Source organism: Hoplias malabaricus, chromosome 3 (genome assembly GCF_029633855.1).
Source record: "Hoplias malabaricus isolate fHopMal1 chromosome 3, fHopMal1.hap1, whole genome shotgun sequence".
In the NCBI taxonomy this organism is placed as follows: domain Eukaryota; kingdom Metazoa; phylum Chordata; class Actinopteri; order Characiformes; family Erythrinidae; genus Hoplias; species Hoplias malabaricus.
This window is the reverse complement of record NC_089802.1, coordinates 10,325,928-10,398,016: the sequence shown is the minus strand read 5'-3', so window position 1 is coordinate 10,398,016 and position 72,089 is coordinate 10,325,928. Positions and strand designations below refer to the sequence as shown.

Sequence of the window (72,089 nt, the reverse complement as noted above, 5' to 3'; positions counted from 1 at the left end):
AATGCCAGGCCTCAATGAAGCATCACAATGATTTTAAAGCTGTAATTTTAAAGTAAATATACTGTATTATGAAGTGTTCCTTTAATATATTTAACCTGCATGTATTTACTTTTTACACAAAATACCGCAATGAATGTATTATTCTTAACCTTCACCAAACCTTAACATATGTTGTTTTCAAAAGAGCTCAAGCTTTTTTAATGAAAGTCAAGCCTGTGTCTCACTCCCTCTGATTTGAACACTGTTGTTCTACAGGCTGATTTTGTTCAGAGATAATCATTCTGCATAAATTAAACAGGATTACGCATAATAAAGATTTACATGCCAACATATGTAAATACATACATAAACATCAATAGCAATATTCTATTCTTTGCTTTTGTAACTGGTGTTCATTACCTTGAGCTGGATCTCTGTCTGTTTCTAAAGTTTTCCAGAGAAGAACAATATAGAACCGAGCAAGTGTTTGTTTTTTGACGTTATAACCTTTTTTTGGCAGTTGATCACATCTGGCTTTAGCTTTTGTGCTTCGCTCTGCAGGGATCTTAATCATGTTAAATGGGATTAATGCAGTACCCTGCTTACTGCAGAAGAACTGATGATTGGAGGCAGCCATGATATAGGAAATGCCTCCAAGCCATGCATCAAGATAACAAGAGAACAGCTCCCCTCCATTAGCTTTGGTTTGCCTCTGATTTCATTAAATGGAAACCTGCACTTTGACATTTCTGGGTATTATATAAATTTGCTTTCTTTCTTTTGTTCATTCAGTCTTTCTTTCTTTTTCCTCCAACGCTGTTGTAAGCCTGTGACCTCCTTGGCAAAGTCAGACATAGTAGTAATACAGCAAAATAACAATGGACCAAGTGTCAAACGGACTAATTTGACTTTATTTGGTGCCTGGAAAATAATAGTTTGCATTTGTTGAGGATGATTCATATTTATTTATTTATTTATTTATTTATTTTATGAACAGTGAAGTCATTAAAGCTGTCTCCTAGTTTCTGCACTCATTGTTGATTTTATCAGTCAGCGCACACTAAGACACTACCACCATGTCAGGGTTAGTACCTGCTCTGTGGGGGTGTGGTAGGAGGTCCTCACTATAGAAGAACATATATGTAATGTTAGAAGTCCAGGAGAGTACAGTTCTGATTGATTTTTACAATCCATTTTACTGTGCAATAGAGGGTGTATTTCTTGCTTTAAAGACTTGCTGAAATAGATCAATACTTTGCAGATTGTTTAGCCTTTGCCCTCACAGAGACATGCTGTCTACAGTTAATGCATTAATGGCATATTTAGAGGTCTAACATCAGCAAAATAAACTAAATTTTAGAACATAAATTTCTTATGGCATTTAACAGACTTTTTTTTAAGGAGTCATTAAGATTTAATTTCTTGCTCTCTAGGTTATTCTGTGCTTGCACTAAACACTCTGTAATATATTACTTATAACTCATAAACACATGACTTTTTTTATAAACCATCGTTTGATACCACTGTGCCACACCAATATAAATGTGTCAAACTGTTATGTACTGTATAGGATTATATTTATTATGTTTTTCACTGACTTAATGCATAATATTTTCTGTGTGGGCATGTGTGCGCACTATAAAGGCTCATTTTTGTTTTTATGTAGGCTGAATATTTTTTTTTGGTTTGGGATTTATTGTCTAAGAGATCTGCTACTTGTGGCGCAGTCTCAAAAATGTGTGTAAATATAGAAATTCCTCTAATATCATTGGACAAACTTTGTTTCCCCAGAATTCTTACCACCTGTCAGGAGTCCACCTTGACACAACATAGGTCAGCTGACAGCTGTAACACTGAAAAAATGATTAAGTTTTGGAGACACTGAGATAAATAAATAAACAGTTGTCCAAGACTTGGTACAGCACAAGACCAAACACCAAACAAGAGAAAGTCCAGGGGTGTTTCAGTGTGTCCTTCCACTCTGCAGAGATTACCCAATGATGTATTACTGTCAAAGGGCCCTTACTGAGAAAAACAATTAAACAAAAACTAAACTTTGTATCAGGGCAGTGCCATGTCACATTGTGCACAATAATATTGCAAACATTTTTTAAATGATAAAATAAAAACATTGATATCATGATAATCATGATATTACGACTTGTTTACATAATGACGTCATGCAGTTACAACTAATATGGCGAACATTCATTACGTGAGTCGTTTAGGAACAGTGAAGTTCGGTGGAAATTTATTTGCGTTCAAAGGATTTTCTCCAAAACAGCAGTGACTTCAGTTGTGTGGAGGTAGTTTGGATATCAAATATCAGATCTACAACACAGCACTGTGATTAGAAGATATGAAAGAAGCCTGTAATATCAAAACAGAGAAACACAACTAATCTGTTCCATTACCTCATGCAGAAACACCCGGTTGACTACGTGGAAAGTCAAAAACAGCATGACGAGAGTTTAACAGACACCGTGAGCTCTGACCCCAGCAGACAGACCACATTGACTCAGTGTAGCAACAACATGAAACTGAATGTATATCTATTTAGTAGTTGAGTTTTTTGTGTAATTTCCAATTAAATATGTTCTCTGTTGTTTTCCCTGACACTCAAAATTTCAAATGGCTGATTTGACTGGGACTTAAATTAATTGGACTCTTACTATAGAGGGCCTGCAACTGGGGCAGTGTAAATAGGAATTTCTTCACTGACAACTGTGCTGCTGTAGATGGTTTGTGAAGCCGAGTGATCCACAAATTGGATGGTAGGTACCTTTTTCTACCATTTCAGTCCAGTCCAGTGTTGACTTTGCTGTGTCCATTTAACTTAGAGTCTAGATGATTTCAGCTGAAGGTTTGGGCGAGTTCCATTACACTCCACTGATGGCTCCTTTACAGCTGTGTCAGATCCCCCCATCAACTCTTGGTCAGTTTGCCCACACACAGACTTGAAGCAATATCTACTCAGTGATATGAGGTAATACTACACTAATACAGCAAAATTACTTTGGAGAAGTGAATAAAAACAATGTGACATTTTGATGTGGTACGAAGGGGAGGGAAAAAAAAAAACCTAGCTTTGTTTCTGTAATCTCTGGTTTATATAGATTATTATTGTTATTTTTTGTGTTCTTCATTCTACTTCTCTAAACATGTAGTAGTGCTGTATTGACAGCTTCTACTCTACCAGGAAGTCTTTTGACTCTATAATTTGTTTCAACTAATCTCATTGATATCGAGGTGTTGAATATTTCTCTGTCACTCTACAGAACCTTTCCACTACTCCCCACTGTGCACTGCCCTTTATAATCCTGTAGCTGGGGCTTGCCATTGAGCATGGTAAATATGCTCACGTGCAACTGCTTCAGACCATCACATTTCATTGTGAGATCACAGAAGCTGTGTTTGCACTGTTGCACATCTGTCCTCAGTGGATTTATATAAAAGTTAATTCATGCTAAATTATATGTGAAACATATAAACATAGTAATAACAACAACAACAATAATAATAATAATAATAATAATATCACATTTCAGCTGTTATCGTATTATTCAGGTGAGCACATGAGTATCATCCTATGGTATATCAGATAGAAGTCCTTTTAGACTTATACACTTTTAAATTGTGTTTTATTATTATTATATGTACACTAAAGTACAGAAAAAGTAGAGAATTTTTTAAATAATGTCCAAAAACAAGCACACAAAGTGTAATTCCAGTTTAAACAGGAATGAGAAGTCAAAAAAGGCCATCAAATGTAAGTTGAATGAGTAAAATTTCACCAGTCATGTAAGCCTTGAGATTGGTGCTCTGTTGAATTGTATCAAAAAATTGCTTCATAGCCTTGTATCTGTTCTTGTGCTGATAATGACTCGTTGCATTGAGTCTTACGTGAAAACCCAATTCCACATTATGAGGGGGTTCAGTGCAGAATCTGATGCCACAATGGTTACAATGCCTTACCAGCTCACAACCTATGATTACCATTTAGTTAGATTGTAGTTTTCTATCAGAAGTCAGTTTTCTACATGCAGCTTATACTGGCCCTTAAGCTCTGGTGTCATGTCATTTTTCCCCCTTTCTTTCCTAGTTCTGAGTCCTATGGGATTCTGAGGGTCCCTTGGTGTTTTTTTTTTTTTTTTTTTTTTCCCCCCTTTCTTTCTTTTTTTTCCCACCAGTGGTCAGTAGCAGTGGCCTGTCTCTGCAGGGTATAGGCTTTTCACTCACTTCTCCTGCCCTTCAACAAGGTCTGTAAGAGACAAGTATTACAAGTATTACAATTTGGCACCATTTGCAGTAGCTGCTTAAAATTGTTGGGTTTTTTATGCCGTGATAAAATCAGCTAATTCAGGATAAGGAGAAAGGAGGTAGGAGCAGTGGGTAGCTGGCTCTAAAGTCGTCGTTCTTGGCTCAAACAGTGCCTCGTTGGCCTTGAACAAGGCACTTGACTCCCAAGTTCCTCAAGAGGTGAAACACAATATGACTCCCCGTCGCCTTTGAAGTACTGCTCAATCAGGGTCACCTTTAAAAGACAGAAAACATAATGGTCCACACGACTATTCCTTGATTAATCAAGGTTAGGAGGGGTAAAACACTTTTTAAAAATTATTTTCAACAGCTAGGTTGTTTTGCTGATCAGCTAAGAGGTTTTTTTATGTTGCGTATGCTAGAGCTACAATGCTACAAAGCTAGACCTGAAAGCTAATAGCTCCTATTAATCATAAACAATCACCACAAAACAAATTGCATCAGAAATCAACACACAGTTATTAGCAGCCAGACTGGCACAATAAATATTTTTGTTTTGTTCTGATGATGGAGAATAACATATTAGGATGATTAAACTGAATCAGAATGTACATGTCCTGCTCGTCTTGTGTTCTATAATTCACTTTAAGATTTGCTCAAACCAGTGTGCCCAAACCATTCAGAAATAAGTTGTTCATTTACATTTGTTAAAGCCTGGCAAGTAAAAAGATTTTGGTACTGCAACTTTAAAATTGTTCAGAAAGCATTCCAGCCTGAAACACCCCTGAGCAGGGCTCAGAAGGCAGATATATGTAAACATATATCTATTTTATAATATCTATTTTTGTCACATAATACTAGATGCTATCTATACATTCCAATTTTATGATCAACAAACTGAAAATGTTATTATATTAGTTGACGTTGAAAGTAGTGCTGGGTGGTATGACCAAAATTCTGTATCACGGTATTCTTCAATATTATATCGGTTTCATGGTATTTGACTTTTTTTTTCCATGCATGACGCGTTAACCACATTGATTGCAAGAATTCTGCAGCAGAGTGGTACCCTACTTCACTGTAATTAGAATTGTACATTGTACAAAAAAAAAAAAACATTTCCACATTAGTATTACAGTCATAATCAGTTTTCAGAAGGTGGCACTAAATTAGTGAAGGAATTCATATGGCATGACAATTGCAGTGAAAATGTAGAACCATTTTTTTAACACATTTTTCAGACAACTTCAAAACTACAGGCTAATTTTCACAACTTCAGCTACAATCAGCTACACCCTGTTAATGTTATCAATCTCTCACCGGTTTTTATTATTATTATTGTTATTATTATTATTATTATTATTATTATTATTATTATTATTATTAGGAAGCTTTACCTTCATTAATTTACAACATATTTAAACAAAAAAGATGTATTTAGATATAAAGTGTCCAGGGCACTGAAGACATTCCAAATATCTAAATTACATAACAATATTTGAACAAATAAATAATAACAATAATCATAACTAGCAACAATTTGCAACTCCCAGCAATAATACTATTGATACTTTAGCTCAAAAGCATTTGCAGTATATGTTTGTTAGGTGCACATCCGACCTTTTAAACCCAAAGTACCTCCAGACAACAGACACGACTCCTTTTTTCGGCAAAAGTTCTACTGGGTCATCATCTTCTACTTCAATGTCTGATACAGCTTCTGGTTCAGAACTTCCCCTGTCCATTTTCACCGTGCTCAACAACTCCACTAATACTTGCGCTCCATTCCAAGCATGTTTAGCATTGCAGCAATGAAAAACATCGCCTGTGAAACAATTTACCACTGCGCTGCATTCCGGACATTGTTAGGCTTTTCAAAGTGCTGTGTCCCTTATATGAAAAATTCATATTATAACAAAAATAAAAAACGGTTTTCAATGTGAACCGCTACACTGCCCAGCACTAGTTGAAAGTTACAGATTTAACCTTCTGTAAATGTATCATTATGAGGTTTTTGTCCAGTTGTAGGTTTTGTAAGTCTTAGAGTGTTTATATAATACACAAATATTAATTTAAATGTTATCCATCATTTGTGCTCTTTATGAAATTCATACAGACTAAATAATCTACATTTAGAGTCCTTGAATATGAGTAGAGTGATTAATGCAGAAGTGGCTAACAGAGTTTTTTGCAGTTTGCAGCAGCTCATATGACACCTTTAAAGTGTATTGATTCTGGCTCTTTTTGTAATGAAGCTTTTACTGCAGATAACAGCTGTGAAGAAGAAATGAGTGTTTGTGATTTATTGTACTGATACATTGACCAACTAATTACCTCTAAAATATGAGAATGTGTTCCAGCCAAAGAAACACAATTACAATTAATAGTGTGCAGTGATAGTTACTCATTTTTTTATTATTTTTTTTAGAACAGAATGAGGGCAGGGAAATGCATCTTTCTTACTCTCCTAATTCATCGCTCAACCTTTGGTTAATGCTAAATTAAACAGGCATTTTAAACCAACTTAAGTGTGAGGGTTTGGGCAGTCTGCTGGCTCTTTAGAATAATAAAGAGTATATTATTTTTCTTTTTCCCAGCCAGGAAGAAAAATATAGATGGGTTGTTTTTTGGCAAAACACTCCATTGATCATTGAGGAATTCAGATGTGGATGGTGTGTTTAACCTTTGGCAAATGCATATTCACTTTGCTCTTCTTGTGCAATGCAAGAAAATGATATCTGCTTTAATTTGTATTCCATTGGTAGAAAAGTTCATAATTTAAGAAATAGTCTGCCAGTGGAATAAGATCACTCCTCTGGGTTTGCTTAAAATGAATATGATAACAGTCAAGGCTGTCTAGACTGCATCATCACTGTTGGAACATTTATTCATTTATTGTGTGTAACCACTTATCAAATTCAGGGTCGAGGTAGGTCCAGTGCCTACCTGGAATCACTGGACGACAGGCGGGAACACACACTGAAGTCCAGTCCTTCACAGGGCGACACACATTCACTCACACCTATGGACACTTTTGAGTCGCCAGTCCACCTACCGATGTGTGTTTTTGGACCGTGGGAGGAAACCCATGTGGACATGGGGGGAACACATCAAAATCCTCATAGACAGTCACCCGGAGCAGGACTTGAACTCACAACCCCAGAACCCTGGAGCTCTGTGACAGCAACACCTCCTGCTGCGCCACTGTGCCGCCCTGACTGTTGAAACTAAACCTTGAATTTCACATTTTTATACTGTAGCTTAGATCAAAATTGAGAATGTAAGTAGCTGTTCGGTGTATATGTACAGTTTTAGTTTGCCAAAACAATACAGTACTTTTAAAACCATCTAATTATAAGGATATTAGACATATCGACATGATTTAAGATGATTCCTCTTTCCATCATTCCCTATAATTAACACGCAGGTAACTAGGAAAGTGAGTGGGAAGGTAATAATCCAGGTTAAGCATGGTGCTGATCTCAATTCACCTTGACACTTTAGGCCTAGGAGTTTAATCTATCCAATGGCAAGTGAGACAGTGACAGAGGACTGTGCCGCATCGTTGTTTTGCACCTGAAAGTAGCATTTCTCCTCCTGTGGGAGCGTGCCTTTGGGAGCCACCTGTCTGACACCTGATTCCCTGCAGAGCTTCCTGCTGTAGCAGTGGCGCATTGAAAATGTCAGGATAGCCCCTTCATTCCTCAGTCACTATCTAGTCTTCCCTTAAGCTGACGGTTACCTAATTATGCAGGTGCCATGATGCATGACTAGTGCTATGCCTCTTCCATCCACCCCTGCTGTAATCCCATCCCCCTCCCAAAACTTTAATTGGTCTTCATTATAGAAGTATTTCCATGAAAACTGCCAAGACTTAGCCACCTGCTGGTCCCCTCGTTTTTTTTTTTTTGTTTGTTTTTTTTGGTGGATGCTTTGAAAAGAGACAAATTACAAAGGCAGAAATTCCTAATGATTTTGTAATGTATTCGTGCTTTCATTCTTCTCAGCCGTGCCTCCTCTTCCTCCTCCATCATTAAAGTTGTGTACCGTTCTCAGGATGCAGTGGAGTTCCTGCTTGTTTAGTGGGATTTAATTATACACACAAGGCTGTGGGTCAGCCTCCTCCACAGCTCCTGCTTCATTGTTATGTGCGTAGATTACTGAGGAAAGCCTCTTGCTTTTTGAGGCCAAAGGCTTGGTCAGCTCATCTCCCAGCGTTTAAGTGGAATTTGATTAGGAGTCTAATTATGCCTGATGGAGCAGCCCTTCTTTGCAAAAGCTTCACCTTACTCTAAGCAACCCTCCGTGTACTGTTCACTTATAAACTGCAAAATCAAAAGAAATAGCATGAAAGTAACTTCCGTATGATATATTCACTGTTGCGGCGAATGCTGCAAATCTGATTGGTGCCATTCTTCATATACAGGCCTAGAAGCCTTGTGTGACACCATTAAGCCCACCCAGTCTTTCCTCTGAGCTTATTTGATTCACTAGATGAAAAGGACTGACATACACTTGAAATATGTTTCCCCCTTCTCCCAAAAATGGGGCTGTTAATTCCAGCTCACTGGTGCAATACGCCCAGGCACTACTGTTACCTGCAAAGCATCACTGGAGTATACTCCTATCAGATTTTTATAACATGGAAAAGCAAGAATTTGCAAAAGATTCAGTCGGTTCTTATATTTTCTATGATTTCAGATATGTGCCACTGTCCAGTTACTGTCCAGCCCTGTCTGAGGTCAGTCACACTGCTCTGATAGAGTCTGAGAAAATCTAGTTAGAGCAGAAGACTTTCATTAATAGCACAGTGTGCTGTGAGCAGGTGTTGGTGGAAAATCTCTCCCAGTCCAATTTAAGGAGCCTTAGGCCAGTCTTTCACTCATTCCCACATCCATCACGGCTGCATATCAGGGGAGATCAACTCTCAACACACACCTCACAGCATTGATTTGAAACTTTCTATAGGAGATGAATTTGCTCTGCTTTTTTATGGGTTCTATCAGATCTATGCTGTGAAAGTCAGAAGGGGCTTTTTATTTCAGTATATATTTGATGATCATGCTTCTTTTTATTTGTAACATTTTCAACAATCCAGATCAAGATCCAGATCAAGATCCAGGTCAGTGACTTTTTTTTTTTAAGCCATGCATGGAAAGGTCTGTTTATTTTCAAATGGTTTTTAGAGTTGGTTTTATATAAACCAATCAGACATGCATTTATAACATATCAGACTTTGCTTCTATACTCAGTGTCCATTTTATCAGCTCCACGGACCATAAAAGTGTACTTTGTATTCCTACACTTTCAGATTGTTGTCCACCTCTTCATACTCAATCACTTTTTAATTATTTTTTTATTTATTAAAACACACACACACACAAACACTTTCACCCTTTTCTTCATTGGTAAGATCCCCCCCAGAGTTGGTCAGGCCTGGCCCATACTACAGGATAATGTGGCTCGACTGTCTCAGAAGATCTGCTGATTATTTTTATTTACCCACCTGCTTTCATGGTAGCGGTACACAAGGTTTTGAACACCAGAGCTGTCTATGGGTGTGAGTTACCAGAAAGTGCATGGTGTTTCATTCAGGGCAGATTGTGTAGTGTGGGGACTTTGAGGACTAACAATGATCAAGCATTGAAAACGCTTTGTAAAATGTCATTATATGTTGGGTGTTTTCAACATGGGTTAGGATTTTTCTTTTTGTTTGTTTTGTTTTTGTTTTTAAATCTTGTAGTGTGGGTTGTGTATTAGTCATCTTTTAGTTCATCAGTTGTCACAGGATGCTGTCAGCCCTATTTTTTGAGTGGTGGACCTTTCACAGGCCAGCAGTGACATCTAAGATGTTTAAAAAATCAAGGAGCACTGCTGTGTCTGATCCACTTTTACCAGCACAATGACACAAACAAGTCTCCTTCATTTCAGGTTGGATTAAACCTGCTCTGTGGTGGTACTGTTGGGGTCCTGACTGTTGAAGAACTGGGTGAAAGGGGGTTAACAGTGAATGCAAAGAAAGCTGTGCTATGGTACGTCAAATGGATCTGAGAGAATGAACAGTGATAAAGAAGTTTAGTTTACAAAACAAATACAAAAATTATACACTGTATAATAATACCTTGCACCCAATGAAATCACCTGAAGATCAAATAAGAAGATTTGTAATTACAATTATGAGGATATTCACAATGTGTATGTCCAGGACAATAGGGCAGGATAGCAAGTGGTCTTTTTTTGTGATAAGTCCTGCTACACAAAGCAAAATCACACTGTTCAGTATCCAGTGATTACAGCGACCTTTTACTAAAACACCTAAAATACAGAGTCTTAGAAGGAAAAATGGAGAAATTATTTATGGAGAAGGCCTGAGACCCTCTTTTACAAATAACTCAGAATAAATTGTAACAACCAGGACCTTAAAAGACTGTGTTACTCATCTATATTTCAGTGAAAGTAGTTTAGTATGTACTGAAAGAAATATGCATGTGTGTGGTGGGGTGTGTTTTCCCACCCCCTGCCTTCTGCTGCATAGTGGAGTTGAATTTGCATGCTCCGGACATTTGAAGCACATTAAGAGCCTGTATACACCAGCAGGGTTTTATTTTATTCCAGGCCTTTATTCAGTTTACCCATGTAATTGCTTCTTTGACTGGGATTTCCATATGAGAATCAAACACAATTTTGGCCATTTTGATTGGTAGACTGTAATCATTTGCATAACATATTTGAGTACACTACGGTTAAGACTGGCGTAAACAAAATTATTGTGTGGCCACTTGTAAAATGATTCATTCTGCAGAGTTCTTTACAAAAGTGTCATTAGGAACCACACAGCTCAAGATATATATGCTTTGAAAAACTGTCACTTTGCACCCAATTATGGCTAATATTTCGCCTGATGACCTGCTTTTAATATAGCTATCAGATATTTTTGTCAAAAAAAAGTACAAAAAAATAGTTTTTAAAATGCAATTCTACTATTCAAGTTATTGTCAAAGTCAGAAAATGTGCTTGTTAGATTTGGATAGTAAATTATATCTCTGTACAGTGGAACCTCTACTAACGAAAGCCTATACTAACAAACTTTCTAATATACGAACCGGGCAATTGAATATTTTTTGCCACCACCAACGAACCATGACTCTAGAAACGAACCCAATAGGCGAGGCTCCCAGCACCCAGACCTGAGTGAGCGTTTAAGATTAGCAAATTGTTCCTTTAGCAATTTAGCATTAGTGTAAATAGCAGACATCGAAATTCGTGCTAAGTTAAGCCGTATCTACGCATCGTCTCCCCACATTCACCCGTCTACTCTCCGTGATTCCCCCCACCCTCCACCTCCCGTCATACAGCCAGTGCCTGTGTTACTCCTCCAGCCAGTCGTCACGTCTTCAAGGTAGCGATATGTAACCAATTAAAACTTTATTATTTCTTTTTTATTACTGTTACAACTGTATTTCTTTTTTATTTTTAGTAACGCTACATGTATTTTTTTTTACTAACTAGAGAATTTTGTAAACATCAGTGCAAAAAGGGTGACTTTCGGGGTGGGGGCTGGAACACATTAATTGCTTTTCCATTATTTTAAATGGGGAAAATTGACTCGAGAAACGAACTTTTCCACTTCGTAAGTAGAGGTTCCACTGCAGTGGAGCAGTTTTTTCTTTCTTTTTTTTTTTTTAACATGAAAGTGTTTTTACATGAAACAGTGCAGTTTTCTTTTAAATATACAAGTGTCTGGTGACTTTAGAGTGTTTTCACAGTTGTGTATAATCCCAGTTTCAGCCAAGTGCCAGTGGGTATTTGTAACTGATTGAGTTTTGTGCTACCCGCTCTAAGACGGAGTCACTTTTGACTCGGCTGCTGATGCTTAGATGAACAGGTGTCAGACTATGATTTGAACCCACTCAATCATTTTCAGTTTGTGTCTATCCTGGTAATACAAAATAAAACCTATGTACCAAGTGCCAATCTTGTCTTAATATGTGTGCATCAATTTTCAGCCCAGGCAATTACACATAAAGTGCTGTTATACCATAGAGATGCCTCTTCCTCTTCACCTGTCACAGGGGATTTGACTGGTAGATGATATTTTGATTGGGGTTTTAGGTGTTGGCAATTTATTGATGTGCTGCATAAGCAGCAGTGATTTACTCTGTTCCAGATTGCACTCTATGGGATGGGATTAGCTGTGGAGCATATTGAGGACTGTGTGGAGAGAGAGACATGGTGGACTGTGTGGTTAAAGTGTTCAGAGATTAATAAACGAAACTAAACTAGTTACTACTACTACTGCTACAACTGTTTTCACTTCTGCTGCTGCTAATACAACTACTGCTACTGCTTTGCCAGACGTATTTTTTTTAAGCTCAGCAGTGTGTTCTGGCATCTTCACAATGAAACAAACAGGTGATTTCTTTCTCTGATTGATTTATTCTGATTATTCAGCCCTTTAATGGCCTGCTTTACTGACAATGACTCTTCGTTCGACCTCATGTTGAGTGACAATAGCAGTAAATTACAGATATAAATGATTATGTATAATATCAAAAACAGCCAACAATGCAGTGTAGATTTAAATTGTATACTACAAGAGGAGTTTAATTTATTTGTAAGGCTTGTTTGCTTAAATAGGACATGTTCTGTCCAATGCAACAAGTGTGTGGGAATTTGTTAAGACAAGATGATGGTGATCACGATGATAGCCATATATTCTTCCTCACTTGGTGCAGTGCGGTGGTACCTGGCTGATGGTGTCATTAGAAGAATGCAGACTGCAGGTTTTCTGGTGAAGTGATCACTGTTTTCTTCTTACCGCTGAAACTATGGAGCACTGACTTAATTTAAACTAATCCCAGTTAACATTAAAATGCCTAAGAATAAATGCTGGGCTTAACGCTTTTATTCAGAGGCTTCTGTCTTAAAATAGCCTCCTATTTGACTTCCCTCTGTACCTTCCCTGATCACTGTGCTCACTTGACCAAGAAATAGTCTGTTACATAAGCACAGTCTTAGCAGCTGTTGACAGTAATTGAAAACTTGGAACACTCCTGGTCTTCAATAGTCTACTGACTGCCACCTTAATTTCTGACCCTGGTTTCACTGACCACTGTGCCTGTCTTATCCACTCCACTGAAATTATGCAGCACACTTTTAATTTGATATCATCTATATTCAGCTTAATATTTGGAAGTTTCAGTTCTCACTGGTGTGAACAAAAGCATGATGCAATTTGACAATCATTAATTCTCCCTTGCAGCTTATTTTAAAGGGTTTCTTATTCTTGTGTGTTATTTTAAAGAGTTTATTTAAAGAGTTTCTGTCAAAAGTGGAGATTCTGAAAGTTTAAGAAGTACTGTACATATTTTCTATATAAATATTTTCTCAAGATACTATTTTGTAGTGCATGCAATATTGTTTTCATACATACACATTCAGATCAGGCTATAAAGATTGTAAAAAAATGTGTAGTTGTATTTTAATTTAACTTGTAATAGTTTAACCATACCTCTCAGATATTCTACGCTTTCTACAGGAGGAAAATATCTTAATATCTCTTATCACTGTTTATCGCAAAGCATGGTATTTGTTGCCCAATTCAATCTCTGTTGCTTTATGAATTCAGAATGCCTTCCAACCCAAAATAAATCTTCTCATAGCAAATTCAAATCTATGGAACCCCTGAAGGGACATGGTGAGAATTTCTTTTTAGGGAAAAATTTCATGAGCAACATTTAGTATGTCGTGAGCACCACTTAGTAAGTCATGAGCACCACTTAGTAAGTCATGAGCAACACTTAGTGTGTCGTGAGCAACACTTAGTAAGTCATGAGCACCACTTAGTATGTCGTGAGCACCATTTAGTATGTCATGAGCAACACTTAGTATATTGTGAGCAACACTTAGTAAGTCATAAGCACCACTTTGTATGTCGTGAGCACCACTTAGTATGTCATGAGCCCCACTTAGTATATCGTGAGCAACATTTAGTGTGTCGTGAGCAACACTTAGTAAGTCATGAGCACCACTTAGTATGTCGTGAGCACCATTTAGTATGTCATGAGCAACACTTAGTATATTGTGAGCAACACTTAGTATATTGTGAGCAACACTTAGTAAGTCATAAGCACCACTTAGTATGTCGTGAGCACCACTTAGTATGTCATGAGCAACACTTAGTAAGTCATGAGCACCACTTAGTATGTCGTGAGCACCACTTAGTAAGTCATGAGCACCACTTACTATATCGTGAGCAACACTTAGTAAGTCATGAGCACCACTTAGTATGTCGTGAGCACCACTTAGTAAGTCATGAGCACCACTTAGTATATCGTGAGCAACACTTAGTAAGTCATGAGCACCATTTAGTATGTCATGAGCAACACTTAGTAAGTCATGAGCACCACTTAGTATGTCGTGAGCACCACTTAGTATATTTTACTGTTTCTAGAATGCCTGCTATTCCTGTGGTGCAGGTATGCTGTAGCTCAAATGGATATTGGTGAGTTTGTAGAGGTATACTTTCAGCTAGGTCTCAAATGGAGAGACATAAAGGTTATTCCATGTTAAGAAAATAAAGCTGTGGCATTCGGATGCCACAAGCTGCTAAATATTTAGCCTAGTGATCTGTACTATCCCAATATAACTCACACACAACTGAAAAGACAGAAAGAAAATGTAGTAAATGATAGCAGCTATATATCATATATAAAGCAGAAATAAGAATAAATAATTGTATTCACAGTTTAGGCCTGTTGATTTATTTGATTGATTTAATCCATTAATTTATTTCCCAATTATTCCACTTTTGTTTATCAGACAAAGACCAGTCATTGTTGCCTGTGAGCTGGTTTTGGTAGCAAATCCTCTGAAAACAAGACGTCTTGGATCCGCCACATTTTCACGTCAAACAACTCAGTCAGCATGCCCCCAGGAACAGACACGTTGTCTTAAAGTAAGTATGGGAGACTTCATCTCATGCCAGAAAAAAAATTGAAGAAAGCCCAGCAGTCTAGCCTTTGCCAACGCTCAGATTTAAAAAAAATTCATCCAATTTATGATGGCCCATGTGTGTTAGACTCTCCATGTGGCATTTCTCCACGTGTGCATTTGTGCTCTGTTCTTTACTGAATTCAGAGGCAGCATGGGGTGTTATGGAAATCTGAGTGGCCCAAACTTATTTAAATACACAGAACATGAATATCTGAGACTATTATTAATACAACAAGTATCTTCCCGTGACAGCCAGTGGCATAAAGTGAGCTGAACTCTGGTATTTGTATATTTTATTAGTATTTAGTGTATTTACTTTATCTTAGTCATTTGAAAAAGCTGAACTGTAGTAGTTGGAATGAACAGAAGGCTCAAGCAGCAGGATGCATTTGCAGAGTGAGTTAATTTGGGCTAATCTGAGAACTATTGTCATTTCTAGCAACAGAGGTCAAAATACAAGTAAATAGTCCCATCCCAGGCAGTTCTATAATTATAAGCTGGGAAAAGAGTCCAAAACAGCCATAAACAATACCAAAACAAATAAGAGACACAAAAACTAGGGCTTAGAATAGTATTAATCAGCACTGAGACCTGACAGAGAATAAACAGGTTTTGATGACTGATTAGGACTAAGACATTCATAGGCAATGGCTAATAATATAAAAAAATAAATGCTTTTCCAGGTAATTTGATTTTGAGTTGTTGTTTGTCTCATAAAAGATGAACTCATCCAGTGTTTCCTCTGAAATCAATGATATTATAAATCATTGTATGAATTATTTCCGGTTAGTATAAGCTATTCATTTTTCAGATTCAGAAAAAGCACCATGTTTTAAACAGAATTAAACAGAAGCTTCAATAACTAAATGTAATATGAAATTTTTCCATATAATTTAACACAACAGAATTACTTTAAACTTGGTTTCAAACTTGATCCAGATTATCCAAAGCACATTCAGTAATGTTGAGGCCTGGGGTCTGGGCCCCCCCACTCTTCTGAAAACAGCAGCAGATTCTTTGCTTGTTTTTTTGTTTTTTTTTTAATGTATTACATTTATATCAGAGATATCTGCACATTCTTTCAGAATTGGATTTGAGTGTTTTTTTGTTGTTTTATCTGTTATTTTTTAATTTTCCTTTTATAATAATAATAATACATTTTTATTTGAAAATAAATAAAAAGGGAAATACAAATACATACAAACATAGACACAAACATAACCATAAACACATACACATAATATCATCCATACGCTAGTTTAAAAAGATGAGTTTTAAGTCTGGTTTTAAAAACATCTACAGATGAACAAGCTCACAGCTCATCAGGAAGACTATTCCACAGCTTTGGACCCGCCACACAAAATGCTCTATTTCCAGTGGTGCTTAGCTTAAAATGTGGGACCTCAAGCAAATGGAGGCTTGAGGACTGAAGAGTATGCACTGGAGAGTATGATAGAGGTAAACTACTTAGATGAGAAGGGACAAGGTCATGCAAGTATTTAAACACCAACACAAGCAATTTGTACTTTATACGGTACTGCACTGGGAGCCAATGAAGATGATCTAGGACTGGAGAAATATGCCCCCATAATCTTGTATGGGTCAGCACCCTAGCAGCAGAATCCTGCACACAGCAGGGCAGCCATACAACAGAGCATTGCAGTAGTCGAGTCTGGAAGTTACAAACACATGGACTATGTGAAATTCTGCTGCTTTCCATTCCTTTTCCTTTGGAAGTATGGACATAAACTAAATTTGATCTTTGCATTCTCATGCCTCAAATGTTGAATTAGAGTTTATAATAACTTTAATTTTATGTATTTTTTCCCCAGATAAATGTAATAAATGTAAATGTCTTCCAAAAATGAATAACTTGTAGTCAATGGCTATTTTGACAAAAAATGAAATCTGATTTTGCACAGTAGTCTGTAATCTGATTAAGGTGATAAAAAGTCTTTCTGATTTTAATCAGCATCATCCTGAATCTTTGTAGCAGCAGATAACTTTCTACCTTGGTATTGATAAATGAGACATCACATGTCTGACTGTGTGAGCTCAGTACCCCATATGGCTGGACATCACCAAAATAAACAGGTGGGACCATTTTATGAAGGATCCTGGAGTCATGAATTATAAAAAGGCTGATTTAATTTTGCACTTGCAATTCAATTATCCAAACTCATTTGCGTAGATGAGGGAGAATGGGTATCAGGTGGGCCGAGGAGGTGGGGGTAGCTCCAGTCTGCCAGAGCAGGTGGGAACGCATTGTGATTGGCGGGTGTGTTTGTTTTTTGTGGACATATGTCGGTTTGCGCTTCCTCTTGCCTACAGCCTGGCCCCTGATGTTTGCCGTGCGCATTGTGCTGTATAGAAGAACAAGGGCATATTAGCTGAGTCTTATTGGATTAGGTATGAGCTGCCCAGCTGATAACAGGATCTTCTGGATTGTTTAAAGACCATGCCCACCTGCTTGCAGAGTTATTTCCAGCTTTGTATGTGGGTGTAATGTGAGTCAGAAACACAGAGCACAGTCCCACAGGGAATCATGCCGTAGTGCTTTTTTAACATGTCCTTTATTTAGAGTTCTTCATAGCCATCACAGAGTAGCAGGGCTTTTTTCCCCCTCTTTATTCAGCTGTGAATGACAGTGCTGTGAAGATGGCACTTTTCAATGTACTTTGCAAAATTCTCTCTTTTTTTAAACTTTTTTTTTTTCTTTTTTTTAATTTATTTATTTAAATGGTAAACTCAACAAACCTGTTCGGCTGTTTCACTGGTGGGCAAACACAGGAACGTGGGAGTCAGCCATCACCCCTCACTGTAACCGGATGATGGATTTTACTCTAATAAGGCCTCAACACTCTCTTATGATCAGTGGTTGTGTCGCTGCAGAATAAAATCTGTCACTTCTTAGCCTCTGTCGCTGTGAAGAACCCAGACATTTGTTTAATCTTTCACGTCCGTGTACACACACACACATGCACACACTCATTCACTCACACATAGCGATGAGCCCAGTTTATAGAGTGTGTTCTGTGACTATAAATGCTGCCTTGTTAAGTATGCATCTTTTAATCTCTCTTTATTCTGCTGGTGCACACTGGCAGGTTTCTTCACACGTCCTTACCGCTATAATGATAAATGGTATTGGCTGACTATTAGGCAGCTGCTGAAAAGAATTGGCATTCAAGTGGCACCGCTCTCCCTCTGAACTGTCTATTCAAATAGGCAACATGAATCATGTATGATTAGCTGTTCTAGGTTTCAGGTGCTTTATTGTGAAATTCATATGTTTGACACATCCCTCCAGCTCTAATTTGAAATTACTCTTGTTTTGAGGTCACTGGGTTGGAAAAGACGCCAATCATATTTAAATAGTTCCTAACATTTGACACTAATAATAGCTAATATTGTCCTATATAATCAACTAATGCCAAACATAAGCAACTATTTCAAAAACCTCAAAGCTGTGTCATTTTGAGGACGATGAACAGGGGACAACTGGGTTAAAACACATTAAACACAAATATAATCAGAAAGAGAAATCCACTGTGGCAAACAATAATGTCAGATATTATTGAACCCTGGACAATGTTGCTACAACTTGTTTACTCTTCACCAATAGAGTGTGAGCTTGATGTATTTTGGAGAAAAATATTGTTTTTAGTTTGTTTTTATTGCGGTCGTTGCACTTTAGAATTTTTTCTTCATTATTTGAATAAAAGCGTAAGCAAACCGAAGCCAAAGGTTTATATACTAGACCAAGGCTAAAGAATGTCAAGCTCAGTTATTGACAGCACCTTGCATTTTGCATGTTATTTATATTTGGGAATATACTTGATTTGAACAAGATGTCATTTCAAAGAACTACAAGGTTTGCTCATTCATTAATTCCTTAACTCTGTTCCTTGTTTGGCAGCATTTCAGGCTGTGGTGATGTAGCACCCTCTTAATAGTGAATATAGACAGATTGATACCGGCTGTTTCCATTGTATCAAGATTGAAAAAAGGCGATACAGTCACACGTGCAATATTGAACTTTTAATTTGGCAGCAGGCAAATCAGAAGCTTCTTACAGCCACAACATCATTTCCTGAAAGCCCACGGGCTGTTTAAAGACAATTCAGGTGGTGCATGTAAATTTCTGACCCACTGAAACATATGCCATATTCAGATACTGTTTGCTAGAACAGCAGTGCTGGTTTCATAATGCTTGGCCCTCTGAAACTCTTGAATCTTTTAGTACGACTTCATTTTAAAGCCATTAAATATTCAATGTCTGTTTAACTGAACCAATGAACCACCCACATTTCTGTCATTTGATTTTCAGTCCGCATAAGATATGGGCGTGTGAATGTAAATGCACACAACTCTATAGTAAAAGACTATGCAGTGTTTGAAGGTCAGTGACATATGTAAGGAAGCACATTTTGATAACGGACCCTTACAGACAGACCACTTACAGACCCCTTAAACCTGAGAAGCATTTTTGAGAGGCTTTTTTGAGTGTTGGTCTTCCTACAGTTCTTCTTCTGTGGATAAAGGATTTTGTTAGCTGGATAATTCTTGTTGGTGGACTTTTCTCAATCTGGCAGTGACACTGAAGAATACAGTACTTTAGTAGCACTGCTGTGTCTGGTCCACTCATAACAACACTACACATACTAACATGCCACCACATCAGTGTCACTGCAGTGCTGAGAATAATGCACCACCCAACTCATACCTGCCTTTTACACATTCAAATAGCCAATCCACCTACCCGCATGTGTTTTTGATTGCATGAAGTAGGGAGTGGTGGTATCCACATTTTTCATACCGGCATATGGCCTCAAAAGTGTATTGCGGTATGCAGTATTACCTCACTACCATGAGGGTGTGGGGCACAAACTCAAGTGCAGGGTTTTCAGAAAGTTTGTGATGTGCAGTTTAGCTCAGCACAGCCTGACAGTACACATTAGCACACGTGTTGATGAAAAATGTTTTTAGAGAGCAAATTTGAGCGACTGGTTTTAGAGGAAAAGGAAAGTTCGAAAATAGGTAAACCAAGATGGTTCTTCACTGTTTAGAAGCAGAGCTGGCGCTAACAGGCACTTGGTTTAGCACACCACAGCACATTTTCCAGTGAACTGAGGATCAAAACATACATAATTAGAGGATAAAGCCTCATACCTGTGTGCACAAGGTCGAGTGAAGTGTCTTCTGCATATTTAGTCTGTTTTCATCCTTCTTCCTCTCTTAACCCAAGCTCAGTGCTAAACTCACAACCCCGGTGGGCTACTGGGCTTTTTTTTTCTCCACCCATTTTCAGACTGTCACATCTCCAGTCAGAAGGTTGACACAGCACACACATGTCATAAATACTGTCCACATTTTTTAAAATACTGTGGTGTACTGTATTATCATTATACCACCCAACCCTAGTGGAAAGAAACAGGAGTGTCCAGAAGAAACCCAAATAGACACAAAGAGAATGCATCAAGCTCCTCACAAACAGTGACTCAAGTCAAATTCTGCACATTTTAGTCTGTATTATCTGAAACCCATTTTGGCATATGTTATGTCCCCCCCATCTCATAAATCAATAGCCCTATGTATGTAGTACGTATGTATGTCTGCTTTTACATTTTGCTTTACATTGTTCTTTTTTTAGTACAATATTCATGTATGACAATAGACGAGGGTGCTTTTGTAAGCCAGTTCTATTGTGCTATTGAAGCACCTTTTGAAACATGTTTTCTGTGCTCTCTTCCCTCTCTTCTCCCCATGTCCATAAGTACAATACCAAATTTCCCAGTCTCCCACCAGCACAAATAACATGTAAAAGAAGGGAACGATTGAAAGTCCAAATAACCTCTTTCCTCTGTCAGGAAACAATTTTACACAGTGCAGGGTTCCTAAAGGAACAATCATGCTCAGTTTTGCATTGCGTAAGCAGGGGCTGTGATTTTAACTGTCAGTAGTTCTGGAAAGCATAATGAACAGTGTTTCTGTATAAATCCTAAACACCTAGAGTTACTGAATTCTCTCATTTTGCAGTTATACATTTATTTTTAAAAACGGCACCAGTGTATTTCTCTTTTCTCTATCAGTGTTTTAACAAATCCCCTCCAAATTTTTAAATAATGATAAACAATGATTCTTCTGAAGTTCAAGATCAAAATACAATAGGTTTCGGAGCATGTGCGGTTGTTCTTTTTGAGGCACACTTTACTTTCCCTGTTTGTAAGTTCAATCTGCATTGGGCAAGTAATAACAAATTGAGATGAGACCTTAGAGAGACAGAGACTTTAATAAGGTTCAGACATATGCTTGCCTCGATTAATATGTAATTATTGTGTGTCATTGTAATTGTCTTTGCCTTTTCATCTCTTGTGACATTTTCCCCCTAACTTAGTCATACCAAGGACATTTCCCTTTCTTGCATGAGTCTTTTTTTCAAAGGCTCGTGGAGAGGACAGCAAACAATGTTCCAGCAGTTCAAACCGAATTGTATAGCGGGCGCTTCCACCGCCACAATGCAAACGAATGACAAAAGTTTCTCACGCACAAAGCTCTCCACTTGGCAGTGTGTGCTCAGTCCCTGCTGGATGTAGGGCTCTCTGCCCAGAGCCTGCTCTCAACAGGGACCTGTACCAGTGCCAGTCAATTACATATTGATGAACTGATGTGAGTTCAGCCTTGTACTCCAGCGTTATTTGGCACGGTTCTGGAGCATGAAGAGTAGCACCAGGGCTCTCTGGACCTCACACGCTTTCCCCCTTCAGGCTGTCCAGTGGTTGAAATGTCAATCCTGCTTTCAATAGAGCCGAGCCACTTTCTTTCTTTGAGGTCTACAAAGGCGCCCCACCAAGCCCTGAAGGAGGGGAAGAGCACTCCTGGAAGAGCACAATCCTGGATGTATGTGACAAACTGATTTTGGAGCAGATGGGTAACAGAAGATTAATCTGTATAATTATCATAGCTTATCTCCCAAGGAGAAATTTGCTCATCTCAAGCTGGGCATATTTGGACAGAGTCCACGGCGCTCCTTTTCATCTGCCAAACCAGTCACATCTCATCGAGAGCCTAGTGCTACCACAGTCGACGCCGCTGCCCTCGCAGAAGCTGTTCTCTCTTAAACGCGGTGCCACTTCTGCTGAATTATAATTAGCGTCTCCACCAGCATTTTCTCAGCACCTTCTCAGATCCCACCGAGAAAGAATTGTTCTTTTAAAATATGGATAACACAATTGTGGTATAAATAAATTGATTAGGACGCTGAGTGTCCACGACTCGAGGAACATTTGCAGCCTGTTTGTTCTGAAGGCGACAAATCAAACTCTGAATCAGCAGATTGCCTTGTTCTGAAGACCCAGGAAAAAGGGGAAATAAATACGTTTCCTAAAAACCCCCATGAAAGATGCAGAAAATAGGAGTAGGATAAAAGACAGCCCAGCATTGTCTCATTCAAAGAGCCACTTTTGTGATTCCAGGAAGCTCACTACTGCATGTGAAAATAGGTTTGTGGGTCAAGTTGTCAACTCCATTGTAGCACAGTTAAGTTTACTTGTTGATTTTGCTCAACAGCTGATGTAATGACATCACCCAGTGTTGTTCCTGGACAGCCTTTTTGAGCAGGGTTTTAAATGTGTGCTTTGTTTTTCACACCATCTTGTTAGAGTCATCACAAAGAGGAGATAGAGAAAACCATTTACAGGGACTTAAAAATAAAAGGTTTTGCCTTGAACGTGCAGTTCTACAGAAATATTGACTTGGTGTAGACTTTTTTAACAACCGCCCCCATTATTAATAATGGGCACATTTCAATCTGTTTTTTAACTAGGGAACATTTTCTGTCCATCACATTATATAGTTTACCTTTTTAAAAATCTGATATATTTTCTGTAAATAAAGTGCATTTTGAGACTATTTTCTAACTATTAGATTTAATATTAGACCTATAACAATATATCTATTGACTTATTACACATTGTGTATTTGTTTACATAAGAGTGAACATCAATATTTGTTATGCTGTGTTTCCTGTTTTCTCTGGTTTCTCTTATATTCTGGTGCTATAAGGTTAATTTGTTTGAACATTGCTTTAATTTTGTTTATGTGGTTGTTTTTAGAACATATAAACTAAATTATTTGCTTTTTAAAGGGTGTAAATTGCATTACTATACATTTATATTATCATTATATCACTGTCAGTTTTAAATTGGAAGTGAAATAATTTATTGCAGTTATAGCTGGGACAATATATCAATAAAAAAAAAAAATTATAAAATAATGACTGTTGTGATAGCTCTACATGTTAAGGCCAGTATCAAATATAAAGGTTTCTAATTGGCCCTTGGTTTGAATGCATGGCTCTATTAATAAACTCATTTGTTTTATATCATTTAGGATCTGTGAATATTCTTTAAATGTAAACACAAAAACTTCTTTACATTTGTTACATATTCTGAAAAAGGCACTTTGAAGAACTCTTCAGTGGAAAGCTCTGTAGGGATCTGAGTGGTTTATTTATGGCATTGCTCTGAAAAAGCCCTTTTCATCAACTTTTTAAGAACATAAAAGAGCCTGTTGTGTAACTAGTGGATAGTGTTTTTTTTTATGATAAAACAACACCCTTCCTATTATAGAGGACCTTTGTATGGCAAAATATCTGTTACTAATAAAATCTTTTACATAATCTTTCTACAGTTCTGCATGTGCTGCCTTGGTTTGGCAGGTATACACCATATGGCACTGGCACATTCTTGATTACCAGTTTCCTGGATACTTCAATGTCAGTAGGTCATTAGCTGCACATCACTGTCACCGATGACACTGGTGAGCATGTCATTTATAGCATCACTTTAAAGAGCCATCTATCTAAAGTGCTTTAGGACACTGAAAATACTTCTGTGATTATGTTATTTTCTGAGGTTTCTAGGCAGCAAAGGAGCAGAGGAGTGGTAGATCACTTATGAGAGTGCCTTTCCACCACTTCAACACCCCTCTCTCTCTCTCTCTCTCTCTCTCTCTCTCTCTCTCTCTCTCTCTCTCGCTCACTCTGTTCTTTTTCTTTCAGGCAAAGCTCTGAATTATACAGTGTTGACGCACCACCTTCATTTCCTCCTGCTTTGTAGATGTACCAAGGCCACTTTTCATAGCCATCTTGCTGCCAGTGTGATTCTCGTTTCGTATTCTACCACTAATGTGTTCGCCACTTTTATGTGGAGACTGGGTCTTGTTGATTTTATTCTTCAGCCCAATCAGAGCTTTATTTTAATTACTTTCCTCCCTCTTCATTGTATCCAGACCTTATTTATACAGTGTTTAAAACAGTTGGGCAAATTTTTTTTCTATCACAAGTAAAGGGATTTGATTAACAATTGGCAGGGGGATTTCTCGGCATTTAACGCAGAGCTAAACAGAGTCATTTATATTTTGTCATGGCTAATAGAGAATTTAATAGATTTCTACATCCTGCCTCTCCTTATTCTAAACACCATTGTCTCTGTTTCCCTTGCTGTGTGACTGCAATGCTAAACAGATATGATTACATTTAAAGTGGATAATTATGATTATCCTCTAGTGCCTAAAAGCCATTAGCACTGTGTAAATATCAACTGCATTGATTCTTTGCTTTGCATTACCATTTAATTATAACAACATTGCCAGCCTCTGAATAAAGCCATATTTATCCAGGCATTGTTTGATATTTAATAAGCTCTGACCTGCAGTGAGCATGGTGCCATTTAGGAGGATTTTATATAAGCGTCACCGTCTCTAGTTCTGGGAAATCTTCGTCTGGACACTGGTCTGCAGTGGTTGGTTTAGCGAAGAGGGTAAAATTTGCTGCTCCCCTCCAAATGGCAGATTGGGATTTGCGTGAGACAAACGTGACAAGCAAAATGTCTGAGCCCTACACATTTTAGAACTTAGCCCTGATTTGAGGATACTGTATTACATCAGGTCTTGAAGATCTTGTTTTGTGAATGTCTATGCTGTGGAATAAGGAGGCCAAGCCCAGAAGCTCTGCATGAAGACTTGGGATGATTTGTTACCCTGCTGCTTTGTTGTTGTAGTCTACTTTGGGAACGTCACACTGCAAGATACAATCCCTGTGATAGTCAATGTGATCCATGTTCTCGGATTCCCCTGGTGGTGTGGTATTTGGCAGAGTTTCCTGATCTTGTGTACTTTTGTTGTGGAATGGAGTGGAGTGAATCAGATTCCTAGGAAGCACCGCCAACACAGAGAGGCTTGCCTGCCAGTTTTGCATTCTGTCTTGCCACATCTGTGTTGTTATCTCATTCATTTGCATGAGATATGATTGAGCTGAATTGAAAATATCTCTTGTAGAATGGATACGACTCTATGTTGGTGCTGGTAAATATCCAGTCAAGATTACTGCTTGGGAATCATACACAAATCCAAATGCCTGAAAGACCTGTTACTTCTTACACAGGGTCTGAAATGATCAAATACTGTAAATCAAGTCATGTTTATTCCATAATACATCACAGGAGGGGCACATGGGGCAGATTAGATTTTTTTAAACACTTTTACTCCTCTCACTATTAGTGCAATATATACTTAATGTTGCTCTTGTTTATATTATGCATATTTATGTTCATAGACACATTTTTGTCTAATATTTTACTACCTACTTGTTTTATTAATTTATCTTATTTATTTATTTATTTATTTATTTTAATTTTGAACAATATATTTGAACAATAAAATGAAAACAAAATAATAAACAAAATAGTGCAGGGAAAGTAAAATAATAACAACAAAAACAACAACAACAACACTTTGCCACGTTAGTCTCACCTTAAATTAGATACATGTTCTATGTAATAGTATATAGTCAATATGTCAGTAGTACTTATGTAACCCTGCCCTTCTTAGTATAGATTAGTATATTTCTACTTTTGTGTAACATGTAGCTATCTCTTTTCTTTTAGATTTCACTCATTTGTTACCTTTTACTGTAGTAATGTTACATTATCACCACTTTCTCCACCATCGCTGTGTTTGCTCTTGTAGTTAGAATCTTTTCACTCAGAACTGCCCTCTAATAGATGTATTGCTTAACATCCACTCCAGTATAAAGGACACATAGAGGTATGCGGACAGTGATGGTTCCAAGGTTTGTAGCGGACCTATTCATTTATTCATTTACATACTTCCAGGGAGTATAAATGAGCCCTAATGGTGTTTTAAGTTGTTTCTCATCACTCTTCATGGCACCTGGTGAGTGAAACTGAAAGACACACTGATGATAAACACGCTGAAGAAAAAAAAAATAAAGATCAGACACTAAGCACTGGAAGTTTGTTGTTTACACAGTGGTTTATGATTCATTAAGATTACGGTCAGCTAAGATATTGGAAGTTATCAATCATGGTCAGTATAAAAGCCACCAGCCTGATGGACAAGGTAATTAAACAAGACAGATTTGTTGTGAACTCCATAAAAAACAACAAACAGCAATTATTTGCTTAAATATTTTAATTTTTATATCAATAAATGAGTTTCTCATTTGCCAACTAGATGAAATTTGTGAAAACAGAGTATCACCAGAGTAAAAGCATATTCCACAAAGCAATTAACACAAAATTATATATCGTACAGAACATATGAGGAACAAAATAAGACTTGGCCTGGAATTGAAACAGTAAAAAGAAATTGGATGTACAAAATATCATAAAATGAGAGAAAATATAAATAAATTCATACAAGTAGAGTGCCATGAAAAATTATATTTGGACATATTTGCACAGAATGTAAACATAAACTAACACTAACCAGGCTGCCAGCTTCAGGTTTGTGAGCATAGTCCATGGCCATTCTAGAAGTCTGGTAAACAATAAGCAAGAATGTTTCTGATGGTCTAATTCCAGTTCTGTAGCACTGGCACGCTAATTATCTCCATCTCCTATATGTCTGCCAAGAGGAGAACAGTGTGCCAAGACAGCAGTGAATTTTAAACAGATGTCTCTGCAGTAGTTTTGCACTTCACCTATGCCCTTTACAGGCTACGGTTCCTTGCAGGCGTGCGTCTGAAAGGTTGTTGATTCATTGGCTTTTTTTATATGTCTCTAAAAGCTCAGCAATGTAGTAATAACTTTAGGAGGCAGTTTGTTGTTGAGTTACTATTTTAATCCAGTTTTGTATTGTTCCTATTTAAAGCTGTGTGCAGTTACAATGGACTACAATGTTCACAGATTTAAAGTGTACAAAGGTGATAATGGTGAGCCTTCCGTTATTATCTGGACTATGACCGAGTGTTCCATTACTAAGATGTACAAAATAATGCAGGGCACACACATTCTCTATGGATAAAAGTACATACCTAATCTCTGAATTCAGGTGATTATTTCAGTCCCATCACCACAGGTATATAAAATCATGCACTTAGTCATGCAGTCTGCCTTTAATAACATTTGTAAATGATATGCTGTGTGTGGTATAATTGACAAGTGGATGTGTTTAGGAACCACAGTAACTCAGCCACTAAGTAACAAGCCACTTAGATGTACCTAGTAGTCTCTTGAGAGCTGAGGCACACAGGGCTTAAAGTCACCAACACTTTATTGATTTAATGGCTGAGTTTCATACCCCCTCTGGCATTAACATCAACACAAAAACTGTGCAGAGAGCTTCATGGCATGGCTTTGCACACGAGCCATACCTCACCACTTGGTGCCAACAGTGAAAATGTATTCAAGTCATGCTTCCTTCAAATCTGGCAGTCTGATGAATGAGTCTGTGTTTGGTGACTGCCAGGAGAACGTTACCTTCTTGACTGCATTGTGCCCACTGTAAAATTGGTGGAGTAAAGATATTGTTATGGGGTTGTTTTTCAGGGTCTGGCCTTGGCTTTTTGCTTCCAGTGCATGTAAAATTATATGGCTGAGTGTAGGTGCTTCACCCCCCTATAAACAGTGTTATAAACAACCCCTTTTAATGCCCATTGTTTTGTAATGAGATTTTCAGCAAGCTAGTTTAGGTCTGATGGTCAGGCATCTGCAAACCTTCAGGCATGTAGTGCAGAAATTTACAGAAAAAAATTATTTTAAAAATGATTACCAAGAAAAAGAATTGCACACTTTCAAAACTCAAACCTAGAGCCCATACCGAGACAAAAGTGAAGACTGCTTGAATGCATGCCTGTAAATCTGTTGCTAGGTAATTAACCAGTGGCATATAATTTCATGATGGGAAAGCCAAGCTGATAAACTTTGACATGCACTTAAAATGTAGCAACTATGTCCGATGGGAGAAGCCTTGTAGCAGGCGCTACGTTCAAGCCCCTTGTGAAGTGAAAATGATATAGTAGAATTTCAAATAACCATTGTCTGTGCTTTACTTAATTCATCTCAATATCCACATCAACATAATCTCACTCCACTGCTCAATGTTCCAAACTCTTCCATACCTTCAGTGTTCTATAGTTAGAAACCCGCCTGCACTCTCTTGAATTCATCTAAAACAAATAACACTAAGCAAGCACAAAGAGAGCATTTCTTTCAGCGTGAGTGACAGTTTTTACCCAGCGCGTCTTAAACCAGGGACTTCCAGGAATATTTATGTGCAAAAATGAGCATTTAATGATATTGGCCAAGAACCCTGACGAGTTCACGTTTAAAATGTGAAGAGACACTTTCGGCTGGTTGCTGCTTGTTTTTTCCTTTAAAAATATACACTTTCAAAAGCATGTCAGGAGTCAAGTAAACACAGTATCAGAATTCTGTAATTAGACTGTTGTTGGAGGACGCTTGGAACCTATCCCCAATGACTCCAATAACCTTCTTTCCCTACTTTATAACAACGACACACTCTTCCACAGTTTAATGACTCAGTGAAGCTTTGTTCCGTCTAAGTGGCCTACAGTATTGGTATCAAGTGCAAGGCAGTAGCTGATCATTTAGCTGAGCTTAGCAAAGAGAAACTTTTTTTTATTATTTCCCAAAGGAAATAAGAGCTGTTCTTATGTGTTCAGAGCTGTTCTTATTTATTTCAGAAAGTGTGCTGTATATGTGGTCTATATGAACTATCCAGGTTACATTCAAATATATGTTCCAAAACACTGACTTTAGTCACATCTCAAACACATGAAGGGATGTAATCCTCTTTATAGGATTATAAAGTGTTAATGCTACAGCATTAATTCCCCACCAACACCCCCTTGTTGTGATCTTTGAAAGATATCTTTGGTCACGTTCAGCAAGCTTAAGTTAATACCTACACGGAAACATGCTCTTGTCTTGGAATCTACATCTGACTGGTATATGTTATGAATAATGTTTGGTTGTCAGCTGTTAGGAAAGAAATGCTACCGTACAGGTAGGAGCAGTGTCACAATGCCATCAAAGAATACAAGAGTGATCTTACAGGAACACTATGTAGTAGTTTTATCTAAAATTGACAACTTCAAAAAGATTGTGAGGCTCCTCTGACTGACTTGTAATTGGGAGAATAGTGGTTCTCTCACAACTTGGCCTTGCAACTTCAGAACCATGGGGTGTAGATCTCTCGTGAGAAATGCATAACACCTTATGGCACATAGCTCACAGGTGTTTACTTCACTAAATGAAGAATATAGCTCTGTTTTACCTGTCCAGACATTATGGGTGAGGTAGCAACAAGGGGAGAGTGTGTGAGAGCCACTTGTCAAGAGTTAATAATGGACTGAATTTACTCAGTAGAGTGTGCTGAAACAGACACAAAGGCATACATTGGAGTAGTATCTTGTTGCCAATTTTTCATATGTTGCTGTGTTAGTTAGTGATAAGTTTTGTTGATGAAAGTGTTATGAGCTTGTTTTTGAGCGTGTTTTTGTAGCTGCTAACGTTAGCCGCACTAGCTCTCTTTTTAGCATTAGACATTGATTCTGGTAATAACAGCTGTTCTCTGGTTGCTGTGTGATTATAATTGATACACTTTGTCACCACAACTTGGGTTCCATAGACACAAAATGTTAGAATCAGATTTGTTATTTTTATTTATTTTTTTAATTTATTAATTTTTTTGAGTTGTAACAGTTATAACTGCTAGAGTAATACCAAAGTTACACTTTATGGTTGTAATAATAGGATCCGATGTATATTATGAGCCATATATGGGTTTTATCATGTAGTCAACTTAATTTTATGTGATTACACTCATTCCCCCGGCCCAACGTTTAGGTAGTGTTCATATCGCTAGAGCAGAGGTAGCTAGCACATTGCCTGTGAGCACCTGGTAGCCTGCAAGGACTTATTATTATTATTATTATTATTATTATTATTATTATTATTAGGACGGCATGGTGGTGCAGCAGGTAGTGTCGCAGTCACACAGCTCAAGGGGCCTGGAGGTTGTGTGTTCGATTCCCTCTCCAGGTGACTGTCTGTGAGGAGTTGGTGTGTTCTCCCTGTGTCTGCGTGGGTTTCCTCTGGGTGCTCTGGTTTCTTCTCACAGTCCAAAAACACACGTTGGTATGTGGATTGATGACACAAAAGTGTGCGGGGGGGTGTTGCCCTGTGAAGGCCTGGTGCTCCTCCAGGGTGTATTCCTGCCTTGCGCCCAATGATTCCAGGTAGGCTCTGGACCCACCCTGACCCTGAACTTGATAAGGGTTACAGATAATGAATGAATTATTATTATTATTATTATTATTAGTAGTAGTAGTAGTATGTACAGCTCCTGAGGGATACTGTGGGATTTGTGCTCAGCTTGGTTTTGTTTAGAGCTTAGCCGTAGGTAACCAATACATCTTCTGATACCATTTTCCACTTTAAATGTTCTTGCACATACTGTAAATCTTTGACCCTATTAAGAGATCCAAGTCATACCACAGGAAGATTTTCAGGTTTAATAAACAAAGCATTCATTATCACATATTAATAATAAGTGAGCTGTTGGTCTCCAAATACACAAAATAAATGCCAAGTATTGGCTGAAATATTAATGATAAGACAGAAACCTCAATGTTAGAGGTTGCATCTTGATCTTGTGTTTCTGACATGTATATTTATGAGGTACCTCAAGCATTTAAAAACAGCCAGCAATGGCCTGCAGCATCTAATCCCTTATTAATTAAATGTATTTATTCATCATCATGTTGAGACTTTGTTTTCAGTTCATAGTGCTTTTTATAGCATGCCCCTTACATGCAGTAATGTCACATCATTCTCTGTGATGAGTTTAAATCATTTACTAAGCTAGTCATGTGAAATAACAATGCATTGATGTGATCATACATATTATGGAGTTACTGAATTAAAGTCTTATTTGAGACTTTATTTATGAATTTACAATAGGGTGCAAAGATCAGAGACCACTCTTGCATTTATTTGATTTCAGGTTATTAAGTGACTTGCCATTAAGAGCAAGTCACTTATTTATTTTTTTTTATTAGTACAAATCAGACAGTCTACTGACATTAAGTTCTTCCATCATCATCATCATCATCATCATCATCATCATCATCATCATCATCATCATCATCATCATTATTATTATTATTATTATTATTATTAGTGATGGGGTGGCACGGTGGCGCAGCAGGTAGTGTTGCAGTCATACAGCTCCAGGGGCCTGGAGGTTGTGGGTTCGATTCCCGCTCCGGGTGACTGTCTGTGAGGAGTTAGTGTGTTCCCCCCGTGTCCACGTGGGTTTCCTCCCACAGTCCAAAAACACACGTTGGTAGGTAGATTGACGACTCAGAAGTGTCCATAGGTGTGGATGTGTGTGTGTGTGTTGCCCTGTTAAGGACTGGCGCCCCCTCCAGGGTGTATTCCCGCCTTGTGCCCAATGATTCCAGGTAGGCTCTGGACCCACAGCGACCGTGAACTGGATAAGAGTTACAGATAATGATAATGAATTATTAGTGATGCACCATATATTTGTGGCTGATATATTTGTTAATGGGTAGATTTGTTTTTTATGTAACATTTTTATTGTTATTGTTACTGATCCAATAATGGAATTTTAGCCGATATTACAATTTTTTTTGTGCTTACACATATGCACGGACACCTGCAAATACACAACTATCTCTGCTGTGTGGCTGTTTTTCACAGTTTCTGCAGAGAACAGTTTCTGGGATTAAATTTCTCAGTGGTGAAAACTAATTTAAAATATCAGCAATGCTCAGTACATGCACACACAGATAGCGGTGTAAACACACTCACACAGCAGGTTAAACGACAGCAAGATACTCTCAACCACCACAGTGCAGGAGCCCCTCTTACATAAAACATAGGAAAATAGATATAGGGTTACTCAGTGTCTGAATTCATTACTGAAACACGATGTACAGCGATTACAAACACTCGCTCAAACACTCTCTCTTGGAGCTGCTTCATGCCACATACTCGGTGCTGCAGTAATTAGCGCCCCTCTAGAAACCACTCATGCGGAACCAGCAGTAAATCTTTGATAAAAATTTAAATAAACTACAACTAATATACCTAAAATTAAAACATACAGAAATGTACAAATGCTGAGGAAAAGGCTTGTTCTGTGACAACCTATGATAAAGAATTTGTTTTGCTTTAATCCAATGTGAATTGGCTTTAATATCAGTATCAGCTACTCCAAGATGCGAATTATCGGTCATCGTATCGGCCCAAAAAAAATAGCTAAAATATAAATATACTCACACACCAGAACAGTTATGAGAGAAACCAATTCACCTAACCTCGATGTTTTTGGATTGTGGGAGGAAACCTATGCAGACACAGGGGGAACATGGAAACTCCACTCAGATGGGACTTGAACCCAAGATCCCAGCACTGAGAGGCGAACATGCTAACCACTAATCCACCATGTCACCCAGCTCTAAGGAGGAACATGTTTGTCCTCACCTTTCCAGTATTTGTGCCAGTCTCTGTGAAAAGGGGTACTTCAACTAACAGGTTAATGGGGTAGAAAGTGACTAATGACTGGGTGACCTAAACCAGTATAAGACAATTATTATTATGAGTAATGTAAATAATAATATATTCACAATAAGCAGGGTTCCTGTCTAAACATAACAACAACAATGAATGCAAATACATAAATACAGTGAAAGTAACAGTGTTTCTAAGCGATTATTCAGTTCAGGGTCACGGTGTGTCCAGAGCCTACGCAGAATCAATGGGTGCAAGGTGGAAATGCACCCTTGAGGGGTCGCCACTCCTCCACAGGGTGACACGTGGACACACCAACTCAAAACAGCACTAGATGATGATGATGATGATGATTATTATTATTATTATTATTATTTATTCATTCATTCATTCATTATCTGTCACTGCTTATCCATTTCAGGGTCGCGGTGGGTCCAGAGCCTACCTGGAATCATTGGGCGCAAGGCAGGAATACACCCTGGAGGGGGGGGCAGTCATTCACAGGGCAACACAGACACACACATTCACTCACACACTCACACCTACGGACACTTTCGAGTCGCCAATCCACCTACCAACGTGTGTTTTTGGACTGTGGGAGGAAACCAGAGCACCCGGAGGAAACCCACGCGGACACGGGGAGAACACACCAACTCCTCACAGACAGTCACCCGGAGCGGGAATTGAACCCACAACCTCCAGGTCCCTATATAATAATATATTATTATTATATTTTCAGTCATTTGTCAGTGTTGAGCCATAACCTTGAATTTTATTAAATTTGAAAATGCCATTTCCCCTTTGCCTTGTATGAAAGTTTTATTTTGATAAGAAATGTAGGATTGGCTCATGATTACTCTAAATAAAACCTTATACATCAGTTAACACCAAATTAAGAATGTTTTTCCTTTTTTCCTAAAACAGTTAACATGTTTGGAGATGCAAATTTTTATCCAGCAGTGGCAGTATGTGAAATTGGTGGTTAACAGCTGCTTACATCTCTGTCACATTTCTAAGAGGATTGTCCTAAATCATGATGTGCAGGTTGCTACATACATCCAAATGGCTTTTCAATTATCCGCTCAGATTTGTGTGCTGTTTCAGAGGTGAAATGTTACCTTGCCTGCCCTTTTGTATCACTCAGGTACTGGCTCTTTGGAGATTGGATTGTGACATCCATGAGGATGTGGGGTGAGCTGGGAAAGAGGGTGGGAAGGCCATAGATTGTCCCTCTCCTCCGTGTAGGAGGCCAGTCCATTATGGGTTGACCTGCGAGGGTCATTTAGAGAAAGCAATCAATCTAGCAATCCGAAGACAAATGTCTCTGAATATAAGAGGGTGGCTCGTGGTGTGGCTTTGAGGTAAAATGTTGCTGTCTCTATAGGAAAGGGTGACTTTTTTTTTCTTTTCCCAGGTTTTCAGCCTTTTATCCTTCATCTTCGGATTGATGGAATTGCTAAGGAAAACCAAATATAATAAAAAAAGGTGTCCTGGAACGACTCCCTGGATCCCTCTCCTAGACACTGATAGAGGAGTTGTGCTGTATGTTGTTTTTAAACTCTTAAGACAGTTACAGCGTATTAAAGTAATGCTGTTGTATCACTAATTGACCCATTTACACATTAACAAATTGAAGCCTACTCCAAGCTTGGATATTATAATCTTCAGTTTAGATGGTGTCTGACCTCTAGATCACCCCCAAGCACCCTTCCACTTGACACTGACTTGTTTGTTCTCTTTGGATAAGTATTTTGAGAGCTGTCTCCACTCAGAATAGATGCCACAGGGTCAAGTAGGGAGATCAAACTCCAAAGAAGAAATAATGGAGAAATCTCGACATTAATGCTGCTAGTTTTTGGGAGGCTTAAAAATATCCTCAATACAGAAAATCCCTCGCTTTTACCAATCAGGAAGATTACTGGTGCTGCACGTGTTCCAATCTAACCAGCGAGAGATATCTTTTAAAGACCTTTTGTGTACACTATGCTTTTCTGCAGTGTTCCACAGCCTGAAACGCAAGTAAATTGTTTACACTGGCACAGAGTTTGTGATCTCTTTTTCAAGAGCAGTCCAGAAGATATTTTGTGGAACTGGGAGACGGAGCTCAGCTCTCGCTTTTGTCTTTATTCCGTTGCTTTTGTGCGCGGATAGTTGACAGCTCAGTGTTGCCTAATCCTCTCAAATCCCACTTAAAACCACTGCTGTGGCAAACAGCATGCCAAGACAAGCTGCTATTCACAAATAGAAGTTTGTAAACTGTCAGAGGTAGGAGCTCAGAGATGAGCCGAGAAACCATTAGGTGGGCGGTGCATGTGGAGGTGGTTTATGTCTGTCTGTGTCTGCCTTTCAGTCTGTCTGTCTGGTTTAGGAGGAGTCTTTATCTTTGCGTGTACATTTACATGCGTTAATCATCTTCATAAAGCGTGAGTCAGAAAAGTATTTGATGTTATTACTCTCTTCCTAAGGATCAGAGCCCAGCGTGCTGCCTTTGGTCTCTGTCCTGAGCTTTTTAATGTGTTTTATTTGCAGCTCTGCCCTGGCTGTCATCTGTTACCCCCCACCACCTCCTCTCTCCGCCACCCCTCCCAACCAATCCCCCCACCTTGAGTCTCTTCTCTGTTATTCTGTTATTGTGTTTTGATGGACAGAACAGAGTGTGATTGGCATTAACGCTGACAGCCTCCACCAGAGCCAGAAACTACAGAGCCCCAGGCAGTCAGACCCAGACGAAGAAGGATTCGATCACTCCCTCTCTTCTTCTAAAACACACACCGGCACCAGCACAAAACACACACACACACACGCACGTTCATGTGTATTGATGATGTCTCAAACACTATTGTAGCAGTGTTTGATTTACACAGGCTCTGTCGTTAGTACTCGTTCTTCACCGTCTTCTCTGTTGTCTGAGCAAGCCTCAGCATTTCTTACTTTTACTGGTGAGTGACCGCACACACGAACATGGGCACATCTTACCGGTGCATGGCTAAACTGTGCCAAAGCCATTTTCTACTGTCATATTTGCATTTTTAAAAGAAACACAACGTGAGCTATTGATCCCTCCTTGAAGCCAAAATCAATCCGAGCTCAAACCTCTGTAAATACACTTCTGACCGTTTGTACTTCAAGCGTAATCTCCGCTTTCCTCAAAGCCCTACGGCCGAGCTATTTCAATAAGACAGGTTGAGACATTCCAATTGTGAAGGAAATTAAAAAGGGTGTGATAGATTGACTGCTTCCGAATCGATGGGACTTGCACAATCAACTCCAAATGCTAAAAGTAACGAAATGCCGCTCCCGGGGTTCTACCATCGTGCGGATCCATAATCCAACACCTGATCCAGCTAATCGAGCTCTAATGAGAGTCTGAAATCCCCAGCCTGCTGTATTAGATCTGGGGTGGAATTACATTCTTCTCCTGGCCCAGTGGGTCTTAACGAATGCCTCTTATATACACTGTGCTCTTCTGAATGTGAATGATTATTTGTTGGATCCTGTGACAGTCTGAGCTGTTATTAAATGCGTACATACACATACACACGTTCGATTTGGGGGCAGCCGAGTGCCAAGTGGCTGGCAGCCTTTTGCTCAGGACTTCTTGGTCTTCTTTAAAAGGACTTTGATTTCTTCTTTGAAGTCTTACATGACTGCTTCGACAAGGTGGTCGACTACTACTACTGCTACTATTGTGGCTGGTAGCATTAGTCTATAGGTAGTGTCAGGACACTGGTGAATAAAGCACACCTTGAAACTTGTCTCCTTTTTGTTGTTTTGCCTGCCAACCCAATGAATAACACCTTCAGCATTGTTGATGTGTCAGTTGCTGTGTCAAGTTGTTGTTTTGAACTTCAGAAGCACAATCAAATCTTTAAATTAAAGGCATAGGTTAATCTACTTCCTCTCTCTCTCTCTCTCTCTCTCTCTCTGTCTCTGATCATTTAAAATCTCTCTCTCTCTCTCTCTCTCTCTCTCTCTCTCTCTCTTTCTCTCTCTCTCTCTCTCTCTCTCTCTCTCTCTCTCTCTCTCAGAACTTGGCCCTGCCAGGGCATAATCAAAGTGATGTAGGTGTGAGACACTGATTTCATTTTCTTCCAGCAGGTTGCAGAGGAGTGTGTGTGAGTACAAGGGTTTGGAGTCTGCTGCAGTGAATATACTGAAGTGTGTGTGTGTGTGTGTGTGTGTGTGTGTGTGTGTTACCTCTGGCTAGAATGTATTGGAGCACTGTATTAGACCATGGCCTCTGACACTGATTTTTTTTTTCTTTGTTTTAAATGTTAATCCTCCCTTCCCTCCCACTCCCCCTCTATAATTCCAGGTTAGTCATTTAGTCTCATTTGTTTCGACCCTGGTGATGTTTATATGTGCACCTTCTCGAACCATACCATAATCCTGACTCAGGTAGGGTCAGAACATACTGGAATCTCACTGCTTTGCATTCAAGGAACTTGTTATTTCTGACTCATGTACTTTAGCAATCAGCACAAATCCTCACACCCACATCTCCGGAACTTCACACTTGTATCAAATTTAATTTGAGAGCATGCATATTTAATATGAGTGGATATTTATTTTCACAAGCCATTCGTTTATCAGTTTCTGTAGCAGACTTGTGTGCAAATGTTTCATATCTTAAGACTGGTGCCATAATGTTCTTTAATCAGTTAGAGTCTGCCGGTATAGTTTACAATACACATTTTTATGTATAATATTGTTGTTATTTAAAATGTTTTTATTTAGTTTATTTTATTTTTTTAACATAACATAATGCCCTTGCAAATTTTTATGCAAAGTGTTGGTATGATAGATTCATATCATCATTATTTAATAATGCTGGTTGCTGGGTTGGAACCTTGGAAATGCTTTTGCATATTTATAAATACACTGTATGGACCAAAGTACTGGGACGCACCTATACTTTGAATAATTGAATTCAGTCCCATTCAGTTCCTTTGCCACAGGTGTATACAATTAAGTACTTAGCCATGCCTTCTGCCTTTACAATGTTTGTGAAAGAGCGAGACCTTCTAAAAAGGTGTGGTACTGTAATAGGATGCCACCTTTGGAAGTAATTTTGTGAATTTTTTTCCTTCCTACATATTCGACCAACCATTGTGAGAAGTGTTACTAAAAAGTGGAAATGTTTGGGAACCACAGCAACTCTGACACAAAGTGGTAGACCACATGAAGTTCCAGAATATGGTCAACAAGTGCTGAGGTACACCGTGTTTAGAAGCCATCTATGTTCTTCTTATTCGGTAACTGCAGTGTTCTAAACCTCCTCTGGCATTAACAAAACATGTTTACCAGGTACAGTAATGTAAAGCACAGCACTGTTTGACTCCTGAGCGTTGAAGCATATTGAGAGAGGAATCACAGTTATTTACCTAGCAGTCTGGTGGACAAGTCTGCATTTAATGTTGCTAGAGAAGGGTGTAATTCTAGGGTTGTTTTTCAGGACTTGGTTTGACCACCTAGTTCCAGTGATAGGAGCGTCAAAGCTTAAATATACCATTACAATTTGGACTTGTTTGCTTCGAACATTGTGGGAACACTTTAGGAAATGCCCTTCCCAGTTTCAGTGTGACTGTGCCCCAGTGCACAAAGCAAGATCCATAAAGACATGGTTGGCTGAAATAGGTGTGAAAAAATGTTACTGGCCCACACAAAGCCCTGATGTCAATCCCACCAAACATGTTTTGGATACATTTAAATTGAGATTTCAAGCCAGGCCCTTCATCCAGGATCAGTGTCTGACTTCACAAATGCCCTTTCTGGATGAATGGGGAAACATTCAAACAGACACACTCCAAAATTGTAGAAAGCCTTTCCAGACTAGTGGATATTCTTTTAGCTGCATGTGATCAACCCCATATTAATGCCCATAGATTTAGAATGGTATGTCATACAATCCCCTAAAGGTGTAATGTATAGAGGACTCAGTACTTTTGTACGTATTATATGTCTACAAATTATGAATGCATTGCATCTTATACATGGATTTCAAAGACAGTGTAAAAAATTCTAACATTTCTGACATTAGTGCTGCAGGCACTGTAACCTTCCCAAAATAACAGCAGAGAGTCCTCTAATGATACAGTGCAGGATCTGAGAGGATTCCTCCATCCAGACACTCTCTACTGTCCTCAGTCAATGGTCATCAGTTGTGGACTCTGCTTTTTAGCACAGCTTGCAGCTTTTCATTGGAGCGCCCTAGGTCGGGGGGACTGGGCCACTTTGAAATGTCTGTGGTTAGTGAGCCATTTTGTGAGGCAGTTTTCTGAAGAATATCTCAGACCATTATCCTGCTGCTGTAGGTTGCTAGCAGAGGCAGTTACATTCTCATTGAGAGTGTCCTTGTACTTCATAAACCTGCATGTAACAAGATTCCCAGAGCATTTGATGCAAGACGTCGCTGCAAACGTCGCATATTCACCACCATACCTGAATATTACATTTTAGATTTTGCTGCTTGGCCATCCCTCATTTTATCTCTTTTTCTTGTGACAAACCCCCCTCATCTGAGTAGTGAAAGTACTGGAGATAGTCCCAGTGAGATTTAAAAACTGCACATATTTATGGCATCAGGAGGACAGCACTTGTTGCCATGCAGATGTTATATAGTGGCTGTTCTTTGAAATTGTGTTCCAAAGATGATATATGTATATAAGTGCGGTGGTGTTCGGCAGGCCATATCTAGGATATATGTATTTTGGCTCATTAAATTGAATCAGTTGAGTTGCTTGTTGGATTCCAAATCCATAACCACAGCAGGTAGTGTAGCAGTCACTCCTGGAGGGCCCTGGAGGTTGTGGGCTCAAGTCCCGAACCGGGTGACTGTCTGTGAGGAGTTGGTGTGTTCTCCCTGTGTTCGTGTGGGTTTCCTCCTGGTGCTCCGGTTTCCACCCACAGTCCAAAAACACACGTTGGTAGGTGGATTGTCGACTCAAAAAAGTGTCCAGGTGTGAATGAATGTGTGAGTGTGTGTGTGTGTTGCCCTGTGAAGGATTGGTGCCCCCTCCAGGATGTATTTCCGCCTTGTGCCCAATGATTCCAGGTAGGCCACGGACCCACCACAAACCTGAACTGGATAAGCGGTTACAAACAATGAATGAATGAATGAATGAAAGTTTAACCTTCATACATTTATCAGACTTTAATACGGACAGTGTTTCCTCTGCTGCAGAATTAACTAATATATAGAAATGTATCTGCGATGTTTACTGGGTATTTTTTATTTTTTTTTTTTTAATGCAATACAAATCAGAGACTCACTCATGTTTGCTCACTCACTCAAATTTAACTGTTAGCTAGAAGTTGCTATCAGTGCATTGTGTACACAGAGTATCTCAGTAATTCCCTACACTAGTTGAAACTAGACGGTAGCAGTCTTAGTCCATCATCATCTGAAGCTGGTCTCATTCCAAATTCTTTATCATCTACCAGTCGGCATTTTTAATTCACTGCCCACTGACCGAGTGCCACGTGGAAGAGGGGGGTTTCACTTGAGTACTGTGCTCCACATGGTTTCTCTCTGCGCTGGGGCGACACGGTAAGCAAGCAGGTGGAGATAAAAGTACCAATTTTCCAGTGATTCTCTCTCTCTCTCTCTCTCTCTCTCCCCGTCCTCTCTCTACCATTACTTTTTTCAGGTCCAAAATGAAATGAAACCTCAACCTCGCCACTCGTGAATTTCTGTCCATCCCTTTGATGTCTTTTGCTTTTGAACAAAATGTAATAGCTATAATAAAGATGAAGAGGACAGAGGCAATTTCTCACGCTTGCTTCTCTGACTTCTGTGGCTCAAGTCTCCCTCCTGCCAAACTCCTTCTCATCATCAGCCACTCATTCTATGGCCACAGCCCTTTTGAAATATATACAGCAAATATTATTTTTTGCACAGCAAGGAGGATTTGCCTCGTACTGCCACTGAGCACGAGCTCACCCTGGAGCCCTGAGCAAGCTCAGTGACACTGATTCTCTCTCTCTCTCTCTCTCTCTCTCTCTCTCTCTCTCTCTCTGTCTCTCCAATCACTGTCCTTCTTATCTTTGCTTTTTTAATCTTATCTTCATATAACAGTGTCTTAAGCATGGCATATATATGTATATATCTGCATCACTACAGCAGTGGTGTAGTATATGGCCAAAGGTTTGTGGACATCTGCTCATCTAATAAATACATTAATAGTTTGTTCTCCTTTTCTACAGCATCAGCTTTTTACCATGTGAGGAGCTTTTACACGACACAAACATGTGGTGTAACAAAGCCATCAGGGGGATATATACTCCTCTAGCCACTGCTTGATATTGAGCGGGTGACCTTAAGCTCAACTGCGGCTGTCCTGCGTCCAGGGGTCCAACCACCTGCGGATCAATATATTGCACATTCCACACACACAAAAAAGGAAAAACTAATCCCGTAAATTCTACATAGCAAACTTACTTGAATGTACGGCTGAGAATTCTGCTGAATCATACCAATAGAGTGATGTGTTAGCCCACCCTGCTGTAGCCTCCCACTATATCACACATCCTCAGTTTCCCTCCAACACCCTGGGTTTGAGTATTCTTTAGCCTTAGTTCTTTATTTACTAGTGTGTCTGTCCGTTTGTACTGTGTAGTTAGATCTATGATGGTGGCATTTGTACTGAACATGTACAAATGTATTACTTTTTGCTAATTATTCCATAAGCGATACCATATAACAAGCGTTTACAGCATTTATGTAGCAGCAGGTATTATAATTAATCTAGAGATGATGTAAATTAGGAGGCTGTGTGTAGGTTATGTATTAATACTACACCATGTTTTGTAAGGGATTTCATCATTTGTGAGTTCTGCTATTTGCTGGGGCTCAGTGGACACAAGGAGATGACTGTATTACTGTTATTTCTATATTATAAAATTAATATTTAGTCTTTGATCCTGCAAAAACATGAGTATTCACTTTAGCTCTTATGCCCTACATGTTAAAGGGGTGTTTAGCATAAGTGTGTGTGTGTGTGTGTGCCTTTTAACTGGTGTTTATGTTACTGTTTGTCATTTTGCTTGCATTTCCTTTTTCTCTCTGGAAACGCCAGTCTGGTTTGGCACTTGTTCATCATGGTTGGCTGTCACTCTACTGCATAAAGTACTAGTGACCCTCATTAAAATTGTGTGGAACCTGCTGCACGTTTAAAAAATGATTAGAATCATTTGAGTGATGTTTCTTTATTGGCTGATATTTCTTTGGTGTGTGAGAAAAGTCATATTTTTTTCTGTATAAACTATATTTCTAAATGCCAGGAGAGCATTGAACAAACCTCTGTGATATATCCAGCCTATAGCTCCTGCTTTCACACTCTGAAACATCAGTCTTCTCTCGGCTGTCTAGTGTTTCAACAGCCAGTTATTCACAGGTTTTCCTCCAGATTACACTTTCAAAGAGGCCGTCACTACATGTCAGAGCCTATTTCTGATTGCAGTCATATTTTCTGAGAGCCATCATCAGTTGTTGGCTGACAGCTGAACTCACTCGCCAGGTCGAGCAAGGCTCTCAGACTGGAGGCAGGGAATAACTTCACTGGCTTTAGACTCATTCACCAAGCTCTCGGTTTAGCTTTAAGGTTAAACTCATATACACACATCATATACACTTCAGTGAGCCAAAATATTATGAACACCAGCTGATGTAATGTTCATCCTCTGTGTGCACTGCCTGGGAATCATGGGCTGCAGAACAGTACTAAAGACGCCCTGTATCTCTGACCGAGGCATTAGCCACAGGTTCTTTCAAGACTCAATTATTTATTTTTACCAAATAAAAGTAGGCAGCAATACTGAAGAAAAATATCTGTTTTTTATTTATTTATTTATTTATTTTGAAAGAATAAGTCCACAGGGTGGGATCCCAGGGTGTTTTCCTTCCTGGCGCCCAATGATTCCAAGTAGGCTCTGGACCCACCGTGACCCTGAACTGGATAAGTGGTTACAGAGACTGAATGAATGAATGAATGGTGTATATATATATATTATAATGAGAATAAAGACAGAAAGTTGGTTACATAATCAGGTGCCTCTTAAGAATATAAATACCCTTAAAAATCTGGTTATAAATGTTTATTAAATAGGATGTAAACTATTTAAAATCATGCATTGTCAGTTATAACATCTAGATAGAAAGAGCAACAACAACATGTTATTTGCCAAATAATGAACCCACATACATTTACACTGATACACAGTGATACACATACACAACCTAGATCTTGCCAAGTACTTTGTTTACTCTGTCAGTCAACATTGATCCTGTCTGCTTTGATATATATTTCTTAACCAATACGTTTAATCGATTAACCACCACTGTCCTTTTAAACGTTAATGATAATGTGTTGTGTTGTAACATACAAAATATCTAAATTCACATTCTGAGCACGTTCTTCACCTTGACGTATCTGCTTATCTGCTGTTTTCATTATTAGGCATAGAATAGATCACAATGTCCCTTTCCTTGTGTTTCTTTATGTCTGTGTTATATGGACTATTAAAATGTTCAAGGTATTTACATTCCAGTAACCACTAATAAGCAGGTCTTAAACCATTTATAAACAGGTTATAAGAGTTGTTTTATTCTTGTGCGACCCAGAATCCATTAAACAGAAACTCTTCACAGTAAATCACAGTATCACAGCAAATGCATTTACATTAAAAGGAATTCCTCTACTGTTTGGGTTACGGATAGTTTTTTATTATTTAAAGCCTATTTTTAAATTCAGAAAACCTTAATATCATGGTTAGTCTCTCAGCTCCAGATGTGATCTGGTAATGTGAATACACGCCTGGAGACAGCTTGTAAATCTTTGAATGCTGGAGTGCTAGAAAGTCGCCTACCACCATGGGAACCCTCTTAATCTGGCCACCAGTCCCTATAGGCCATGATCCTTTAACATCCGGAGTGCACTTGGTTATACAAACAAAACGAGTTAACTAGTGTACACTGTTAATAGGTGACAGAACTGTTCCTCTGTTCGAGAAGCAGATTTTACTTTCATTGTGAGAACCGTCTTCTCATGTGGTTTTGTTAATGATGACATCAGCTTATCACTGTCAATTTCACTCTTTTAATTCATGCCCTGCCAATCACACAGTGCTGAAATTAAGTTTCTTTTTCTTCTGAGACATAAGACAACCAGTGCCTTATTTCATTCATTTCACACAGCCTCTGAAACAATGTCACCGGCTGAACATGCTGGGAGGAGAACACTAATTGCTTAGTTCTGTTACATCAGCTAACAGACCCCCCAGGTAGGCCAGCGTCATGCTGAGAGGTGGGAGTCTGAGAGGGCAATCCTGCCCACCCAGAGAGAGAGAGTGAGTGAGAGAGGGAGTGAGGCCAATTACACTCTCTTAGAGCTCTCCCCCTAATTTGAGCTCCATCTTCTATGAGAAGTTGAATAACTTTTCTACAGTTTTACTCAGTTTCTTCTCAATCCGATAAGCCAACATTCCCGCCCATGTCCATGTTCAGCCCCAGACCTCTCATGATATTACAAGATCATGTCTGTCCCTGAGAGACCACATCATGAAAGAAATATTACCCAGCGTGTCTCACTCTGTCTTTCCTGAAATGAGCACTATGTATAGAACTAGTATTCAGCCCTGAAGGTGAGAACAACTCTGACTCAGGGAGCTGAGCTGTAAATGCCTTGACCTTAAAGTAAACCTTATATTCAAATAGGAGTGTCCACAGAAAGTAGCAGCTGATGAATATAACATTTTCTTCTCTCTACACCACTACAGCTTCCCATCTGAAATCTCCAGAAGAATGTACCTAGCCATCACTGTAATGTCAGGCTTTTCTTTAGTTTTTTACACTGATGCAAACAGTTACATCAACAGTATTTCCACAGTAATTGACCAAGCACCCCACTGGACCACCTCCTGTCTATACCTCTACTTGGATTCAGCATCCCGCAGTATCTCTGCAGAGTGAAGCTGTTAGTTCATTAATTGATCGCTGTTGACATCACTGGGACACTGAAGCTGGACATTGGTGTTCTGGCCAGTATCCAACCATCACAGCTGCTGTGACTCTGCACTACCTTCCATATGACACACAGCACTGTGCATGTTGCTCTCTTCCATGAAGTGACTTAATATTTGGCTGTGTTTTTACAGAATGTGTTTTTACAAGAAAGTTTTTAGCTAATTCCAATGTATTTAATTACAATTTAATTAAAGTGAAATACTTTCCTAAATGAGGTACTGCCCCTAGAACTAAAATGTGGCAAAAATGTTATACATACAGGTGCTGGTCATAATTAAAATATCATGAAAATGTTGATTTATTTCAGGAAATTACTGAAATATATCAACTTTTTCATGATATTCAAATCTTATGACCAGCACCGACATATTATGTTATAAAAACTATTAAATGTTATCAATATATAAATCATTTTTAAAATAAATGAATAAATAAATAGATAAAGCCACGTTTATATATTTTGATCTTTAAAAAATTTTGAAAGAATTGTGTTTATTACTATGAAGTGTTCCTTCTTTCATCCATCCATTCATTTGTTCATTTATTCATTTATTAATATTCTGTAACCACTTTATCTTGTTCAGGCGTGCTTTGGGTTCAGAGAGTACCTGAAACTGTTGTGTCTGCAAGGCGCAGCCCCCCCAGACACACATATTCAGTCACACTCGCAACTTTAGACACTCTAGATTACACAATCCACCTAACAACATGTGTGTGGAGGGAAACGGAGCACCCACAGTAAACCCAAGCAGAAAGTCCTAACAGACTTCCACCGTCACCCGAGTCATAGTTGAAACCCACAATCCCAGGACCCTGGAGCTGTGTGACAGTGGCTCTGTCCGCTGCATCCCTGTTCCGCCCACTTGTATTTATTATTATTTATTTATTTGTTTATTCATTAAGTCATATTAGGTCATATTTTGTGGCAAAAACACTGGTATGTAATTGAGATGAATGGTTTTGACTTTTTGTTTTTAATTAAAACTATAGCACATTACTGTATCCCACAGCCATTTAAATCTTGAATTATAATTACAGAAAAAGAAATTCTTTTCACTCTGTTTTCCCTTCTTATTTTTTTTTTTTTAATTCCTGTAAGCGTGTACAGCTCTAATTACCAACTGCAGAAACCTCAATTACCAACTGGCTCCTTTCCTTATTGATCCAGGCCATGCACTGCATTAGACATGCTCTCGTCTAACTGGCACACTCTCCTGAGATTCGGAAAGCCTTCTCTAGCCTTGTTCCAGTTACTGCAGAGGCTAGGGAGGGTACTATATTTACATTTGCGTTTTGCTGTTCCCTTAGTTTTGGGATTATAAGGTTTTCAGTGTAAAGGAATAAACTAAGAAAGTAAATAAAAATGCTCAATTTAGTTCAATTTCTTCACTGTACATTGAGATATGGGAATCAAAACTAACCGCAGCTATTATTATCCTTCTGTATGTCTCATTTATCTGTAACTATATTCACTTTCACCTCATTAGTCTGCTCTCAGACATGTCTCTGAATTATTTTTTTTTCCATATATTGTTAGCAGATTTATGTGTTTTCTTTGTCCATTAAAGTTGGTAATTTATGTATTTATTTATTAATACTAATAAAACTACTTATAAACTAAGTCCTCAAACAATGATCACAGTATTAGTGCAATTATAACGAGTGAGTGGGACACTATGACCATATGTGATATATAGAGGTTATTTTTATGGGCATTAATGACATAAATGATCTTTGTGCAGTTACTAGTTAACTAAAAGTTTATTTTACTCCTACAGTATTAATCATGTGTTTTGTTTTGTTTTTAGATCTGAATATATTTGAAATACCCCCCCCCCCCCCACACACACACACACACACACATGGTCACTTCTGCTGTAGACTGTTATTAATGTCCTGTTAGTAACATCCCCAATGAAAGTTATGCTCATTTTATAAAGGGTCAGTCTAAGACTTGTCTTTGAATTACTGTGCATCTTATGTTAGCTCACACCATTAAAGAATAGTCAGAGTGGGGATTTTGATTGGTATACTTCCAACAGATGGTGCGTATAACACTGCCGTTGGAACAGTTTGATTTTTGTGGCTCATATCTAAACCAGGCTTGCAGAATATCACTGAAAATACTAAATAAAAGAAGGAAGAAAAGATTGCATTATTGATGTATTCATCTATCCTGAAGCATTAATGATAAAGTAACAAGAAAGACAAATTGGCTTTGGCAGATAATTCCTCAGCTGGCACCACTGAATGTCTGTCATTTCTGAGACAGAATAATACATTCCCACAAAAACAGACAAGATCAAAAGAAGAGCGAGTTTTAGATGTCGGGACAGAGATAATAAAATTGTTTTCACCAGAGATTTCGCCTTTCAGAATCAGTTAAAGAGGAAAACAGAAAGACTTGTACTTTATGCAATGGGAGCCACAGATATGTACAGCAAAACAAGTCGATACTTTGAGCAGATAAGTCAAATCCCTGCTTATCAGTGCAGTCCTGGGGGATCAATGAACGCTTCCCAACACTCGCCACCCATTACCACCTGATTCTTCCCAAATCCCGCTCAGTGCTCACTCATCCCAGCAAAGTCTCTACATCTTGCATCATTCTGTTTGCCAGGGCAGAGCGTCCGGGGCCTGCGTTACTTTATTGCAGTGTTGTAGTTCGTGGTGTGCAGAACACTGCTAACCAATTGAGGCCTCTGTGTTCCAGCACTGAAATAACTATTCAGTAAACAGCGTGTTCCACTTTGAGACCAAGAAAATATATCCCAACGATTCAGTGAAACGTGATTTTATGTTTTAAGTGGCTTTGGGGCTATTTCATAGTTATTATCAACACCAAAGTCACACTAAACCCTAAATCACACCAAACGGTAAGAACATACTGCACTATCATTAGAAGTGCATCGTAGTGTAGTGTGTGAAGTAAATTAGTGTGAGTTGGAATGCAGCCCATGACAAGCTGAAGTGTGAGGCTACATGTGATGCACTGAATTGGTGATTTTTGACTAACCTTAAATTCAGTTCACATGATAATCTTATATTGAGATGATTTAAAAATGAAAATTTACAAATAATAATAAAAAAAGAATGTTTACAGTGATGTGCAAAATCATTTATTGTGACTTTGTCAATTTTTGTAAATAAAAAACACAGTCCTCTCAGGTTGTATACTTTCAGAAGCTAAGCATCTTTTAAGGTGTGTTTGAGGGCAAAAAACTAACAAAAAAAAAAAAAGATAGTTGTTTGTATTTGCTGAAGTTAAACTTTTCTGTACATTTTTATTCATTGTTTAAATTACCATAGAAACTATTTTGTAACTGGAGTTGTTTCGTTTTATAGCACTTTTGGTTCTGAGATATTTCCACTTTAAGTGATTGAAAAAAACTCAATCAAAGTCAAAATTGTCTACCTATTGAGGAGGAATAAAGCAGTATCTTCGTTTCTCTTAGTTGTCAAAAATATTCCAAATGCATATATATATATATATATATATATATATATATATATATATATATATATATATATATATACACAGTACTGAGCAGAAGTCTTAGGCACCTAAGATAATTACATATACTTGAACTAATGCCTTCTCAATTTAATGCGTGGTGCTTGTACCAAGTTATATATAATCACAGTACAAAAAAATTATCCTTGATTGCATGCATTTGTTAAATCAACAGCACACATTTTTTAAAATCATCATTTATTAACCGATAAAACTAGGCACTAGTTTTGAATGTCACACTCACTGGATTAATGTTATTCCGTTTTATTCTAATGTTATGTGTTGTTGTGTGTTTGTTTTTTAGCAATTAAATGTTTACTGCTCAAATAAATTACTTATATTTCTCTTAATCTCTGATGCCTAAAACAGTACTGTATATATCCTCGCTGTCCCAGTAGGGCCAGGAACATTTTGAAGGATAACACCCATCCTGGCTTCCACCTCCTTTACCTGTTGCCTTCTGGTAGGTGCTACAGGTCCATACCGGCCAAAACAAACAGACTCAGGGACAGCTTCTTTCCCAAAGCCATCACGTTGCTAAATGGGAATCTGCACTAACTCACATTTACAGTGTCTCATCTGTTTTGTGTCCTATTTGTCTATTGAGTACTTATATGTTGAGTTCTTGTGCACAATAGCGTTTTTTTTTTTTCCTTTTTTTTTTTTACACAGTAGTCTTTATTAGATAGTTCTAACTTTTCTATTTAAATATTGCACTGTGGGCACTTTTTTAAGGAGCAGCTTCCAATTTCGTTGTACTATTTATACTGTGTATGCTGTGTATAATGACAATAAAGGCATTCTATTCTATTCTATTCTATTATATTATATTATATTCTATATTCATTGTTATTGCATGTGTTGGTTCTTGCCTTGCTCTGTGTTTAAGCCTTCATCAACCTTGCAATAAGTATTATGGATACACACAAATCAGTACATTTTGTGAATGTATCAACATATCAGAACGAGAGAGAGAGAGAGAGAGAGAGAGAGATTTGAGCTGATCAGTTCTCTGTGTTGGTCTTCGTATCTTGTTTTAAAAACCACTCAACCACAAACAGTCATAGGTTCCAGACCACTGGGTAAATAAAACTGCTGTGGTCTTAGTTTGAGGAGTTTGTGTGTAACATGTTTTATTTCTCCAAGGACTTTTCTGCTGAACTGTTAAAGTGGGGGAAATGCCCCATTCCTACAGTAACAGCTAAAACTAGAATATGTGCCACTGTAAAATGCAGTGTGTTCTTCTGGCACTGTAGACACTTAGGTTTGCATGTTAATTCACGTGTGCACACACTTTTGTTAGTGTGCTAAGTGAATTTTTAATAGGGTTTATATGAGGATAAACTTTTCTGCACAGAGCTCTTCCATACTGTAAATGCCCATGTTTTTAAATATTCTGTATAATTAACTGATGAAAGTTAGATGGTATCTCCTGCTCTAGTAGCTCACTAGATGAACACGGGCATACAGAATGCTAATTAAAATTTGTTTCATGTTAAAGCCGCTTAATCTTTCATTAACGTATTCTATATTCTCTGTCTGTAGCTGCTGTCAGTTCACCAGGGTCCACACTGAGGAACACGCTGAATTGATTCAAAGGTGTACATCGTTTCCCCATGAACAGAATAATTGTTTCAACACAACTGACGCCAAATGTAATTTAACACAAACCAAACTGATGGAATCCATTGATGGAAGCTATCCAAAACATCCACAAAACGGTACCTTTAATTGAGAACGCTCTAATGTTAATTACTTCTAATGTAAGTCAAAGAAAAGAGAGTTTACCTTCATTCCAAATGATTTCTGTTGGTCTATTCTTTGATGATGGGGCAGTGAAAAGACAGGGGATCCATGCCTTTGAGCAATGCGCCTAACCCCCTCACTCTCAGAAGTACTGTCACTGCTGTTGTACACTCAAGGGTACTTCTTATTGCCTTTAATGAATAATTGTGCTATATTTTAATTCTGCGTTGATTTTATATTTCCAAATTCAACCCCAGACTTAATTTGTTTTTCTGTCGTAAACTGTTCAGAAAACTTACAAATATTTAGCATTAATTCCAGAAAAGAGAATGTAGTGTACATTTTAGGAAACACATCTGTTGCTGAGGCTGACTGTGTGTGAGTGTGTTTTAAATGCCATGGATGGGTTAAATATGGAGTCCAGATTTTGTCGTGCTGCTATACTGGCATTGCTTTTTTTTCCCTTCTTTTTCTTTTCATCCCTCTTTGGACTCCTGAACTTTGATTTTAGCTTGGCCTTACAACATTCTCAATGGCAATGTTCAACGGGAAGGAAAATGCAGTCCATGACTAGGCTTTTAGGAGACCCCTACACACACACACACACACACACACACACACACACACACACACACAAAAGGACTGCACAGTTACATTATTCTCATTAAAGGTACCAACTATGTAAATGTCCCTTTAAAGGTACAACAGTGCTTTTAAAGTCCAGTTGTGTTCTCTAAAGCTACATTGCATTCTCATCTCCAGAAGAGAGGTGAATATCTGTAAACCTTTATTATATTGCAGTGTAAAATAATAGAACAATATTAAAATCCTGGAGATGAAGCATCGGGAACAGAATGAGATTTTCTCTGGAGCAGATGCATGATCATAAGGTCACTATGCCCAATGTCAAGCATGGACTGGAGGAGTAGAGAGACCTCCAAGGCTGGATTGTGGTGCATTGTGTTCTCTGGAGTGATTAATATTCAATACCATTGTGATGCTAAATGAACCATTGTGACTAAATGCCGTCAAATTCTCACAGCTGTGTTTTGGAACATAGTGAAAAGCCTGTCCAGAAGAAGGGAGTCTTTTACTGCGACAAAGTGGGATGCAATTGGAAGAGACTGTCCACAGATGTTCACATCGAGAGGTTACATGTTTCATGATCATTCTATGACCAGCTTCTGAGCTTTCGAAGGGTTTCTGAGACCCTCTTCATTTTTCAAAGAGCTGATGAGTTCTGAAGAGGGATAAAAAAGACTGGAGGAAAGCCTGTTTTTTGTCCTCTTCTGTTCTGTATGAAACTTCGCTCAAGTGCGCTTCGCTTTAATGTCAAAGAGCACAACCTATGATGTTACTACTTCTCGAAGGTGCTAGTAGTATTGTTTTTTTTTCATACAGGAGCGTGTTGAGACCTTTTCTGATCTGTCTGAGCTCAGAGAGAGCAGAGCAATTCAGACAGGCCTTGACCATCTTGCACATCTGGACGTTGTAGACTAGACCCGATGCGTATTGTAGGAGAGCTACCAGAACCTTGCTTTTTATTTTGTTTTTATTAATTATTTATTTATTTGTTTATTTAACTTTTTATGGGGAAGCCTTTAGAAGTGTGGTATGTAACTATAGAGGAATTTATGGCATCTTCAGCTTCCGTTGGCACTGGTCTGAACCCTCCAATGTTCAAATCTTCCATTTTTGTAAGCGTTCAGTGTGTTTTATTTTTCCTGGCATCTTGTGTGAAATGCATGGCATGATGCATGTACGAGTTCAAATTTACCCTCCATAATGCTATGCGCATTGTAGTGTAGCGCTCTCACAGCTCCAAGGTCCTGAGGTTGTGGGTTCTCCCTGTGTCTTCCTGGGTTTCCTCCTGTAGTCCAAAAACACATGTTGGTTTGTGGATTGGATATGCAAAAATGTCCATAGGTGTGAATGTGTCCCCCACTGCAACATTCGAAAGAACCAACAGGTCAAAGAAAATGAATGAATCAATGAATGAATTACTCAGTGAATGTGTTTAATAATAAAGAAGACAACAATATCATGGAATCATGGGAGCAGTCCTAATTTCTCCTGTTCTATCTCTCAGCCCCACTGTCTACAGGAGTACTTTGCAGTTCTGTAAATACAGACTGGAGTCCATAACTTGCTCTGCATACTTTGCTTCCTTTTCACCCTGTTCTTTAATGGTCAAGAGGAGGTATGATTTTGGTGGTGCATCATTCTCAGTGACACTGGTGTGGTGGTAATGTGTTAGCGTGTGTTGTTCTGGTACAAGTGGATCAGACACAGCAGTGCTGTTGGAGTTTGGACTGAGAATATCCAGCCAACAAAACACCCAGTGACTATTGATGAAGGGCTAGAAGATGGCCATCACAAACTATGCAGCAGCAGATGAGCTACTTTCTCTGACTGTACATCTACAAGGTGGACCAACAAGGTAGGTGTGTCTAACAGTGTGGATTGTGAGTATACAGTGTTTATAAACTCGAGCAGCACTGCTGTGTCTGATCCACTCATACCAGCACAACACATTCACACATCACCACCACTTCAGTGATCCACCACCCAACGCAGACCTGTTCTGTGGGGGTCATGACCGTTGAAGAGCAGGGTGAAAGTGGGGAAATACAGTAGACATAGCTGCAAATGACTTATAGTCTGTAATTATAAAACTACAGTGTTCGTCTCTGCTCAGTGGAACTCAGAGAATGGACAGTGGGTATAGAAGTAAGGAGGTGGTCTTAATGTTATGGTGGGAAAAAAAAAAAATAATAATAATAATCTTACACCAAATATTGTGGTATATTCATAGAGATAACTCTCTCTCTCTCTCTCCCTTCCCCACCCGCTTGCTCGCACGCTATCACCCTCACCTCATTTAATCTAGAACTCTTCCTTCATCAAGGCTATGTAATTATATTCCTGCACACAGACTGATCTGGGAGGAGGAAAAGAAACATCTCTGAACTGGATTCAACTCATGCAATCAGAAACTCACACACAGAGTGCAAGAAAGGCAATTATTGATTTTCTTACATTACAGGTCAGTCCGTTTCAGAGTTCACGTCCTTCTCTGTGTCGTATCCTCAATTATTCGTTCTTCTGTATCATTCCGAATTCAGAACAGCCAGCTCCTGGCACCTGTTCCATGTGTATGTGTTCCTAATTATCCCACGATCTTTCCAGGTGATCAGCCAGAGCATTTCCAAACCGCCTGTACGATACAGCATAGGGCCCAATCCTGCCACCAAAACAGCTCTGAGTGAATTACTGTGATCCTGACAAAAACATATAAGAGTCTGACCTTGTTTGTGTAATTTTAGTCTGCCATAATGACGACGCCTCTGACCTTACCCTCTGTATTCTCGTCCAGTGAGTGTTCTGACCATTGCCTGCTCTACACGATTTTGGCCGAACCCCTGCGGGCAAAGCTAGAACCAAGCTCTTACATCCTTACTTCCAACAGATTGAGAGGAATCAAAACAAACAGTAAAACTTTATAGTCTCTCATGTTGGTGCACAGCGGTTTCCCAGAGCAAATTGTACTCTCCTATAATGAATAAATCTTATTAATATGAAACACGAATCCCCATGTCTCTTGGGTTTCATCTGTCCTTTTCTTTAATCTGAGCTGCTGCTGAATAACAAGACGAGTCCAGCTTCATAGCAGAGATAGATATTTAAACCCTGGATAGTAACACAAAGATTTCCCGGTTGAAATGCAGCCGGGAGATGAGCGGAACAACAGGAATGTAATTCTCCCACATTTGACAATTTAATTTATGAAACATAGCGAGATCTTCTCCCCCAGACGCTGGGATGTCACATATGGAGGAGCGCGCCAAAGCCCTGTTTACATACGGTACAACGTAGGCCAGGAATATGAGAGAGAGAGGTAGGTGATCGGTGATGGGAAACAAGTGATAGGATCACGACACAATGTAGTAAAGAGAGAGGAGTATCAAATCTAATGAGAACGAGTCAGAAGGTGCTTGCAGACTTCTCCACAGAGGCCTTTCTGTGCTTGTTTTTCTTGGCAGTCGGAAGGCTGCAGACTGAAGTTAATTATTAGACCCACACACTTGACTGCAATGAGGTGCTTCTGAAATTCAGATTTCTCTTCATGGCACCTAGTCATCATCACCTCCAACACAGAAAGGTAGGAGATCTCAGTTATTTATGGAAATGAGCTCTCTTGTGTATTCTTGTTTTAAGAGTAAATTAGCATATTGTCTTTACATCAATTAATCATGTTTGTGGCATTGCGACTTGAGAAAAGCATATAAAAATACTCTTAAAATAATCCTATTTTTCCCCCCTGTAAAATTCTCCTCAGAATAGCTTTTCACTGACTTTCATATCACTGTATTTCATTTTTTTTTTCTGTCTTGTCATGCTGTCTTGTCATGCTACGTTAATGGAATTCATGCAGCTTGATCTCTGGCCTTTGACATTGTCAGCTCTTCAAACTTTGCTTCACACATAGCAACACAGCATGAAACATGCCACATGGAGATCCAAGTCTTTCTTCTGACAATGTATGAGAAAATAGGAATTCAAACAATTCATTTATCTTTAAGCCACATCGTATGGGCAGAAGTTTGTAGACATCTGCGTATCCAGTGCAATTTGAAAGTTGAAATTTGCCCCTTTCACTGGAACTGGATTAACACCTACACTTCACACTAGATGTTAAAAGATTGTTGTGAATAAGGTCAATTGCTGACATTGGAATGTTAGCTCTGGAGCATGGAAACCTCTCCCAGCTCATCCCAGAGGTATTGGAAGGAGCTCCATCCCTTTAGAGTATGTAGTTCCAGGACACCTACTGGAGATTTTATGACATCCCATTCTAAACCCATAGGTATTAATATGGAATTAGTCCCCTCATTGCAGATATAATAGCTGGGAAGGCTTCTGGGAAGGCTTTCTACAAGATTCTGGAGTGTGTCTGTGGGAAATTGCCAAATTTTTCCAGAAGAGTATTTGTGAAGTCAAACACTGATTTTGGATGATGGCGGCCTGGCACATCCCAAAAGTCTTTGGTTGGGTTGGGGACAGGGCTCTGTGTGGTCCACTCAATTTCTTCCACACTAAACTCACCCATTCATGTCTTTATGGACCTTGCTTTGTGCACTGGGGCACAGTCATGCTGGAACTCAGGATGCTGAAGTATTTAGATTTTCCTTCGTTAAATGGTTAAGTGGTCTAGGCCAGTGGTTCTCTGACATTTTAGACAAACCATAACCTTCAAGTACCACTTGTGAGTCTTGCCACAAACACATAAGAATAATTTTTCTATAATAATTACAGACAGAATACAAATAACTAGGCATAAACCAAATGTTTAATCACAATTATACATGTGTGATAAATAAATAAAATGTATGGTATATACACATTTTGAGAGAAATTAAAATGAGAATTGTGCACAGGTTCTCACTGTGGCTCTCTGGGCTGGTATCACTAGGTCAGCAAGGTGTGGCAATTGTAGTGTCAAACTTTGTTTGACTCTAATAATGTGTAAAAGGGCAATTTTTGCCCTTCAGCTGAGGAGGGTTCTATTGTGTCTGTACTTGTTCCAAATTATTACTTTGTTTTTCTATTTTTGCTTGTGGATTTTGCCATTGCTCTGTGTGTTCTTGTTTTTCCCTTATTTTTGCTTTGCTTTTTTGTAATTAAGTCTAAACTGTGCATGTCTGTCTCTAGCCTTTGCTTGTGTCCAGAAAGTAAGCAGCTAAAACCTTTGGCTTTCAGTACAGGGATTTTGTAAAAAAAAAAAAAAAAAAGTGAGGGATCGTGTTCAATGCCTGGGAAAAAAACAGGGGAGCCCTAACTCTAACCCTAGAACCACTGGCCTTGGCCAATCCCACAAAAACAGCACTATGTCCCCCTACCAAATTTATAGTTGGCAGTTCACCAAACCCAGGCTCATCCATCAGACTGCCAGATAGAGAAGCGTGATATGTCACTCCACAGAACATGCTTCCACTGCTGCAGAGTCCAGGGTAGCATACCTTACACTACTACATCCAACACTTGGCATTGTGCTTAGTGATGTAAGGCTTGCGTGCAGCTGCTCAGGCATGGAAGCCTGTGATTAATTAATTTAGTATTGCTGATGTCAATGCCAGAGGAAGTTTGAAAATTTACAATTATTAAATCAGCAGGGTGCTGGTGATTTTATGCCCTGTGCAGCTCAGCACTTGATGACCCCACTAGGTCAATTCAAGTGGCTTGCTATCTAGTGGCTGAGTTGCTGTGGTTCCTAAACAAGTCTATTTTTCAATAATCCCATGCATTTGACGTGTTGCAGTGTTGGTGTCTTATTACAGTACGACACTCAAAGGTTTATCAGGATTGACTGGATTGCTAGGTGCTTGATTGTATATACTTGTGGCAATAGGACTGAATGGAAAACTGAATTCATTAATTGAGTGTATCCCATAGTATGTGGGATTCAAATGCATGTATTGTATACAGTTAATATTTCTCTCTTTCTTTCTTGCACTCTCTCTCTCTTGCTCTCTCCCTCTCCCTCTCCCTCTCTGTCTCTCTGGTTGAAAGCTAGAGCTGAACACTGTACAGAATGCTATGTCTTTATGCCAATATGATCAAAGATCTGAAATGCATGACATCAGAATCCACTAAACATCAAGATGTGAGTGGATATCAGAGTCTAATACTGAATGTATGACACATAAAAGCCTGGGTAAGATTGGAATCAGTGGAAGAGCTGTGCTCCTGTACAACACTGGCAAGATGAGCCTTTGAAGAACTTAACAGAGAACTTTTGGTGATTGCCTTGAGGCATGATGTTAGGTCATCAGCAGCATTAACACACTTGACTGATCTAATGATGTTAACGTTTATGGTGGAGGTTAGCCATTAGAAGACCCTGAAAAACACTGGCAATAACAAAAGCATGGTGTAATGACATTGACTACTTCTCAGATGTGTCAAAACTCAAATGTGTCAAAGTGCAGGATTTGGACGTTTGATCAAATGAGTCTCAATTTTAAAAACAGAAAAATAAATCTCTATCAATTAGGACCTTTTTGCCAAATTAATGACAGTTACATCAACTGAAATAATTATAAATGCAGGTTAATATATAAAACTTTGCAGTTATACTGTAATATAATATATTGCATAAATCGAAACAATAACTTCTATGCACTGACAAAAAAAGAATAGAGCTGAAGCTTGAACCTTGGAGAGATGGGCAATTTGGTGTGATTCTTTTTGAGCTCTGTGTGACAGGGCAGTACAATATCAACCCACTGAGCAAACAGTTGCAGCCAGATGAGGCATAATAGCAAAGGCTTCAGTGTCAAGGCCAGCCTCCGTTCAGAGCAGCCGTGCTGAGAGCAGTTCATTTAACCAAGGGTCGCTAAAGACAGAGGTAGAGATGGAGCAGAGGAGTTTTTTGAAGGAGAATGGAGAGGCTCTCAGTGCTGAGAGGTCCCTGTAGGCTCAGAGCAAAGCAGCTCAGCCTAAAACTGAGAGCAGTTCTATTTGAAGGTGGTCCATTCTCCTGTGAGACCCCTAGTCTCAGTTCTGAACACCGGCAGGAAAACCCCCCTCGCTGGAAGCTCAAATCCCCAGAGCACAACACGGTTTAATGTTCTATTGGCGAATCAGTTCTGGTCTTTTTCTGTAAGAGTTACAGTTATTACTGACCTAGAAAAGAGACTCCCATAACTAGTCCAGCTGTGAGAACGCTACACCCAGAAGGAACTCACGGTCAAGGGTGAGAAACCAAGTAGGACAGGCAGGTAATTTTATAAAGAAACAAACATTAAGAAGGGTGACGGGGGTTGAGGGAGGAAGAGAGCAGGAGAGGATGTTCAGCCAGGCTTCAAAGTCACCAGGAAATATGCTCGACAAAGGCCGAACACAAAGAAAAATTCACCTTAAAGACATGTGGAGACCAAAGAAGGGGAAAGGAGGAATCAAACACACTGACTGTGCTCTGGTGGAGAGGACCCTATACAGACATTCACTACAAAAATAGCAGGCGAGGCAAGATTAGTTTCTGTACCTTATTCCACACAGGGCTGTGTTTCACAGGAAATTAAATTAAGAGACAAAAAAATAAAACATAAAACACTACAAGGTAATGCGATAAAAAGTAAATTCAGTAATTAATATGTGATATATTAAAAGGTAACTGATTAAAACGTGCTCTGGTGGGTATACAATAAATCCAATCAACAGCGCTGAAAAACAAGGCCATTTTCAACCTGGGTTTTATATAAAGATTTCCCCAAGTAGCACATGGTGAAGCCTGAAGAGCAACAAAATCACCCAAAAATGAATATGTTTAATACTAAAAAACACACCCAAGGTATTTAAAACCTTTTATGTTATGGATCATTATAATTGCCAGACCTCCTACCGGGCCGACCTAGAAGAGGTAGTTTCCCTGACTCCTAATGTTAAAACCCACATGTGCGAGTAGGAACGTTATTTCACCTTCTGTTGTTAGTTCAGCCATATTTGTTAATTCTCATTTAATTATAAAGTGGATTTGATGGGGTTTTTTTTGGCTAACATCTTGTAAATTGCACTGTAAGAATTACTGCTCAATTCCGTTGTACTATGCGCAGTAACAATAAAAGCATTTTGAATCTTGAATTTCACAAGGTAGTGCAACAACACCGTCTGTTGTTAGTTCAGCCATGTTTCACATGGTGCTTTTCCACCAACAAGGAATCAGAATGGATCCAGTTCATGAAGTAAATTTGGAACCATTTGGCACGTTTCCACCGACACAAACTTGTCCGCGAATGAAAAAAATGTGTTCCCAGCTGGAACCAAAGTAGAGTAGGTTCTTCAGCGAGCTCAGAGCTTCAAACACAGCGCTATCACCCAGTGGAGCTGGACAGAATCATTTACAATGTTTCATATAAATAAATAATTGGAAATAAGACAAAAACACGCTCGGTTTGTGTGTGTTTCTAGGGCTTTGTTTGTCTCTATGTTAGTTATATTTCTGTGCTCTTCACAAGCTCAGCAGGATGGCTTAGCACTCAGCAACATGTACACACTTATTATATAGAGAGCCACATTAAATTGCACATGCTTTAACCTGTTACATTGAATAAATAAGTAATTGTATTCATAAAATCAATAAAATGTTCTTGTTCTTCTTTTTTCTTTGGTGGTAGAGCATGTAGTATTTATTTTTAAACACTAAGCACTGATGCCTATGTTATATATTATGAACAAAACATTGTGTCCCTTTTATCATTTCTGCATTTATTAGTCCTGCCCTCCAAACACAATCACATAATAAAAAACACATGGAAACATACATTGATATGTAGCACCAAAGCTTCTCCAGACCTTCCAATGAAAAGGGTATGTCAGGTGACATAGTTTCTCTAAATCCATTCAGACACTCTGATATGTACCTGAAGAAGAGTTACAGAAACAGTGTTTAAAAAACTGTTTAATAGAATGTTACACTGAAGAAAAGGTTTAAGATTGAAATTTAAGTTTAGTGTCGGGCAGATTTATGGCTTATCTTTCATTCTGGTTATGTGCCATAAATAGATATTTAGACATACTCCTAAATAATTAGATTTAGGATTATGTTTAAGGGTAAAGGTAAGGGTTAGGATCAGGGATTTTTCTTATGATGTATATGTCAGAAACTCACATATATGTTAAATTAGAGCTGTTTTATTGATTTTATCAGAAGGATGTCATTTTGAAATAGAGAATGAGAATTACAAAGAAGGGATGTATGGGTAATATGTATCAATATGTAGCTGCTTGTAATGCATCACTGTTATAAGAAGCTGTCACAGGCACAGGGTTTTGACGCATCACACAGAATCCAAAGACAAACTTATGAATAGCAGAGGGGGATATAGGAAGATAAGGCATGGAGTACTAGACAACTGCATCTAACTGTCACTGAGCAGCTTGCTGTTTGATGTGAACATGCATTTCTGAGACAGGTTTCATCTCCTAGAATTAAATATCTCCAACCACAATATTTACTCCAGCAAGGACATGCTTTACGAGAGCACTGAAATGTGATACAGGACTGTCCTACATCCCCATCACAATCAGAGTGTGATGTAGTGATTTTCAAAAGCAGTGTCCTGGCAGGCCTTGTTTCCTCTGTGGTAGCAAGCAGTGATAACTTTTCAGGGAGCAGAAGTGTCATTAGGGCGTTTTGGATGGGACTGACCAATCCATGAGTGACCTAAATCTGCGATCAGCAGCATAATCAAACCTATCCGAATATACAGACTACATCAACTGAAACATTGCTTAAATATTGTAGAAGCAAAACAGAAGGAAACACGGCACATCCAGAACTCATCATCACACACTGGGATAATGACAACTAAAATAGGTTTAATAGTGTGGAGATGAATGACCTGATTTATGTCTGTACCACATTTAGAGCTGAATAACTGTTTATGGATACTTTATATGTTTAATGCTTGAAAATATATTTTAAAATAAACCATGGTCATATGAGTTCATATGGGTTCTCTCTACATTCATCTTTACATTGCAGATACAATCTCTGCTAATGTGGCACTTGGCAAACTCAGTTTTCCTAGTGTGCTGATAAGAAACATCTTGATTCAGCTGTGAAAGCTCTGGGATTTAGAGTTTGTTGGTGGTTTAGGATGGAGAGACACTTAAGTAAAGCCCCCCAGCTATGATTATTGGTTCTGATTTTGATTCACATTTGGTCGATGTAAAAGAAAAGAAAAAAAAGAAACAACCCCCCCCACCCCCAGCTCCTTCTCTTCTGGGAAGTCTTTAGTCTTGATCTTGTAACATTTCTTTGAGGATTTGATGGCATTTGTTCAGAGGAACATTAGTGAGGTCAGGTACTGCTGTTATTTTATTAGCTCTGGATCACAAACACAACTTCAGCTCATCCCAAAGCTATTGAATAGTGTCCGTCACCCCAGGGAATGCAGTCTGGCTGCTCCACAGCCCAGTGCCGGGAGGGCTTATCTCCCTCTGGTGAGCTCTTGGCATTATGTATTCAGTGAGTGTATTTTCATTATATTGTAAGTAAATCCGAGCCATCTTTGTGGGTAGACCTTTGACAAAAGTGGGTGTGAGCCTAGACCTGATGGACCCAGAAAAAACACCTTCACGAGCCACTGTTATTCTTATTTCTACATGTTTCCTATGTGTTTGGGGTAAGATGATAGACCCTCTCTAAACAGACAGGCCTGGATCTGGTCTGACCATCATATCAGGAAGGGTAATTGCATGCAGTTGGCCATTGTCCACCTCATCACATTAGTAAATAATTGCATGTCGTCCATTTAGCTGCGACTGATATCGAACTCACTCTCCAGTGCTGTAGAAAATCTATGAAGGACTGCTTTCAAAAACACATGCCCTGCTGATGAATTGTATTACACACTGATGTACTTCAGATTATGTGTATTTACACACGCTATTTACACCGACTGGGCCAAATTAGTGCGGTGGATATTGCAGCGCGGCGGCAAACTCGTGCTGAACCTTCTGTCACTCCACTGTAATTGAACACTTCTCAAACATTTATGAGGAAGTGGGTCAGACCCGGGTCCAGGCACGTTTCCAATTAAACATAACTATAGCAGACATGTTATATCTGGAATTGGGATGGCACAGGAGGCCTGCTGAGGGGGAGATAGTAGTCTTTCTAAACAAACAAAAGCCAGACAGTCAAACCATTTCAGTTATCTGGAAAGCGAAGTGTTAGAAAGACTTGATTAATAGATAATGATGGGCCTGTGTGTCTTTCTCCAAATATTATGATTATAAATAGACACAGCACTATGGCCTTTGTAGCCAATCAGCCATGTCCATGGTGTTTCTTCAGCCTGGTCTCAAACAGAATTTGTACTTATTTTACGGAAAGTCTGTTCTGGGGATTCGTACAATGTGTGCCAAAGCTAGTTAGCTGCTACTCGATGTACAATGTTAATTTCTAAAGCCTTTTCAGCATGAAAAATCTGATTTAATTCAGATCTAACTCTAGACTAAGCATAGTCAATCAAATGATCAAAAAAGTTTGAAAAGTTAGCCTTTTTTTTCTCCTGATCAACAATTAACTAGGGAGGGGGAGGCAATGGGTCACATATAAACACACATAAAAAGAGCATACACAGATGAAAGCCAGAATAAAAAAGATTTTATTTTTAGTTATTTCCTCATTAGAATTTCATGTTTGAAAATTGAGGAGAATCAAAAGCTGCAAAAATTGCAACACATTTTTTGAATCAGAGAGATCTGAAAAGTTCATTTAGAAGGCAGATATGTGAAGGGAGTGGTATGTTTGGATCAAGACAATATAGCGACTGTAGAAGTCCCTATACCTTCTATATTACAAACATAACTAGAAATATATTTTTATTTGGTATCTCCTAAAGGGTGTGTCATATGCATTGACTGGTAGGAACGAGCTCTTGGTCCCAGACCTGTTCAACTATCGGGGTTTGTTATGGTGATCTGCTAAAGTGGTGTATGTAAATCAAACTGACAATATTTGTAGGCTTTATCCAAATCTATCAAGGGATGAGATTGAGGAGTGCAATCCTCTAATCTTCTCCAACAACAGGTTACAACACTGTTTCTGTAATTCTTCTAACATAGTCGATGCTTTGAACTATTTAAGTGAAACAACGCCGCCAACGAACATAAGCCTGATTACTTGTAAATGAACTCATTTCTGGAGTTCTTGTTGGTTTCTTTCATCCATGTACTTACATGGCCTTAAAACTGGACTATTAATTTTTAAATAGGTAAGCTCTCATATCAGTAACATTATGCAATCCATTTGCCAATATTGCAATGATTTGGAGTGTGTTCCCCCCACAGCCAAGGCCATCACAGTGTGGACAGACACCATTTGGACAAGGTGGCCTTGAAATTGAGCTGAAATCACTGTCGCAAAAGCCGAGAACACTTTTAATCAAGCAGACAGACCGAACTTTGCAAAGTTTCAGAGGCTAATGTTAAAGCAATGTAAATGAATGCAACGGGGCAAAGTCCTTTTTAGCACTTTGTGATGTGTGTCTTTGGAGCACAATGCTAATCAGGCAGGTGTCATTTTGCTAATAGTGATTTTGGCATAGGCTACTCCACACTCCCTCAGTCTATATTCAGCTTTGGCTAATCAATTCCCACAGGCCCACTTTAAACCTTTGCTATTGCTTTGCTAATGAGCTGCTGTACTTTTCCACACACTTGTGATATGAGATGTCCATTATGATATAGGATTTTGAGCCAACGTCTCCCTGGACCCACTGACCATTGTGACTCATAACTGAAATAAGTAAAACTTCAGCAAACTCTTCCCAAGCAATGCTTTAGCATTTCTACTAATTAGCATTGGTGTGCGAGGGTGCAGTGATATATATTGAAGTGGAGGTTTTTGAACATGAGTCTGGAATTAATACCTGATCACAGTAGCACAGCTTCAGATGTATTCTTTATTCATTCCTTGTCTTACGCTGTTAATTATCCACCCAAGGCCAAGTGCACACTAGGTTAGCATTAATGCTTGTTATTCTTTTTATTATTATGTTTATTTGATATTTCTGTGCATGGAAACTCATTTTCATGCTTCTCATCTCTTATACTTTTCTCTGAGAGTCTGCTCCAGGTCCAGAAGACACTGGTGTGTTGTTTTTGAGTTTCTTCTTTCCCTGCCTCTGTTCTCACTCTGTGCCCAGGGCAAGACTCTGCCATGAGTTGTCCTATACACTTGTTCCTCAATCAGCTGCCAACACATTGAAGGAAACTGATAAACCCTTCATCATTAGCACATGTATTTATTATATCTTTATTTCTGTTTCTCTCTCTCTCTCTCTCTCTCTCTCTCTCTCTCTCTCTCTCTCTTAGCTGAGAGCAGTTCTAATGATCAGGGACTTAGTCCACTCAACACACTGGAGCATGTGTTTTATAACAAAATAAAATCTCACCCCCCGCTTGCTTCTGGATGGAAGAGTAGAGCACTCACCCTTTGGGTGAAATGCACTGAGAGTCTGCGCTAACCTTGTGTCCAGTTTTCTTGGCAAATAATTACTGCAGGGACTCACAGAAGCACAGGTGATTTAGTTTTTAAAACCATATTTGAATCTTGTACTAATCAATAGGATTTAGTTGTTTATATATTTATTTATATAGATCAAGAAAATACAAGCTGAGGCTGTCCAAGCACCGACCATGCCATTTGGACATCATAAGATCAATGCCCAGTGATGCTAGAGTTGGGTGCTATTTCACATTTGAACCATTATCGGTGCTGTTTTTTGGCACACTGCCTCTGGGCCGGCCTAGAAGAGGCATCTTCTCTTACTGACTGACACATTCTGAAACACACATGCGCGGGTAGGAACTGTTAGTTCAGCCATTTTTCACAGAGAGACTTTAAGGTGGCACTACTACACTGTCTGTTATTAATTCAGCTATATTTCACATAGTGCTTTTCCACCAGCGAGGAACCGGAAACGGTTCTATTTTGTGAATTAATTTTGAACAGTTTGGCGAGTTTCCACCGACGAACCAGAAAAAATTGTTCCCAGCTCGAACCAATGAAGAGTAGGTTCTTCAGTGTGAATCCTAGCTGAATAATAGGAAATAAGACAGTAACACACTCAGTGTGTGTGTGTGTTTCTGGGGCTGTGTTTGGCTCTGCATTAGTTAATTTTCTCCGCTGTTCACAAGCTCAGCAGGATGGCTCGGGACTTGGCAACATTTACACATGTATTATATCTCACAGATGATTTTGTGTTCATCAAGAACATAATGTGGATGTTTAATTTATGAAAAAAAAGCCCTCACTGTGATTAACAAAACAAAATGCCAAGAGACAGGAAATCCAAGTGAATTTTCCCTGGGTCAATGTGATAATGCCCCTCCTCCTTGTCACTCAGCTTGTCACTACACATTGGTTAGCCGGCTTAACACAATTGGACATTAAAAGTTCTCCTCCAAGTGTGTTGAGCAGTTCAGTGACACTGTATTAGCAGATGTTGAGAAATACCTGGTGGTTATTTTAGAGCGCTCAGTCATAGACTGTGATTAAAACTTTTATTTCATATGTTTCTGTGTTTATGCATGTGTGTGTGTGTGTGTGTGTGTGTGTGTGTGTGTGTGTGTGTGTGTGTGTGTACGTGTGGGCAAATACTGGCAGACCAGGCCACACAGAAGCAATTTAATGACTGCACAGTTTGATTCTGTGCTCCACAAAAGCCACAAAGAGTTTGAAACAGAGGATTGCGTTTTCTTGCACAGCACTTGTCCAGATTGTTACATTCTCTTGCCTTGGCTCAGATTTGTGGATGTGCAATTCAGGAGTTTCTTTTGAACACAAAGCATTCTTTAATCTGTAAGAGCTTCAAAAAAAGAAAGCTGCGGCAGTGGGACTTCTCCTCTAATTACTGGACTCTGATGATGAAAAGCCGAAAAGTGCGGAAACATATAAAAATAAAGAATCGCAGACGGCTCTGTGGAAGGCGAGCGTTTAACATTCTGTCAGAGTCTACGCCACTGTTCGCCTGACGTGTGTCAACATCCTCTTTTGATGAGAACAGACGTTGATATCCCTGCTGTAGCCTCTGTGGAAAACACAGGCAGAGAAAAGAGTGAGAAAGTGTATGAGGGACATGCCACATTACTCTGTAAATGCTGACTGATTACATTTAAAATGCAGCACTTGCAATTCACAATTCACTAACCTATTCCTGTCAAATTGTTCCCATTATGATAGTGGAGGAAAAAACATCCTGACGCAGAACAATCCGAGCGTGGCACTTCATTTACTGTAGGGTTGGAGCCTAAAACGATTGCAAGTGAAATTGGGTCAGCTCCTGCTGACACCAAACGGCTCCAGAGACGTCACTGAACACTTATTGATTAAGATGCTTTAATTTGACGTATTTCAGAGGAAGAAAGCACATCTCTTTAACTGCACTTAAAGGGGACATATTATGGGGAAAAAATCACCACTTCAGTGAATGTGCACATTAATGTAGCAAGCTGGAGCTTACCAACACACAAACTGTGAAATAAGACCACCCAGTGAGGTCTGCCCCTTTCAGAAAACATGGGATAAAACAAGACTTTTGATTAGATTTTTTGCAGCTTCTTACAGGGAGTGCAGACATCTTAGAATTGTCCCACCTTCCCGTTAGAGTCCCTCCAATCACAGCGCTCGACCTGCATTTATATGGGCACACATAGAACAAACCAGACAAAGATCATGGAGAAAGTTTACTGAAGTGTACTGATTCAATACTGATTCAAAATATGAAAGAACCAAGGAAAAACAGCTAAAAACAAAAAAAGAGGTCCTCACTGCTTTGCGCTAGGGTCGGGTGAACAGTGGCTCATTAGCGGCTCATAGCAGGTGCCGAAACTGGCCGTTCGGAGCAGGGCTGTTTCATCAGGGGGAGGATGGTGCTGTGTCGTTTGATCCTTGTGGTATTTTTATGTGATAGATGTAGTGTTGCAAAATTCTGGGAATTTTTAAAGTTGGGAAATAAAGGTGAGAAGCTTGTATATAGTTGGAAAAAAATATATACTGAAGCATAATCTTGGCTAAAATAATTAGATATTATACCAAAAGCATAGCAAAGCTGCTCCTCAATCCCAGGCACATGGGACATTACACACTGAAGGGTTATTGAGACCACACCCCTGCACTGTTCATTCCTTAATCACATGTACAGCATATGTCCAGATGATTTCTAGAAACCTGACACTCACCTACTGAAAACACACATTTGGACCAAAGGACTACCTAAAGTCAGGTAAGTTTTTTGACAAGGTTCATGTTTTTAATGACAGTAATATCATTAAAACATTTACACAACTATTAAATCAAGGTGTAATCTCGCAGTTGCTAGCTAGTGGGTAAATCAGAACAGCTTAATGAGCAATTTCATTTAAGAGACCAGTTTCCAAGGCTAGCAGGCTAACAAAAGGTTAGCTTACTAAAGCCAGCATAGGCTAACTACCTATATTTTTGGCCTAAATGGGTTTCTGTAACCAAGAACTAATACTTATTAATTATTTCTTTAACATTTTGAAGACCGTTAGCTTTTACACAAAGTGTTCTTACACTTTGTCATTTTATTCAACAGAAACATGCCATCCCTTTGCAACCCTAGATAGACATTTCATTAAGACCCCAGGACTGTGCTCATTTGTGGAAAAGAGGCATATAACCTCTGCCCTTTAAACTCTAATTCTATGGTCTATGGAAATTCAAGGGTTACAAATCTGCACAGACTGTGATTTCCATGTATGCTGTATGGCCAAAAGTTTCTGGACACCTTCTTATCCAACATTTCTGATTGGAAGAGTGCTAATAGGTGGCTTGACCTCTTTTGCTGCAGAACCAGTTTCTCCTGACTGGGGAGAGCTGTGGCCTAAGTTCTTGGGACTAAAAAGTCATGAGCTGGATCCCCTCAAGGCAGGAAATAGTGCTTTCTCCTTCCTTAACTTCCGTAGCTGAAGTGCAAGGCAAGGGCGTGTGTGTGTGTGTGTGTGTGTGTGTGTGTGTGTGTGTGTGTGTGTGTGTGTGTGAGTGGTCACTGTCATGGATGGGATAAATGCAGAGTCCAACTTTTGCTGTACTGCTGTGCAATGATGAAAAAGAAGGTCCACTCCTCTGGGAAGGCTTTACGTTAGATATTGGAATTTTTGGTGTGTGTTTGTGATGGCATTCAGCTATGAGAATGTTAGTGATGTCAGGTACTTATTGGTTTTGACTCACAAATGCCACTCCAACCCATCTCAAAAGTTTCTCAGCTCCACAGTCCTGGGGGTTAACACCACTTTAGCTGACTCTTGACATTGAGCTTGGTAACTTTAGGCTCATGTGCAGAATGTTATTTCTTTTAATACTTTTTTTTTGTTTGTTTTTAAGGGCATAACATCTCGCAGCTTCAAACCAGAGACCTGTGTTCTCCAGAGTGATGTTGGATGGCTTCATAACCCTCTGGCCAACACTTGACCTTTGGTATGGTGACCTCAAACACAAAATGTACAGCTGCTCAAGGGCATTCTACTTTATTTTATGCTTCTCTCTGGAGATTACGAAAGCTGTGCTAGTGCATTTGAACTCCCGTGTCCATATCAGTGGCACCATTTTTACTAATGTTTTCCACTGTTCTCATGCCTGGATGTCTTCAGAATTCTGTATGGAACGAGGTAGAATGTGAGATACTTCATATGCTCGGCGTGACTCGGATCTGCCACCTCCTGAATTCCTCCAAATTTATTGTACCACTTAGCAGCCTGAATTGCTCCATAAAAGACATATATGGCCCTTCATATCCGGACACCGCTCTGCAAACGCCTTAGCCGTGTAGCTGGATTCACTCTTCTCCACTCTGTCCCCTCAGGCCTTCCCACACCTCTGATCCCTAATGGCATTTCCACTTCCCTGACATCCTCATGAGGGAAATTATGAGACACCCCATCCTACCAGCACCAGAACAGCACTTACCCCAGCTTGGTGAGGACTGCTCACACTGCTCAGACCCGAGGGTAGACCACACTACAAAGCAAGATGTTACATCTGACTCTGGACTTACAATATTCAACTACTTCTACTCGTTAGTCTCCTAATGAGGACCCACAGTTCGGCAAGGTATGAAACATCACTAGAGCTCATTCAATACGCAGAACAGTCATATACTTTGTATAAAGGCCTGATGAAGTTGAGAAAAATTGTTTTTATACACACCTTCCATATGTTATTATATAATTGTTATATATATATATATATATATATATATATATATATATATATATATATATATATATATATATATATATATATGCATGTATGTATGTATGTATGTATGTTTAAATATTCAAGTTTGTAACATGTTTTTTGTGTAATAAATGTAAGGAAATTTGTTTCCTGTCATTATTCAGTGTAAGTATTGTTCTGTAGTAAGCAACTGAAAAGTATTGCTGGAAATATAACTTTTTATACCAACATATATTTTATCATATATGAAAATACAGTTTGGTGTGTTCTCCCTGTGTCTGCGTGCGTTTCCTCCGGGTGCTCTGGTTTCCTCCCACAGTCCAAAAACACACGTTGGTAGGTGGATTGGTGACTCCAAAGTGTCAGTAGGTGTGAGTGTGTGAGTGAATGTGTGTGTGTCCTGTGAAGGACTGGTGCCCCCTCCAGGGTGTATTCCCGCCTTGTGCCCAGTGATTCCAGGTAGGCTCTGGACCCACTGTGACCCTGAACTGGATAATTGGTTACAGATAATGGATGGATGGATATATGAAAATACATGATGTTAAATATAGCAATACCGCCTTATATTAAACTAGAGTTGATGTACTTGTATTCATGTGATCTCCCTTGTTTTGATCTATTAGTAAAAAGTGAATACATCATCAGTAATTACAGTGCCATTGCAGTGTTGTTCATGTGTAACTACACATTTATTACAGACACAGTATAAAGATTGGCAGATTTTTTTTTTTTTTTGCGAGACTGATGCAAACTCTTAGAAACAAAGCTAATTTAATTTTGTGGGAATGCAGAGCTGGTCACCTTTGTGAAACAGACTGAGACTGAAAATATTTGTCCTCGTCAGCTAGCTTGAAGAAATCCTGAATATCTTCAATTTCAGTGTGCCCCCCAGAGTCAGTGCACGAGTGTGGGTGAGAGTTGTGAATTTTAACGCCTCATTATTAAGCGCATCAGGAACCTGACAGCTGCAAATGTACCTGAAAATAAGTATTCCTCTGCATTTTACAGTCGCTATTACACAAAGGTCAAACAGATCAGCAGTTTCTAAAAGAATCCAGAGGCAGTGCTGCACTCTGCAAAAAAAAAAAAGTAATACATTGAACTGACTCAGTCCACACTGTGTAAACTAACACACCAAATGCTGTTGATAATTCATGTGATTTATTGATTTCATTTTTTTCAATGCCGTAAAATTCCATGTTTCAGGAAGCAGTGTTGTTGACAGTCTTTGAGTTATTGTCCCCGAACTTTACTGGGTGTGTTAGTAAAACACCTGAAGCATGTTTTATAGTCTGTTTAAAGGGGAGCTCTGGTGTTCAATAAGCAGTGACCTCACGTCTTGGAGAGTACTGTTTTGACCAGCCCTTTTGCTTCATTATTTTGAGTGAATCTAAAAAGTTAAAGTGCAGTTTAAGAATGTATTTTTCCACCTAGTCTCACAAGCCAGGCTCTTGGCAGAAAGTCAATCAGCTTGCTGTGGCTAAGAACCACCTACTTAGAAATGATCGGGCAGTTTGACAATCAACCAGCCCCTGATCAATACAGCCATATGGGAACGGTAAGGTACCTCAAGTGAAAGAATATGTCTTGTTGACTTTCTAACTGTGAATAACAGATTTTACAGAGAACATTTAATGCACTGTTTCTTTATTACATTTAACACGTTTGGGGCAAACGTGTTATGGATTTGTGCACTTTCCAGGGTGTGTTCCCACTTTGCGCCCAATGATTGACCCTAACTGGATGAATGAATGAATATTGGAAAAAAGCAACACTGCAGAAAATGAAATAAAGTCTGACACATGATTCTGTCAGGACATAAGTGTGAATATCCAATCAGGACACAGCCAACAAAATCCTGTAGTATATTCTGTGCACTACAGACAGGGACGGACTGGCCATCTGGCATACCAGGCATTTTCCCCGGTGGGCTGACGTGCTATTTGGGCCAAGAGTCCCAACACTGGGCTGCCCAGTCACATTGTTAAACACTAAACTCTTTCGCGTTGGTCCTGCCCGCGTAATGCATTCAGAAAAAAAATAAAAAATGTCAGGGCATGAGTTTACTTCATAAACACCAGCCCTTGAAACACGCTGGTCTGTGGCCGATTGGTCATTTTCTGTACTGACACAGGGCTGGCCCAACATCTCCTCGTGAAACATCTTCTCCTTTGGCTCTCTGCCAAAGGAGTGTGGTACTAAGATGAAGGTAACCTTTGAGATGGAAAATTACAGACGTTTTTCACAGCAGGGCCCTCGTAGGCTCCCATGGCTGATGACAGTGGTGGTGGTGGTGATGGCGGTTCTGGCAGTGCCACTCATTATGAACAGGAACATGTAGTAGAACCTGCGGTAAGCTGGACTGATTTCAGAACTCTTAGGCTGTGTAATGAGGAGGCTAAAGCAACCCAACCCCTTGGTAAATCTGATAAAATGTCAATAAAATAATTTTGGCTAATATTCTATGGCCAAGTTTGTTTTGTAAACACAGGTGAAACAAGCTAATAACGTCCTTACCACTAGCATCTATTTATAAGACATTGTTAAGACATTGGCTGGATGAGAAAATAAGCCTAGATTAGTACTTTTATGTCTTCCATCCTGAACTAAATTGTCCTAAATGCGAGCACACTTTTTAAAACCACCATTCACCAACAGTAACAGTAGGTCAGCGGGCAGCATTCTAATTTCATTATTATACGGTTATTGTTTGTGTGGTGAGTAATACACTAGGCCAAGTCTAAGCTATTTTGGCCCTGGAGAAATGTGTTAGGCAATTTCTATGTAGGTGGTTAGGGAAAATGTACAGTGTATACACATTCAAGAGACTCAAAAGGTGTGTGTCATCGAATGTGGTGAGCCCGTCTGGTCCAAAATGCCAGGGACTTTTTTTTTCGTCCCAGTCTGCCGCTGACTACAAATGTCAGACACTACATA

At 39.0% G+C, this 72,089-nt stretch overlaps 1 long non-coding RNA gene across 1 annotated transcript; it reads left to right on the top strand.

Annotated features, from left to right (window-relative positions):
• The first annotated feature begins 15,065 nt into the window (after nucleotides 1-15,065).
• LOC136691294 (uncharacterized) lies at nucleotides 15,066-69,079 on the top strand. Its single transcript, XR_010801873.1, has 3 exons — nucleotides 15,066-15,196; nucleotides 68,301-68,393; nucleotides 68,779-69,079. It is a non-coding gene; the product is annotated as an uncharacterized lncRNA (long non-coding RNA).
• Nucleotides 69,080-72,089: the final 3,010 nt, after the last annotated feature.